Source organism: Aedes albopictus, chromosome 1, assembly GCF_035046485.1.
Source record: "Aedes albopictus strain Foshan chromosome 1, AalbF5, whole genome shotgun sequence".
In the NCBI taxonomy this organism is placed as follows: Eukaryota; Metazoa; Arthropoda; class Insecta; order Diptera; family Culicidae; genus Aedes; species Aedes albopictus.
In genome coordinates this window covers 282,055,955-282,128,043 of record NC_085136.1, presented here as the reverse complement: position 1 = coordinate 282,128,043, position 72,089 = coordinate 282,055,955, and the positions used below count along the sequence as shown (strand labels likewise).

Below are 72,089 nucleotides of genomic sequence, written 5' to 3'. Positions count from 1 at the left end.
TCTCGTATCTTTTCCGATTATTAGCGCTACGACGGCTGCATGTTCCTGCTACTGGTGCCACTGGTCGTTATTTGACGACATGATTGAATGAAGTGCAAGACAAAAACGCCGCAGCACGTCTTCATGTTCATCCAATTTGCATCTGAAGCAGAAAAATGCAATAAAATAACGTTTTTCCAAAAATCTCCTGTATTACTTACCATCAATATACTTTGGAGGACACTTTGCAGCAACAATCGGAGCAACAAAAGTTATTGGAATAATATTTACACAAGAAAACTTGGAGTACATACAACAAAACTTTTTTGTTTACGCGAGTGCAAAGATGGCTGACAGTAATTTCCAGCCGAAACGGTGTACCACAGCTGATGCAGTACAAATATATTCCGATATGGTAGACCCAGATGTGTTCAAAACGGATACATTATCATACTTTTTATGAACCATAGTGGATAATATTAAAACAATGCTTGGCTTCCACCTATGGTGTTACCGTAATCTGAAGAACATTTCGGAACCATAGTCGTAATGGGTTACCATTTTCAATGCGTTCGTGAAATGGTTTGTCTAGTTTGAAGAATGGTAAATTTCTATGCGGGTAATTAAGTTATTGTTCTGTTCTCAATAACTCAAGAATGGTATATTTTGCAATTCCCAACCTTAATTTGTTTTGTTCTTGGTTTGCCATTGTAATGTCAAAATTTGACATTCTTTAGTTATTTCATCGAACAATGTCAGTTATTATTTTTGCCCTTTTGTCACTTATTTCAAACAAACCAAAAGTAAGTTTTGCCATTCAGTAATTCTATTTTAATGGCAAAATTTGCCATTATTTTGCAATTCTCTTCTACCCGGGATGCTGGTAGACGGATCCGTCTAGGTTATAACACAGAGAAACAGACGTCACACTCTCATCGCTTCCCATCGATCACCTTTTTAACGGTTGATTCAAATATTCAGTAGTAGGTCGATTGACCACTCGCGGCGCTGGTATCGCTTTTGCTCCTGTTTGACGTTTGCTCACTACCACCATCTAGTGGCGGCCCGGCCAAGCACAGTACATTTAGCATTGGGCGATTACGTTTTCGTGACGATGTTTTTAATGAAATTTGTTCAAAGTGTTACGTCTGTTTCTCTGTGGTTATAATGTCAGAATAGACGGGGATACTTTCGAGGTGGTGGAGTAATTCGTCTAGAGTAGAGTGGGTAACATTTCGAGTGGGGCAAGAATTTTTTTTGAAGTTTTTGAGCTCAATTCAAATTATTTCTTTCGGGTGTCAAGGTTGTTCGAAACCTTTTTAGAATAAGAGTCTTTCACTCCAAAAATTATGAACATTTCTGAAAGTTATGACTAAATGTTGGTTTTTGATCAAAAAATTGTAATTTGCGGTGGTACTTCCAACGTGTGGATTAGAATTGTAATGAATTCAATCTCGGTCTTTTATTTTGGGGCGTGACCAGATATATTTTGAAGACGCTTCGACATGTATATTTTTTGCAAAAAAAGATTTGGAGAGCATATTTTACACATAGTGGGGCAAAAGTTTGAATTGTGGGGCAAGAGTTCGAGTCATAGAAACTAGTGAGATAATTCGGTCGAAGTTATAAAAATTGGCCGTTTTATCTGGATTTGGCGAAAAACTATTAATTTTTGGTATGATTAATTTAACCCTACTTTAGGTAGAATCCAGATCGAACTTTAAAGTGTATTCCACATCAAACATCAAATACCTATTAATTGGTTTCAGGTATCCCTATTACTACAGTGTCAAAATATTGTGTTACGGTTAGCTAAACTAGACAAACACTAGATGCGAACATTTGCCCCAGCAGTGGAGCAAGAGTTTGGATTGGACGCACACTTACAAAACATGTTGTAACTTAAAATTGAAAAGACATTTGGCATATCTTTGTTCAGCAAAGGTTTAGTACATGGATGGTGGAACCAACAAACGGTACCGTAAACCGGGGTCAAATTGATCAGCGGGGTGAAATTGATCATTCGGGTACTACATTGTAATTCCATACTAGGAACTCCTAAGCGTCGTAATGATCTTAGACTTTTTACGTCATCTGGTTCGTAGCTGTCTAGAGATGAGTGTAGACTTTTAAATTTTTAGAAAAAAGTTAGTTTTGCCTTATTTTTTTAAGGAATTTGCAATGTGTTTCTCATTAAGCTGAAATCATTGCTTCTGAACAATTGATTGCTAATGGGACTTCCCGTAAATTCTCTGTTTTAACATTTTTGTGGAACCTTGGTCAGGAAGTTATGTAGCTAATCAGAACATGAAATAGTTATAAAAAAAGTTCATTTTATGATGAAATAGTCATTTATTGCGCTAGAAATTACTTATTTCAAATTAAATTGCCTACCTTTAGGCGTTTAAGGGGAAATTTCAAAATTTGATTTTGCATTTAAAGTATTAAATTCACTAGTTGTAAGATTTTAAACGCGTTATTCGGTTTTAGAAGAGCAAAATTAAGCGGAGAAGGAAATTTTCCTTTCCAACCGATGCTTAATTGTATACTGATCAATTTCGTCCCAAAGTGGCATTTCCAATTTTTTGGTATTTTGAGTTATTTAACTTAAAGTTTAAATTTGTTGAACAAAATTCCGTCACATTGTTCTGGTACAGGGTACTGGTTTTACAGAAATTCTTTCGGCAATATTTGAATTGGCACTGATGTTATCCGCAAAAGTTGTTTTAAAGTGATCAATTTGACCCCGGATTACGGTATTCATTTATTATTATCTGCCTTGGTTTTTTGAAAAATATTGAATTTTCAACTAGGGTCGAACTTTTGCCCCACCTTACTCTACTTTGGATCCTTACTGACGGCTGACAACAATGTGTCGTGAAATTCGTAGCTTTTTTTTTGTAAAATTACGAGCTCCAGAAGAAGCTCCGGTCTAAAGAGATTCACCTCCGCATCAAATGTACCATTACAAAACGCTAACAAGACCGGTGGTCATCTACGGACACGAGACATGGACCATGCTCGAGGAAGACCTCGAAGTTTCAGAGTGACGCGTGCTAAGGACGATCTTCGTCAGTGTGCAGGAGAACGGTGTGTGGCGGATATGGATGAACCCCGAGCTCGTCTCGTTGCGCTCTACCGCGAACCCAGCAACCTATCAGAAGGTGCCAAAGCCGGAAGGATTCGGTGGGCAGAGCATGTTGCAAGAATGTCGGATAACAACTCCGCAAAGTTGGTGTTCACTACTGATCCGGTTGGTACAAGAAGAAGGGGGGCGCAGGCAACAGGATGGGCAGTCCAGGTGAAGCGTGATCCAGCGAGCATTGGGTGTGACCGAGAATGGAGACCGACAGCCACGAACCGTGGAATACAGTGAATACATCTTAATGGCAAAAACGTTAATTTTGAACGAAAATTTGCCTTCAAATATTTGACAATGACGATGATTTCAATGACGAATTGATCAACTTTAAAGAGATTGAACAAGGCATACACTAGCGAGGACTGCTTGAGGTATTACCCTATTCCTCAGTTGTCAGCTATCGCTCAATCCGACCGGTTGTCTTTTTTGCTAGCGAGCAAACTCTCGTTGTGGAATTCTATTGTGACTTGTGTCAACAATGGCAGCCACACGAAAAAATACAGTAGTGATCGATTTTACTGTGCTTCCCACTCGACCGAGTGCAGGGAGCATAGGCAAATTTCTAAGCGATGAGCTCAAGATTGACATGGCCGCAGTCAAGAGTCTCCAGCTACACACGCTAAGGAACTGTGCGCTCGTCGAGATGCGCTCCATAGAAGCAGCAGAGCGTATAGCTGCATCACATCACCTCAAACATACCATAGAAGCGGGAGAGAAGAAATTTCATATCCCGGTGTATGTGGAGGACACCGCAATTAACATCCGTATTCACGATCTTCCGCCGGGTATACCCAACACAGAAATAGCCGAACATATGGAGCAATACGGTAAAGTTAAATCGGTAGCGCGGGAATTGTGGAGGAAGTTCTTTCCGGGAATACCAAACGGCGTTCGTGTAGTGCGGATCGAACTGAAGAAACATGTGCCATCATTCATCCGAATCCAAAATCAGCTCACATCTGTGACCTACCGTTCACAAGTACCTACATGCCGCCAGTGTGAAAAGAAAGCGCACCCTAATCAAAAATGTTCGGAAGCAGCAGCCGAACAAAAGCAAGCAAGAGCAGCGGGACCTTCAAACGATGGTCAACCTGTGCAACCAAAACCCTCGGCTGACAACCAAGATGTTGCTAACGATCGCAATGATGAGCAGAATCAACGCGTGCAGGAAAATGAGCAAACAGGGAGTAGTATGTGCGAAGCCCCACCGAGGATGAGATACGACTGCAACGAGAAAGTATTTCGGGGGAATGAACAAACGCTGAAACAGCAGACAACGAGAGCAAAAAGATCGTATGACGATCATTGTTCGAATAACAACAATGCTAATGACATGGATGTGGAATGCAATGCGAGTGTGGATGACGATTCTGACTCCGGTCCGGTTCCAGCCCGAAACGATATTGATGCGTGGATCATTAAATTTAGAAAACAGTCAAATCGAACAGATAGATTCTTAAAATCATTGAAGAATGTGAAATAGGTGTTAAAAATTGAAATGTATTTAGTTTTGTTTGTTTTTTTTTTTGTGGCACGAATGCACTCCGGTGTAAAGTGCAGTAAATAAAAAAAAAAAAATTACCCTATTATTGAAAAAACACTATTTAACCCGATCAGGAACTGATACATAACTGCAGCATACCAAAGTCGGGTATCATACCAAGACAAGATATGGGTCGGTTATTCTGGTATTGAAAATAGCTTATTTTGATACAGTTATTGGTTAAGTGTTGAGGATTGTTTGAGGCATTATTGAATTATAGAAAAATCACTTTTTGTACAGAAAATTAACATGAATTGATTTCATTATTTCCATGGTATTCATACATACGCACCAGGTATTTTAGCTCTTATGCAATTTTATTCAATACCTTATTCAAGTTGTCGGTATTGGATTTTTCATACCTAAGTTTGGTTCTTCTACAGCTATTTTACCAGCCATACCCTAATTAGAACATGTTCCCGTTGTAATTGAACATAACTTTACACTAATTCTTCCTTTAGGCTCTCCTCAAATTACTTTTCTCAAAGATATATTAGCACACACACGCACCGAGACTTGAATGGTGGGAACGATCAGCGTTGTAAGTTGGTACCAGAAACGTGATCTTCCTTCCAGTAATCACGTTAACAGTTACTAAAAGGCGGTTGGCTCTCTCTGCGCCACGGCAGTCAGTGCCACATCCTGCACTCGAACCGAAACCGGATTATGTGATGATCCATCTGAGTCGACGGCATGATGCGCCGTCTGCCAAGAGCCACAAGAAGATTAGAATAGGATTTCTGCGAAATGCTTTTAATTGCACGCATTGCATCGTTTTTTACTGCTGACCGGCTGGGATGTACCAGAAGTGTGTCAGCGTGCAGTGTCTACACCGTGTGGACGGATGGCTAATACGGTTTAACAGTAGGTACTTACACACCTAGAAACACATAGCTTAGAGCAAGTTGTAGAAAGTTTTGCCGCTTTGCTATCGTTTATGCACTGGATAATAGCGGGTTTTGATTTTTATGAGCTTGACGAGAGTGTTGATATCGGAACAATATAAAAAAACAAGAGTTGTTTGCGCTGCTGTAATTCCAACGAGAGCAAAAGTGGTTTTCAATGAGTTTGAATGGAAGACATAAATTTGAATTAGACATGTGAGCACTTGACTAGCTGTACGGCAGTTTAGCGCTTTCAGCAATCGGTAGATAAATTCACTTAATTATGCTTCTCGGATGCAACGTGATGAATTTATGAGTGTGTTGAGGTTTCATGTAGCGATACGATAGCAGGGCTATGACTTTATGCGTTGGGTAATCAAAATCCTGTCACATCCTTTAAATAGATTAAGCAACCAAACAACGCTTTCATGATCTATGAATAAAAAATCAATAAAAAAAAATGAATCACTAAAACATAAAAAGTCTTCGATTGACTGTAATCAGTTTTGTGCCCGTTAATGCTAATCCTCCAGTTAGTCTAGTGCACTACCCATGGTTAAGGCTATGGATCACCAATCCGGAGACGGCGGGTTCGATTCCCGTTCCAGTCGGGAATATTTTCTCGACGCCCTGGGCATAGTGCAGTGTTTCCCAAACTTTTAGAAGGTGTCGCCCCTTAGGAGCTGAAGAAGAAAACATTTTCGCCCTCAACGGAAGATTTTTTTTATAAGCAATAGATTGAAACTATGCTTAGCTAGAGCCCTTCAAAGCCCATTATTGTACGATACCGTGGCATTTGATGTATCTTAATAGGTTCGCTCTCATTTTGATTTCATTGCATTGTAGATGCACAGTGTTTGAGAATTCGATAATAGTCGATAAAGTCGATAATCCAAATTGTCAAGCCTCGGATGAATTCGAAGACTACCTTGTTTTTAATTAGATTGTCAAATAAATAGTCATGCAGGTTTTGAGAGAATGTGAATCTTAATTTCTGGAAAGTTTTCAAATTAACACCTAGTAATAAGCAAAGTAACAGAATTCCTCTGAAAAGCTTCTTTATATTTCCAAACACTGAATGACGAATAACATCAAAAATAAGAGTATGAAGCAATGGTGAAAACTGGTGTGGTGATAAAAACTAGACAAACCATCCAGACAAATTAAAAAATATGAGTTCTCCCTTGAAAAGAAAGGTAAAACCGTGGGTCTCAGGATGAACTAGCCTCGGGCTAAAAATATTGCTAAAATAAGATAAAAAAAATCAAAAGTTTTCATGATTTTCTTTGAGGGTATGGTGAGAACAAACCGATTGGAAGCTGCCTCACCAGTGCTCATGGGCATGAGGTTCGTCTGAAATTTCATGTTTCAGGCTGAGATTTCCGGTAACGCTTCTTCGAAACATAACTTTTCCTTCAAGTTAGAAAAAAACTCTGCTCCTTTTATAATTTTGGCGAAAAGTAAAAAAAAATAATCGCCGTACAGATTATTAGAAAATCACTTATCCATTAGATTAGGTTAGGTATCTTTATAAGATTGATTTTTCTCTTGGTTATTCTAAAATGTTCATGATTAATTGATTTCCTATGAATTCCGTCCAAAATTTTTATAGCAGTCTTGATGTTTTATCTATGAATTTTGACAAAAGGTCAAATTAAAAACGTGATTTTGTAAATAAATACTAGAAAATAAACTTAAAAGCGAGCTATCATGATAGAGCTTCCTTTTGACTTTTATTTTTACACAATTGATTATTTCAAATCAAAAATCAAAAATCGCCCCCTTGTTTGGTATTTTCGTCCCCCCCCCCCCCCCCCATTTTGTTTTTACGAATTTTCGCCCTCTTCGACCTTATTTTCGCCCACTTTGGGAATCACCGGCATAGTGTATCATTGTAGGGTAAAAGCACTAGACTTCGCCACTGCTCTACTCTTAGCCCCCTCCATACAAATACCATTTTTTATGTATGAAGTGGCGAAGATTAGAGCAGAATTGTAGGAGGGCGAAGTCTAGTGTTTTTACCCTACTTGCCTCACAATATACAAATTCATGCAATGGCAGGCAAAGAAAGCCCTTCAATTAATAACTGTGGAAGTGGTCAAAGAACACTAAATTTAAGTGAGGCAGGCCAAGCCCAGTGGGACGTAGAGCCATAAAAGAAGAAGAAGAATGCTAATCCTTTAACAGATACGCGCATTTGGACTACTATTTGTACCACTACAAGTGGAATTCGAAATACCAGAAAAGCGTCAATTATTAAAACATATTACACTTAATCGAAGAGGATATTCTGCTCACAAGGTTCAAAAAGTCAATACAAGATAAATTAATTGTTTATTCTGATAATTAAACAGTTAAATTGAATGAATTCCCCTTCTAAGCTTCAATGACAATTACACAGCGAAATAAAAAATAACTATTGGTCTGTCTCAAGAGCAAACTTATGTGTCTCTGTCAGATTTAGGGCTGCTGAATCCGAATCCGGGTTCAGATTTGCTCCAGCACGTCACAATTTTGAGCTATACCTCAAATTATAGGGCAAAATATGCGATTTTGGGCTTTTTTTGACTGCAAGCCAACGATTCATGCAAAATATTTCATATAATTCAAATTTGATAGTTTTAAGCGATTTATGTTAGGTACGATATTTTCCATACAAGTCATCCTCAAAAAGTTGCATGCAAGTTTTCTTATTAACATAGAATGCTTAAATCTTTCTAATTTGATTTGGTAAAACGAAATATTTTGCATGAGTTGTTAATTTAAATGTTAATTGACCAATTTACCTTTTGATTGCCTAAACAAATATTTCCATGCTTGCAGTTAAAATACCCAAAATCGCTTCTTTTGCCCTATAAATTAAGGTATAGCTCAAAATTGTGACGTGCTGGAGAAAATCTAAGCCCGGATTCGGATTCAGCGGCCCAAAATTTTTCAGAGACACATAAGTTTGCTCTTTAGACAAAAAAAAAAAATGTTACGCTGTGAAATTGTTCATAAAAGCAATCAGAATCTGCTTCAAAATAAGGGCCTGTCTTCTCGACTAAAACATGTGCATAAACGCTCAATAGTGTATTGAACATTTCAGTTTTGTACATTGCAGAGTAACCCCAGCAAAGCTTAGATAATAACCCAACTGAGACAGTCTATTTACGGTCTATTTACATATTAAACATTCACTTTCATAATAACAACTATGCTTCTCCCCCTTCTCCATTATCTTCAAATCAATTTCATCTATAGCACTGTTCAGTGTAAGGCCCTTAAAGGTACTCAGACAAAACCATGTTAAATCCACTGCGAATTATGGAAGCCAGCAACCCAGTCAGTCCATTCATCGGTGGTGTCGAGTGCCTCTCCAAAGCTACGTGAATGAATTTAATTTTCGATCCGACACTCTTGTCAACGGTTTTCAGTTTTCACTAGGGCTGAATGCTGATGAACATCCGTCCTCCGTCATCGCGTCATTGTCCGCTTGTAAAACGCCCGTAACATAAGAGGGGAAATGGTTGTTTCAAGACAATAATTGCTCAACAAGCGTGATTGCATTCCCGTCACATATTTGGATCTTCTGTTAACTGTCCCGATTATCTTCTGTTGCAACAGCCTAGCCAGGTGGCCGAGTGAGTTCGAACCACGGATTGGTTGTCATTTGAATCAATTTGTATGGATGATACGGAAGCCATCGAGAAAAAGAAACTTGTGTTGGTTCATTTATAAATCAGCGAGAGTGATTGATTGCGACTGTTTTAATCTGTTTGCGTGTTTTTCACTTGTTGTGTAACCACTCATGTGATTTATACTTGAATGTTTTACAAAGTTCGAATGGAAGTATCTGGAAACGGAGTACCACCTAGTACTCGATCCTCGAAGTAACTTCCGAGAGTCTTGTACAGGTCCCCGGGTATCCCCAGACGCAGGAGCGCATCGGCATATATCCAGCAGAGTCACTACTGCACCTGGAGTGTAGCGAATCCTCCTCCTCTTAAGCTGGAGCGTTATCTCGGCGGTTTTTGTATCCGATAGGATAGCGTCTACAGTCGACCTTCCCTTGCGAAAGCCGAACTTGTTGCTTAAGAGACCATTTACACTCTCGATGTGCCTCAACATTCTATTGAGGAAGATCTTTTCGAGTACTTTCCCCACCGTGTCGATCAAGCATATTGGTCTATATGCCAACGGGCCTCCGAGTGGTTTCCCCGCTTTTGGCAATAGAACCAGTCTTTGCCGCTTCCAAACTACTGAGAAAACTCCCTGGTTCAGGCATTTCTGCATAGCAGACCTAAACATCTCGGGAGTCTCTGCAGTCTGAAATAGCTACTTTTAAGACCAGGTTCGGAACTCCGACCGGACCTGGGGCCTTACCTACGCTAAGGGACTTTGCTATCCCCGCAAGTTCCACATCGGTGACCCTCTTCTCATCGCCAGCCCCAGTCCCCGGCTGTCTTACGAAAGGAGGCCAAGGACTAGGATCATGACGCGGAAAAAGCCCTTCAATGATCCCCTCCAACATCTGTGGAGATTGCTCTGTAGGACCCAAACTTCGTTAACTTCTGACATCTGAGAGCATTTTTATCTAATTAACAGCGGAATCATCCAAAATTGAGCATGAGCATGAGCATGATTGACCGCCCGCGGTTGCTCCTCTGTTATTGCAAGGACATCTGCATTTACACAAAGAACCAACAGATGATGCTTGGGACTAGCCTTATCCTCATTGTGTAAATGCTGACATCCCAATACTTTTGAATAAGCAATACCAGCGCCGGCCGCGTCCGAATGCAGGTCAATTGAGGATAAGGAAGGAAGTGATGACGTGAATCTCGCTCAGGCCAATAACCGAGGAATTCTCTGCGTTACTACGAGAAATCACTAGGAGTTCGGAAATGGGAAGGGAAGATGTGATAGGGATTTTTGTCTTGGTAAACAAATTGCTACAACCACCCTACCGATTCTTGTTTTGCTATGAACAATGCACTCGCGAAAAATTTCCCTCGAAACCGCCCCCACACACGCGTCGCATTCAGGGAATACTTCTTTACGTTACAATAATCAAGATTCACTGTAACTAAATTTATAGGCCAATCAATCCACACAGTAGAGCTCTACACAGTAGAGCTCTACAGTTGGAGAAACTAAAATTTACAATAAATTGTCGTCGCGGTTGAATCCTGAAGTCCACACGCGAAAACCGATTCTTCTGCAAATCCGTACGTGAAACCCAACGCCGCGCGTAGTGCGCTGTACAGCGGATCTGGTCCTCTATCCAGCGCACCACATTCACCACGAACGTCCGACGCACAACGAAAAAACGAACGATTTTCGGCTCGAAACTCCGGCTCTTAACTGTACGGCTATAACATTGAAAAAGCATGAAACGAGCTTACCGAACTTGAAGAAAATGGCGATCCTTCCCTGTTACTCTTATCCAAAGCAACTATTCCCGTACGCCCTTTCCGCCGACACAAATTCTTGGGTTCGCTACAGACGATGGATAGCGCCGAAATAGACGATATGGTGTCCAAAGGAATTCAATAAAAGCACTTGAAAGTTCACATGAAAATTATTTTCCAAATTTCACTTGACGGGTTAAAAAACGGAGCGTAAAATTTTCACATCTGTTTTTCGTCATGGCACACTAAGCACTCTCTAATTAACAGCGGAATCATCCAAAATTTGCTATAATCTCAAAACTGCATTTGATCTCTACACAATTCACAAAAAAAAAATAAATGAAAGATTTGATATATGTCAAAGATTGAAAAATAAATTTCAAATGTATGCAAAAAACTGATGCCTTATTCAGAGATACGAGAAAAGCAACACTCACGGAAGTGAAAAAGTATTTCGATCTCTAGCGAAAGTAAATACATATTCCAATTTATGTTTGATTATTTCAATTCAATATGTTTTATTATAATACGCAATAAAATTACTTAAAATGTTGTTTTCTTATTTTGTTTCAACATTTATGTTGTTGGCAAAATTAGGAACCCACAATTTGTATGGGTCCCTAATTTCGTGCACTCTTTTTTATAACTTTGTTTTAGAAGTTCATGTATACTTGTAGCCATCGCATGATTCGGTTATTAATAATAGTTCTAATAACTATTTCAATTGGTTTAAAATTAGCTAGGGACTGCTCATAAATTACGTAGAAAATAAAAAAATTAACAGATTTATAAATGTGGGAATACTAAGTATGCTCGGGATGATTTTTTTTATCCAAACATTGGGAGTAGTAGCTTACAGCCGCTAGTTTTATTCAAGCAAATTATTGCCGTAAGCCTTATTGTCAGAACACAAATTTGGAAGACGACACTTTACTAGAACTAACCTCCCGAGGAATGCGCCTATTAATGGCACATAAATTATGTGACATCATAGCAAGGTAAAAAGCTAAAATTAGGTACAAAAATGAATTGATTCACATTACTGATCATCAGTAAAGTTAGTGAACATTTGATTAAAACAGCAAACAATATATTGCTTGATTAAGATGTCAATTAAAAAATAAAACAAACGTCAAAAATAATAACCTTTAAAACTACGGATGGATTTTTGGAAATCTTAATGTAAACATCCGGGACGAACACGGGAAGCAGCACGGAGACAAATTTCGTTCGTTTGAAACAAAAATATTCATGTTTATTCGGTAAACTGATAAAATTTTTAAAACTAAAATATTAATTTTTAAAACTAACTCAATTACATATTGATTTCTACAATACCCATTGAAGAGCTCCCCGTTCCGCCGTCGAGAACATAAACAAAACTCTCAAGTTCCAGCTGCAGCGCCAAACAAGATTTCCTCTTGCAAAAAAAGTCAAGTTTCACCAAAAGTTTTCACGAAATCCCATTGATTTCGAGAGCGTATGTTATCTACATGATGCTGGCATTGAAAGTGCCACGCGGGAAGTGGGTTTTCCTAGAGAAGGAAATGACTTTGTAAAATTAATTGGAAAACAAAATTTAATATTTAAAATATATTTAAAATATTTAATATTTCCGTAGGGCCGACCTGCCACAAAAAAAAAAAACAAAAATTTTTACATTTGTTTCTGACATAACCTGTCAGAAGATGCATGTTTGTTTCAAAAATGGATTGAATTTGCTTCAAATGTGACGTTCGATTTGCTCCAAACAGTTTTATTTTTGTTGCCAGAACAAATTGACAATTTATTTGAGTTTACCTGAAATATTTTTGATTTCACTATGCTTTTTTCTGCGTGAGCAAATATTCACTCATATTTCGTCACAGACATCGATTTTATCTACACGTTGTGGTTTCATGGGTATCATACGAGTATGCTACGATTTGAAAATTAACACATTTAGGCGAATTCTACGTCTTTTAGAGTGAGCGAAATTTGGACCCATTTTGAACGAAATTTGGAACCCGTGCACGAAATTTGGCACTTTCAAACAAATCGAAACTAATGTTGTAACTATCTTGTATAATGTGAAGTTGCCGAATTTATATTTTTTTTTTGGGAGCTACAGTGCCAGCACTAAATATTATTGAAGAAAATAATCTGATATACTTTATGGTAAAATTTCAGTAGTTCATCAAACTTTGAGAATTTTTAAGTGCACGAAATATGGACACCTCACGGCACAAAAAAAAACATGGAAAATGCGGTGGGCTTAAGTGGGTGGCAGCATTTTATAGGATATTCAACTGCGAAGATCAGTTGAAAGCTAATAGAAAATAGGTTATATTACCGCTCTCATCTTAAAATTTGGTTGACCCAATTTCCAGCGACACTGCCGGAAGTTTATATTCATTTTTAGAAAATTTCGCAACTTTGGGTTAAGTTTACATACACAGTTTTTTGAAAAAGTTTCTTTGACTTATTATCTTTTGAATGAGACCTAGTAGGGTTTTGAAATTGGACGCAAATTGGCGAAGATATGGGCCTAAAAAAATGACATATTTTTGAGGGGTGACCCCAAACTTTTGATCGGGAGTGTATGCCTCTCGTTGCACGTGTTGACCTTCTAGGAGTTTCTTGTTCCATATCCGGATCGTCAGCATTTTCCGAGGCTTCTTCTCCTGATAAACTCTAGAAACTTTCATCACTTTGCTCAACATTTATGTCTACGTCCGGTTCGTCAGCGTCATCTCGCTCTTCCAGTTCCTCACATTCTAAATCAACGGTAAATTCATTCAACATGGCAGATTCTCCGCAACGAACTTCTCCATTAGCTGCATCACAATCTTCCTCTTCCAGAAATTTGGCATCCGGACTAATCATTACGGTGTTGCTGCTTGTATCCAGGAGGCTTTTCTTCCTTCAGCATATCCAACAAATATTAGTTGCTCCGCTTTCTTGTCAAGTTTCTGCCTCTTCTCTTTGGGAATATGTTCGTATGCTTCGCTTCGAAAAACACGCAAATGGGAGTAGTTTGGCTTGCGTCCCGTCCAAATTTGGAATGCCATTTTGTTCAACGTTGACGATGGTAAAAGGCTCTGTAGGTAATTGGCGGTGATCACTGCTTCACCCCAATATCGCTTTGGCAGTCCTGACTCAGCCAGAAGACATCTCAGCATCTAGTTCAAATAACGATTTTTCCTTTCAGCTTTTCCGTTCTGCTGTGGACAATACGGTGCAGTAATCCGGTGGATGATTCCGTGGTCAGCAAAAATCCGCTTCATATTATTGCTACAGAATTCTCCTCCGTCCGAACGTAGGGTCTTGTACCATTTGGGCAGGTGTACCTTTTTGGGCTCTTGCCGCTATAACTAAGTCAATTTCAAACCGATTGATTTGAAATTTTGTATAGAGTTAGGCACGTACAGTATCTAACTCTGTACGAAAATTCAAATCAATCGGTTTTAAAATGACTTAGTTATAGCGGCAAGTGCCCAAAATAGATACACCTGCCCAAATGGTACAATACCCTATTATCTTCGGCTTGCACCCATGCTGGTTCCTCATCATGTTAACGTACTCTTCTATCCTCTGCGAAGCTTCCTCCTTGAGTTTCAACAAGTACACGATGCAGTAGCGGCTGAAATCATCCAACATTACCATGTAATAACGATTTCCGCTTGGTGTAGATCCATGTGTACCAAATCTCCGATTGCTTGAGTTATGGTGTCCGAGTGTTTTGGGAACTTCGATCGACTCATTTTTCCTTCGTAGCAAACTCCACAGATACTGTCAACGCCACACGCCTTCAACTGCATTCCACTTCCAAGATTGTCACGTGCTATAGTCCTAACCACGTATGTGGCAACCCTAATCCCACCTAATGCATCTGACACGAACCAACATCTATCGTGTATCCACAATGGAATCCTTTGTGGATAAACAAATGTTTGCATACAAGATGTTGGATTCTTAAACATGGCGGCCTCGCACCCTGGTGGTCCTAACAACTTCCAAGTCACGATGTCCGAGTCTTTTACACGCTCCCGTCAGAATACCCATTTTTTCATTGCTATCTCTGTCGCTCTTCAAGAGACTCCATTAAAAAATACCTATTTTCAAGGGCGGCCCAACTTATAAATGGGTATTTTTTAATGGAGCCTCTTGAAGAGCGACAGAGATAGCAATGAAAAAATGGGTATTCTGACGCGAGCGTGTATGCCAGGGATGTACAATGAAAAAAAAATTTAAACCCAAAGAATAAGTTCTAAAAACTCAAATTTGGCTAAACAGCTTATAGTTTTTACTCAGCATTGGGTTGTTTTCTCCCTCACCCCACACGAATGTTGTCAAAAACGAAGAGAGAAGCACCGACATATCCGTGCGGCTCTGTGGAAGAAGCCAAATTTGGGTTATCTTGATTAAACCCAAATTTGCGTCAAATAAGGCCTCCGCTGGGTGAAAATAACTTACCACTGGGTGAAAATTTTTGCAGCGATCAAATGAGATTTACCTAGTGACCACTATCGCTGTTTGACGCAAATTTGAGTAATTCCACGGAGGTGCGGGATTGCGTCAAAAGAACTTAAATTTGGGTTGATTTATAGTTCCGTGTATACATTTCGCTTCGGATGATTGTCTTTCGCCAACATTCTTCATTACACCAACAAAGCTAGCCATGAAAATGTTTGACACTTCTGAGGTCATTTTGACAGGACACACACATGCGTGAAAAAGACGGATTATGTATTCTACACTATCGATCTTGTTGCCGTCCTTTTCATGCTCATGTTACATCTGTCAAAATGACCTTTGAATTGTCGGTCATTTTGAGGTTAGGTTCGTTGGTGTAATAAAGAATTGCCTGCTTTGGTGCTGCCGACGGATCCAAGTGGTACAGATTTCCATCACGAGTGCCAGTCACAATCACTTCGTTGTTCTTGACGATTTTGCATCCATGCTTCTCGAAAATTACAACGTAACCATCATCGGTAATCTTGCTTATCGATAGCAGATTGGACTTGAGCTTCGGCACATGGTAAACTTCCTTCAAAGTGACCTTGGTCGCATATCCGTCGCCATCCTTCGCGAAGAATTGTCCACTTCCGACGCCACAAGCTTCAATTTGGTTCCCATCAGTGAGACTAATACTATGCTTCCGTCTTGTATCCAGTTGACCGAGATTCCTGGCATCGTGCGTCATATGAGATTTTGCACCGGAATCCAAATACCAGAGCTTCTGTTCTTCCGTGGCAAGATCCGCTACTCCAACTCCGAAACATGCTTCTCTTGAATTCGACGCAGCAGCCATATTGACGCGGTGATTACCATTCTTCTTCGGTTCAACTTTCGTATCTTGCAGCAGCTTACAGTCTCTCCGGAAATGACCTTCTTCTTGGCAATAGTGACACACTCTCTTCTTTGCTTCGCGGAACTTCGGGTTGCCGCCAGTCGCAGTCCTAAACGCCATCTCGCCAGATTCCTCTCCATCCGTTCTCCGACGCCAGTCATCCAGCAGTTCCCATTCACGTACGCGAGTGTTTGCTCTTCCTCAGCACGACCTTCCAGTGTGGTCACAAGAACATCGTAGGACTTCGGCAGACTTGCGGCAATCCAGTGGTCCTTGAACTTCTCAGCCATCGCGTTTTCACCCATCGCAGCTTGTTGATCAACGTCGTCATATTCGCCAGATGCTCAGGAACGTTTCCTCCTTCCGGCAATCTTGTCGTTATCAACTTGTGCAAAACATGCACCTTCGTCGCAAAAGTAGCCCTTTCGTGGTATTTCTTGAGAGAATCCCACATTTCCTAGGCAGTGGTGGACTGCATGACGTGTACCAACTGGCAGTAGTCCAAAGCGAGACCGATCAGCGCCCGTGCTTTTCCATCTTTGGTCTTCCAAGCTGCGTTCCGTTCGGCAGGTAATTCGTCTGTTACGATCGAGAACAATTCCTCCTTCGTCAGCAACAGCTCCATACGGAATTTCCACACGGCGTAGTTCGTCCCATCCAGCTTCTCCACAGTCACCTTCGTTTCAGCCATTTCAAGGATCAAGGAACTTCTTCAGCGCTTTCGAAAAAATCCTGAACCAATAACCTCTTGAACAGAGTATGGTCCACTGCACGAATTTATGCTGGCCTGCTTACTATCACAGAAAATTTGACGTTTGAGCGGTGCCGACACCTCTCAAACGTCAAATTTCGTGTGAGAGTAAGCAGGCCAGAATAAATTCGTGCAGTAACCCATACGGTTTGAATGAAATATCGGTTTAACAATAACGTCTGTATTTCACAGTGGTTTGAGTGAGAATGAAAACAAGTGTTATTTTTCCTAACAAGTTACTGCGCTGCCATAGTACTGCGTCATAGTGAGAGTGGGGCATTATTAAAGGTCTGTTCCAATTGGCGAATTAAAATAAATTTTAACTTAAATTTGACAGTTCGACTCTTAAACTTGACAGTTCTCCTAAGGAAATAATCATCGAGCTGTCAAGTTTAAGTGAAAATTAATTTTAATTCCAATTGGAACAGTCTATGGTGGGAGTGCGCGTCCATACACGGAGAACTAAAACTACCTATTTTTTGGGTTTATTTTACTCAAAACTAAGTATATCGATTAAACTTTCTACCCAAAATCAGGTTGTTTTCTCTTTCTCCCCCACCGATGTTGTCAAAAACAAAGCAAGCTGCATCGACCCACCGGGGGTACTTAAGCCCAGTGCTGAAAAATTCATTTCGTCATATTTAAATTCAATCACCTACAGCTCATTTTGGAGGCTGAACCTGAGAATATGGTATATGAAAGACTTGTGCAGCTAGACCAGCTCTGCTAGAAAGTCACGAAAAAACCGCTATTTTTCGAATATTTAACGTAAATGTCATGGGCTTCCTTTGAAAAATGCCAAATGATATTCACGGTGAATATCATTTAGCATTTTTCAAAGGTGGTCCGTGACATTTACCTTAAATATTTGAAAAATATCGGTTTATCCGTGACTTTCTAGCAGAACTGGTCTAGCCGCATAAGTTTTTCATATACCATATTCTCAGGTTCAGCTTCTAAAATGAGCTGTAGGCGATTGAATTTAGATATGACGAAATGAATTTTTCAACACTGCTTAAGCCCAATAAGCCAATTTTGGGTAAATGCCGTTTTTGTCAAAATTGGGTTGAAAAAACTCATATTTGGGTTGAATTTACCTACTCTTGAGTATATTTTTTTGCTGGAGTTAAAGGCAAACTACCTAGTGTGAGTTAAAACGATTTACTCAAATTTGAGTTATTGGGCCAAACTATGGGGTTGCGTCAAAAGAACTCAAAGTTGGGTAGTTTAGCGGCTCCGTGTAGGATTTGCGTGGCTTTGCTGTTGTTGATATTCTTTCTTTACGGCTTCGCACACGCGCACTCCCACTCTCACGCGTAGGGGAACAGAGCCCAAAATGCCAAGATGGGGTAAAATGGCCCAACTCATAAAATCATTACTGAATGGAACTTGATCATTACTATATAGGTGAATGGTGTCAAGATATGTTTGCATCGAATATTATTCTAGAAGCTGGGCAACCAAACCCACGAAAAATCATTTGATTTCCCAATGAAAATTGGCAACTTCCGGTTTTTCGTGCTTGCAATTAAGGTTTTCTGCTGATTTTATTACCAGCCAAGTGTTTCCAACGAGATTGAGGCACACATGGAGACGCATGGTTGTTGATGTCTACGCTTTCCATGTTAGGAGTCATTCAAATATTACGAGCATCGTTTTACGGGGAGGGGGGTAACACTCCATTTATTGAGTTTACGAAAAAAAGGCGGAACAGAGGGGGGAAAAGGAATGGGAAATGCCCGAAAACTGATGGACGTAATTTTTGAATGTTTTCATGAAGTGGCATCTTACCCCATGGCAGATGGTCGTTTTGCACCACTTCCGTTTTACGAATCAGTTTTTAAAATCGCTTAAAATCAATGAAAATGCATTAGTTTAGTGAATAGTTTTGCATGGTTTTGCTGAAGTATCGCGCAAATATTGTCTAGTTGCTGTTACCACTTTGAAAGCCTAACAAATGAGGCTAATTATCATTGAAAACGATGAAAGTTTGAAAAATGGCATCTTACCCCACTTGACCCTAACTATAACGATGCCCTTAGTTGCTATGGAGTCGCAGCATTCTACGATCGTTTTTTTGCTTCGCATAACTCAATAAGAAGCAGCCACTCTAGAGCATGTTGCATAACCCTTTGGGCGAGATGGACCAGCCAAAATGGTTTTTTGCTTGTCGAAAGACAAATCCAAAGAAAAAAATATCAAACATGATTATCCCTTATAACCCTCGTTTGGAATATGTATCCTCGTCTCAGCACTGCTTATCACTAGGACGAGCGACAAATGAGGAATTACAAAGCATTTTTTGTTTCAACAATTTTCTCGCACTTTCAGCTAAGGTATGAGGAAGCAAACTCCGGTAGTGTCACGAATGGCAAACCTGGGGAGTTTCCCACTAACTTACCATAGGTAAACTTCCCTTGTATATCATTCGTGCTTGCTGATCGAAACGCCCCATGCTAAACTCTGATCCAAAACATACGGATTTGAACGGAACGACAATGTAAGTACACCGATAAACACCCAGTCATTATAGCCACGATTATACAATTTTCACCGCTCAGTAATCATTCACGCCTGCCAATATCCTGGTCCTTTGAGTTCAACTAGTCTGCAGTATGGATGGGTATACCTACGTGTAGCAGAAGGCATGGTACGCTGGAAATCGTTAGCGCAATTTTCTCAGTTTTCATTTTTCTCTTATATGAGCCTGATCCTCGTGGGTGCGATCCAACTCCGAAGACAGCTCATACCTAGACCATGTGGAATTAAATTGCTATCCGTCGCCAACAACGCGATCGGCCCTTGTGCTGGGGCTGGCCTGGCGCTGGTGGTGTCCGCTTCCTATCAGCGCACTGCTGCAACGGTTAGTCGAGCGGGAGAAATTTTCAAGTTCAGTGCTAAACAGCGTGGTCCGTCGTCGTGGCTTGCTTGGTGGGCGCATGGCAAAAAGTTGCGCCAACAGTCCGTCGTCGATGGTAGAGTTTAGTATCGATTCGAACGCGTCGTTAGTCGGTTGTCCGCGAAAAGTGTGCCCAGTTGAGTGCGACGACAAGCAAAAAACAAAACGGCAGACAGGTGGAAAATAGTTAACAAAACTGGTGCAAAACCTGGCCGAGATGGCCTCGAGAGATAGGTGATGTGATATGCTAGGGGAAAAAATTGCATTGGAATGCTGCAACCAAGTGCTTCCGGGAGAAAATGGTGATATTAAAAAAAAATGTTATGAAGTGAAGATAACCGATTTCAATCATAAGAAAAGCAAAAAGCAAAGTTAAGATAAACCAGTTGACAAGTGGAAGAAAATCGAAAATCAAGAGATTTGGGAAAATAATAGTGAAACATTAAGTACCAAAATGAAGGTAAACAAGATTTCCATCGATTAGTGCTGCAATGATGAATGGATAACGGTTGAAAAATGGCGGAAATGTCTATGGAACATACAAGCAACTATCAACAAAAATCGTCTTCAAATTTAGCATAATAAATGTCATGCGTTAAACAGAAGATCGTTCAAAATCATGCGAGAAGATGTTTGGAAACTGTAAGATTATCAAATGACTTTTTTCGCATTGTGCATTGACTGCAAACATGTTCAACATTTCCTAGTTTCCACCAAACAACAAGTGACATTTGTGCATAATGAGTACGATTATTGCCTTGGTTACAAAAATAGAGTCATGCGGGGTAAAAGTTCACAGTGGGTCTTTTTCTGCGCACGAGTTAAGAACTCAAGCATACCTGTATGGGTTAGACATATTATCAGGTCAGTTACTCGTCAATAAAAATTGGAACGATTTCGATATGCAGTTGCAGAGTTATGCAAAAAAAATGTGTTTCTAGCTGTTTTGATGTATTTTTTGGAGCTTTTGGAATAAGAATTTGTAATGACTGAAAGTAGAAGAATTACATAACCTCTTGATATCGGAGAATCGTCATTGCATAGTAGTTCGATAGATGCACTCGAATAAACAAAAAACTTCTAGTGCTTTTTGTAGGAAGAAATATTGTTAAAACTTCAACATTGGGGCAAAAGTTTGCAGCAGCTGTGGGGCAAAAGTTCGCACTACATTAAATTTGTGAATCTACACGCAGAAAAATAAATTGTAAACACAATTAAATTCTAGTTCAAATTAACCAATTTTTCAGTTTACTATAGCGACAAACTGATTTCAAGTTTAAACTGGACTGTTATATTGTTTGATAATACAAATATTTTCATTTGACGAAATTTTTGACAGTTTGTTGAAACAAACAGAGATATGGTATTTCCAACATGAAATAATGGATTGATTCAAACGACTGCATTTTTGCCACTAACAAACCCGGAAACCGACTAACTTTTTGTGCATGCTGTCGTGAGCACCTGCGCGTTATCCACCACGGCCAAAGCTGCACTTGGAAGTTGGCGTGATGGATTTGCTACACCTTGGGGTAAGCATTTTATTTGCGATGTTGGGGTAAGCATTTTAAAGATGTGTGAGTGCTTTCGGACCATGTTTATGGTTTTTATTTTGTTGAAACAAATGAATTTTTTGACATTATATGAAATGATAATGATGGTAGTCGGTTGTTTTTATCGATAAACTCTAAATGAAACCGAAGAAATATAACTTTGGAATAAGTAAATTCTCAGTTTGAAAATCAACCATGCGTTTTAATGTTTTAAACAAGCGCAATTTTTCTGCGTGTAGAACATCAATATAGTTACAGAATATTTGAAGTAAAGACGATTCCGTATAGAAACAACAATATATGTACAGAGACCGGCACAAAAAAGATCCACCAAATACTCGTTTCAGTTTCTAATGAAAAACACATGAAAAAATGATAAAATATACCTTTCAATGAATGCACTAGATTAAGGTGGGGCAAAAGTTCGACCCTAGTTAAAAATTCATTTTTTTTTTTGAAAAACTCGAAGCAGATAAAAAGAACTGAATACTGTGTCGTGATTCTACTATCCATGAGCCAAATTTTTGCTAAACAAAGTTACGCCAAATGTCTTTTCAATTTTGAGTTACAACACTTTTTGTATGTGTGTGTGTATTATTCGAACTCTTGTCCCACCACAGGGGCAAAAGTTCGAATCTAGTGTTTGTGGAATCTCGCTAACCGTAACACACTATTTTGACACTTTGATAATAGGAGTACCTAAAACCAATTAATTTTGGATGTTGGAACTGAAATTCACTTTAAAGTTCAATCTGGATTTTACTTAAATCAGGGTTAAATTTATTACACCAAAAAATAGAAGTTTTCCGTCAAATTCAGATAAAGCAACATTTTTTTCAACTTTGATAGAATTTTTCCTCTAATTCCATCATTTCTAGAAATAATATGTACATTTTTCAGAATTTTAGGTTTTTACCTAAGGTTTTCACATGATTTGAACTCTTGCCCCACAATTGGAACCTTCGCCCCACTATGTGTAAATAGTTATTTATGCAACAAGTTGCAAAATGATGATTTTTTTTCAGGACGAGTCCTACGAGGCTTGCCGAGTTGGATAAATACCTGACATTGGGCCTGGGGGTAACTTTGGGCCAAAAATCAAGAAAGATTTGTTGCTCAAAATACTAAAATTTATCAAAAAGATTATCAAAAAGTGGATAGTATATTGTAAATATAACTTGCGTTGACCATCCGGTGCAGAAAAAAGTCACATTCAGTTAATTTTCCATTAAGAAAAAGTGATGTGAATTATATGGATAGGCGTACTGTACAATATCGTTGTTTAAAAATTCCCAATAGAAATCAGCTGAACATCGAACATGTAATGAATTGCTGTTTTCTAGGTGTATTTGACAGTTGTTTATGCAGTTTATGCAGTTTTTATGCACATTTCGCATTTTATTTTATGCACATTTCGCATTTCCCACCCACTGGACCCCTTTCGCAGTTAGTATAAGTGCGGGATCGTGAAAAAAACTGCGATTTTGCATTGAATCGTGTCGGTGTCTTCTGCGCACTTATTCAGCAACTTGTAATACATAAGTACGCAGAAGACAGCAACACGATTCGATGCCATATCGCAGTTTTATTCACGATCCCGCACTTATACTATCTGCGCAAGGGGTCCAGTGGGGGTGGGAAATGCGTATTGGTGTAATATTTTGGAAACAAATGTAAGATTCATACAAAATTAAAAATGCACACATATCGTACAATATCGTTGTTTTAAAATTCCCAATAGAACAGCTGAACACCGAACATGTAATGAATTGCTGTTTTCTAGGTGTATTTGACAGTTGTTTGAAAAGTAATATGAGTTGTTCTTTGTTTCTCATGCTATTTTTCATGAAAATTCTATTTATTCGATCTGTACTAAAAATAATTCATTTTGGGGGGTGACTTTAGGCCATATAAAAGCAATGCTATCAGTACGAGAACCCTACAAGTGTGAACTAAAACAACTGAGAGCATTCACAATATTTTATGCATATTTCGCATTTCCCACCCCTCTGGACCCCTTTCGCAGTTAGTATAAGTGCGGGATCGTGAAAAAAAAACTGCGATATTGCATTGAATCGTGTCGTGTTATATTTTAGGGATTTCGGATGCATTGTATTGGAACCAATTTTTGAACTATCATATCTCGCAAACCAGTGAACCGAATTGAATAAAATTTTGAACGTTCATCAACAATATATTGATACTTGATACGGCATTATAAAATGTAATATTTCCTCACGACGAATAAAGTTATACCGGTATGACATTTTTATCCATGTAGAGGAAAATACGTCAAATTTACAATAGTACACAAAAATTACTAAATGTGTTTTTCCTTCAATCTAAATAGGCTCTAATATATCTTAACAGAAGTAGAAAATCTTTGGATATCAAAACGAAAATTTAATGACATTGATGTCAAAAAACAAAGAAAGATCCAAAAAGTGTCACTCCATGATAACTTTTTCAATGTACCTATCTTTTAATATCTTGTGCAGCATTAATATATTGTTAATAAACGTTCAAAATTTCATTCAATTCGGTTCTCTGGTTTCCGAGATATGACAGTTCAAAAATAAGTTGTTTAAAAAATAGTATTTTACGAGAACGGGTCTAGCTCCTTGTTCAATAGTTTTGATTTGCAAGCGATATCTTCCCACATTGAACTGTTTTGTTCGAATTTTAGTGTTTGACCCAATGTCACCCCTTAGAAGGGGTGAAATTGGGCCAATTCAATTAGGCAATATTATTGCCAAAATTAACGTTGAAGCATTCACACTTTAAACAATCCTAAATAATATAAAAATGAACGTGTCCACCGATTTCAATATTGAATTAGAGCTTAAATATTGTTGAAACGACTTATAAAGGGATGGACTACGCAATTTTAGCCCAATGACACTCCCACTGACGGTACGACGAGTGCTGAAAAAATCGAGTTTTACAACGAGTTACAAAGTTTTTTTTTAAACTAAAATAAATAGTAAAATTACTTTTTTGCAATTACGTTGCTTATTACCCTACTTTTCACTCGCGGTTGCAACGATAAAATGGCCTGCTTTTCTCCACTTAAACAAAAGTGCCGAAAAGTACTACTTTTCGTCACTCTTAAGAGTGCTGAAAAGTAGCACTTTTGCCAGCACCAGAGTTAAAAATTTTCATTTTCAATGAGTGAAATTCGCGTTGGTTTTGAAGATTCTCAACCGAGGGATCAAAATAAAATTCATTTTGGTGAATGAAATTTTTTACTTCCCGAATAGATTTTTACAATTCATGGAATCGTGTATATTATAAGCTTTCTATTCACTGAATAATAATTATTCAAGTAATGATTGCGCTATGATCAGATGATGTAAACTATAAAAATTGGACGTTTCAATACTGTTCATATATCATAGAACAAATGATTATTACACACTCAATGATAAATATATAATTTTGAATGATTCGGATTGCACAAATTGACTGGCTATGGGTTCAAAGTTTGGGTTGTACGGATGCAGAGGAGTTGTAGAATCCTTCATAATGAAGTCATCATCAGGTCATAATAATTAATGTACACTAAGCGCATGGTAGTGATTATGGAAACTGCACAACGCGCTGTAATTCGATCACTCCGCAGCATATTTTGCCGCCTCTCTGTGTATCGGCTACTGACTGGTAGCTAACTTTTCGCACTGCAATGATGCATTCCTGACTGTTTTCGGGTCATCACCTAAGTAATCGAATAACGTACCTTTCATGAAACACCAAAGTTGTGCGGCGACCCGCATTGAGGCCCAAGACGAAAATTCCTTCATGTCGTTTTCTGTATATACTTCGACGCTTCGACTTTTAAATCTCACAAAACTGCCTTCTAAACACTCGCGAGCACAATGTCGATATGGTCCAACAAGAAAAGCACTCGCGAGAAAAAACAAAGTCACCATTCCAGCAGCAGCCAAGTTCGATTCCCAACTGTGTAACAAAAAAACATCCAGCAGCACCAAAATAAACACGACGGATGACGTCACGAACTTTGACAGCAGATGGATCTGCAGGGGTGTAACATTTTTTAAGTCGGTAAGGCAGAACTGTGAAATATTTCAGTTTTTGTTTCATTATTCAGTGTATCATAAAATCAATGATAAAGTGATTATAGCGTGAATAATTTGATGAAAATTTTGTTCGTGAAAATAGCCGTTTTTGAATGGTAACGATACTTAACAACCCATTCGGTCTATCATTCAAAATCCGGATATGATTCCTGTTATCATTAATATCATTCATATAATCATCGGTTTATGATCCATTTTATGATTCCACGAATAATCAGAAAATGATTGACTGTATCGCCGTCGTATGATATCATTTTATTCGGGTTGTTCATTCGTTTTTCTGTCACTGTCAATTTTCACTGAGAAACAAAAGTAGACCATAACTGCCGATTAAACTTCCAATCATCATAAAACTTGTGTATAGTAATTGATTGGAATACTATCCATCTGTTTCATTTGTTAATTATGTCGGATTTTGCGTTTGTTAACAGAAATAGATAATTTTACGATGTGCAAGAAAATACTCATGACAGGGAATTGAATGAAAAAAGAGAGGCATTCAGCTGACAATGAATGTGGCGAAGCACGAATAAAAAAATGAGAATGTCAATTTTCATTTTGAATCTTCGAATTTTTTACTCTCTGGCCAGCCCGAATAGATTTTTACAATTCATGGTATCGTGTATATTATAAGCTTTCTATTCACTGAATAATAATTATTCAAGTAATGATTGCGCTATGATCAGATGATGTAAACTATAAAAATTGGACGTTTCAATACTGTTCATATATCATAGAACAAATGATTATTACACACTCAATGATAAATATATAATTTTTAATGATTCGGATTGCACAAATTGACTGGCTATGGGTTCAAAGTTTGGGTTGTACGGATGCAGAGGAGTTGTAGAATCCTTCATAATGAAGTCATCATCAGGTCATAATAATTAATGTACACTAAGCGCATGGTAGTGATTATGGAAACTGCACAACGCGCTGTAATTCGATCACTCCGCAGCATATTTTGCCGCCTCTCTGTGTATCGGCTACTGACTGGTAGCTAACTTTTCGCACTGCAATGATGCATTCCTGACTGTTTTCGGGTCATCACCTAAGTAATCGAATAACGTACCTTTCATGAAACACCAAAGTTGTGCGGCGACCCGCATTGAGGCCCAAGACGAAAATTCCTTCATGTCGTTTTCTGTATATACTTCGACGCTTCGACTTTTAAATCTCACAAAACTGCCTTCTAAACACTCGCGAGCACAATGTCGATATGGTCCAACAAGAAAAGCACTCGCGAGAAAAAACAAAGTCACCATTCCAGCAGCAGCCAAGTTCGATTCCCAACTGTGTAACAAAAAAACATCCAGCAGCAGCAGCACCAAAATAAACACGACGGATGACGTCACGAACTTTGACAGCAGATGGATCTGCAGGGGTGTAACATTTTTTAAGTCGGTAAGGCAGAACTGTGAAATATTTCAGTTTTTGTTTCATTATTCAGTGTATCATAAAATCAATGATAAAGTGATTATAGCGTGAATAATTTGATGAAAATTTTGTTCGTGAAAATAGCCGTTTTTGAATGGTAACGATACTTAACAACCCATTCGGTCTATCATTCAAAATCCGGATATGATTCCTGTTATCATTAATATCATTCATATAATCATCGGTTTATGATCCATTTTATGATTCCACGAATAATCAGAAAATGATTGACTGTATCGCCGTCGTATGATATCATTTTATTCGGGAGCACATACATTCGCGCACTACCGCGTTTTCCATAGATACAGCTGCTGCTCCTATATCCAATTATTAGCAGTTCAGTTCGAATCCAAATCAGGGCTATTCACGTTCCGATTTGGACTGCCGATCAGGTGCAGAAGAAGCAGCTGAAGCTACTTTCGCTGCTTCTCATGTTGCTGATTGACGACGACGAGAGACGACTCTATAGAGATAAGTGACATTTGAACACACGAACACTAGCGCGAATTTTCCTCACACAAAAGTGCACGCCAGTGTACGATCACCGCTCGATGTGAACAGACGCGTTCACTCGACTGCTCGTTTTCGGTGGAATTTATTGCTGTGGACGGTGTTTATACATAGACGGTCAAAATGTCTAGAGAAGTGGTAGTGAGACATACACTGGCTTTCCAGTTCCCCGACGATGCCGTACAACCGACTCAGGTTGACATGGTTCAGTTTATCAAGTCTTTAAAAAGTGATCAGCGTTCGATGGACACAGCGTACAAAGTATCCGACGAAAAGGCAGTATTCATTCGTTTCAAAAACGAGGAGGCAATGAAATTTACATTGTAAAACAATGAAGACAAGCTACCGTTCCATTACAATAATGGAAAAATGGTGATGGTACATATGTCCATAGCCGGGAACACGCGGTATGTACGGATCTTCGATTTACCGCCGGAGATACCTGATTCCGACTTGCGTTGTGTGATGACACGGTTTGGAAAGGTGAAGCGTATCATTCGTGAACGATTTCCAGCCGAATATCAGCTTGATATGTATAATGGAATCCGAGGCGTGCATATGGAGGTAGAAAAGGAGATTCCGAAGGTTCTCTTTTTCCGTAACCATAAGGGCACAGTACATTACGACGGAATTAAGTTGCGGTGTTTTGCATGCAAGTCTGACATGCATCTCAAAAAGGCTTGTCCGATCGTTCGTGATCGGCGAAGTGAAGCAACAAAGCAGGTTAACCTTGAGGATAATACACTCGAAAACGACATGAAAGGAAAAGAAGAAGCCATTGGAATAGCTGCAGCTGTATCAAAATCAAGTAAACAAAAGGGTATGAAATCAACACGGCTGCCGGACACGAAGCAACGACCACCGGATTTCGCTGCTGAGTCGTCTGACAGAAAGAACCGAAGCAGCCCACCACCGGGCGAACGTGAAATTGTTCCTGTTTCTCTCTCCAGCAAGGTTAGGTGCAGAATCGCATCATATTACTGGATAGAAGATGAAAACGAGCGGCGATCATTGATAGCAGAAGACAAAAAGAGGATAGCGGAAGCGATGAATACGACGAAGGATAAAATAGATTTTTTCATAGATTCGTTATAATTAATTTTATTTACTTTTATTTTTTTATATAAAACAAAACTGAAACTCGGCTCCGTAAAGTTCTAGACACGTCTGAGCCTGTAAAATAAACGAATTAAAAAAAAAAAGTGCACGCCGATTCAAAGGCTGTTCAGGTTGCATATGCAAATATTACCCAATCGAATTGGGTAAAACGGGTAAATAATGATAAAATAAAAGTCCGGGGTAAGAGTGCAAATATTTTCCTCGCAGTTTCACAACTACATCTACAAAAAAGGCACGCATACATTTGAACGTGATTACCTCTATAGCCTACCTGATCGAACAAAAAACTGCGCGGGTGTGTATGGATACTTCCACGTGGTTCCTCCTGATATCATATGGCGCCAAACAAGGTCCAATCTGCAAAAGAGAGGCTCTCTTCGTTCCGATTCTATTTAAATTATTACGATGTCACAGTGGACATTTTGAAAATTTGTGATCTGTAGATCGGAAAAGGATTGTTCAATCTACCTTGCGATACAAAAAGTAAATCAAAATTTATAAATACTAGCACGTTATAAACGAAAGAGAGGAGACCATTGGCGAAACTACACATTTTTGCCAGGGGGTGCACTACGAACAAATATTCATTAGTCCATCCATTCATCATTCATCGCCCCATATCTCACAGCAATGCATCAAAATCCTAGGGGGTGCCTGGCAACCCCGGCACCCCCGGTAGTTTCGCCTCCTAAAGAGAGCCTCTCATCTGCACTTAGGACCTATAGAAATGTTTGGCTTGAATATATGTGTAGCTAGATAGATTATCCGGAACGGGTTTTTTTTTCGTAATAACAAAAAATGTTGTACCGTCAAGGCGTCATTCACCGTGTGCCTTCGAATATTTTTTCATTATTTCCATATTATGATTGAAGGATATGACAATTTCCCTTCAATTTCACCAATACAACACTAATGTATTGTTACCATGTCAAAACGCTCATTAGAAACATTTAGAAGTATCATTTTGACACTAAAGTGTGTTTACATTAAGCGGGTTTCTGCTTGATCACTGCATACATAGTGAAAAAACGAAAACTGCGCTAAGGTGATTTAAGCGATAAACTAAATGTAGTAACGTTTTTATTCCACCAAGAAGCAATTAAATTCACATATCAGGTATGTACAGGGGATGCTCAAAATAACTGGGATAGGTAAAATTTTCACTTTTCAAAAAATGTTCAACTCGCTGTAACTTTTCGAAAAGGGCATCAATTATTCTCAAATTTTTACTGTAAGTTTATCAACTGGTTGTGTATGAGTGGTCAGAATTTGGAAAAGATCGAGCCATTCTACACGAAGTTATAGAGGTTCTAGAAAAAGCTATAATTATCCGATAGCCAACTTTGAGCTGTTATATCTCCGGATTCAATGAACCGAATGCAATGAAATTTTGATCATTTATGACTTATATAATGAGCTATTTAAAACTTTTGACTAAACTTAAAATTCTTTACATGAAAGAAAATTATTTTGAGTGCATTATTTTTCTAATATACCACTAATTTATCCAAAACTTCATCATCGTTTCAAAATTCGAGATAGTAATTATAGTTCATTTAAATTCCCTCTAATTGACTTCAATATGAATATGTTTCGAAAAAAAGTAACAAAATAACCGGCATTAAATTGAAAAAGTAATGGGATAAATATGAAAAATAGATAAATTTACTAAAAAAACATATATTTATTCTAAACACCATAACTTTTTTTCTTATTAGTAATTTCAAATTAAGTAAACTGTTTTGCAAACTTTATTATATTAGTCATAAATGATCAAAATTTCATTGCATTCGGTTCATTGAATCCGGAGATATAATAGCTTAAAGTTGGCTAACGGATAATTATAGCTTTTTCTAGAATCTTTATAGCTTCGTGTAGAATGGCCCGATCTTTTCCAAATTTGAACCACTGATACACAACTAGTTGATGAACTTACAGTAAAAATTTGAGCATATTTGATGCCCTTTTCAAAAAGTTACAGCGAGTTGAACATTTTTGGAAAAGTGAAAATTTTCCCTGTCCCAGTTATTTTGAATATCCCCTGTATTTTGTATTACCGAAGTAAGTTTAACAAGAAAGTACGATTATTCGTACTTTTTAATTAAAACAAAAAGGCACGGTAAATGGGTACCCTAAAAATCAATGGTCTCCATTCACCGTGCCCCATATTGTTCCATATATCTAGAAAAAATCGAAAATTTGAACATTCGTTTTTCTAATAAAATCTTGCAAGTTATTACTTGAAATGAATTTAAAAGAACAAAATTCCCTTGGCTGGGTTGTTTTGATCATTTTTAAACAAAGTAGAATAAAATTTCTCAACACGGTGAATGGGTCCCTACTACCACGGTGAATGGTGACCTACCACGGAATTGGGCGACCTTACTACCCTCTACTAATTGTACTATATCACCAAATTTTGTGAAAAATTTTCTACTTCTGTGGATATTGCTTTAATTTTAACCTATAATGTAGGTAATTAAAATCGGCACCAACAACGTTTAGGCATGGTACACAAATTACGTAACGCTAAAACTGGCCATTTCAGACCCCCTCCCTCCCCCTTGTAACGCTTTTTGTATGAAAACCTACAATTTCTTGTATGGGTTGTAACGCTACGCTACACTCCCCCCCTCCCCCTATAGCGTTACGTAATTTGTGTACGATGCCTTATAGGACTGGTGTCAAATGACAGCCCTTATTTGCCCCGAATCCTCTCAGATCCACGGTGAATGGTACCTTGACGGTATGCAACTCGTTGCAAAACTCGATTTTTTCAACACTCGCCGTATTTATCTAGCTCGGCAAGCCTCGTCGGTTAAATGTACAACTCGTGCTGAAGAAATCATCATTTTGCAACTTGTTGCATAAATAACTATTTTGTAATTGCGTTGCGTTTCCCCTACTTTTCACTCGCGGTTACAACGTTAAAACGGCCTACTTTTCTTCACTAAAACAAAAATGCCGAAAAGTACTACTTTTCGGCACTTTTCTCTCTCTCTTCTCTCTTCTTGGCGTAACGTCCTCACTGGGACAAAGCCTGCTTCTCAGCTTAGTATTCTATGAGCACTTCCACAGTTTTTAACTGAGAGCTTCCTCTGCCAATGACCATTTTGCATGTGTATATCGTGTGGCAGGCACGAAGATACTCTATGCCCAAGGAAGTCAAGGAAATTTCCTTTACGAAAAGATCCTGGACCGACCGGGAATCGAACCCGTCACCCTCAGCATGGTCATGCTGAATACCCGTGCGTTTACCGCCTCGGCTATATGGGCCATTTTCGGCACTTTTAAGAGTGCTGAAAAGTAGAACTTTTCTGCAGCTTTGCCAGAACCCACTTTTCGATAAATTTCGAGGCTACCGTAGACACTACTTCTATATCTTCGATCAGCTCAAATCTGAATCAGGATTATCCAGATTCAAATTAAGACTGCAGATCAAGCGTAGAAGCAGCAGCTGAAGCTACTTTTGCTCTTGCCCATGGTGCGGTTGCGGTAGGTATGACGACGACGGGAGTTTACAAATTTCTGACACCTACCCTATCATAGCCTACCTGATCCAACAAAAGCACCACACTGACGCACATGAATGCTGGCTACGCCGTCCCTATTTTTGCAAAAGTTGGAAATGTTTAAAGTTCAATATTAAAAAAAAAAAAAAAAGACAATTACACCGTCTTCGACCTTGCGGCCTCTACAGACTGAACATTACAAACATTCGACAACGGACAACACATATTACACCCAGTGACCCAGTGGATAATTTTCCGTTTGACGAAAAGTTTTCCCCGACTGGAGCGGGAATCGAACCCACACTCCGAGGCATACGAGACACCTAAACGACTGACGCCACTAACCGCTCGGCCACGAAGCCCACAATATTACAAAACGATCGTTTTAGCTAAAAAATCATCATGCCAAAATTTGAAGTCCGTATCTCAAGGGAGCGTTTATAAATTACGTCCAAAATTTGGGGGAGGGGGGGGTCCAGGAAAGTGTGACAGTACGTGTATAAAGTATTGGGAAAATAGCGTGACAGAGGGGGGAGGGGGGTCTAGAAATCATGAAAAACGAAGGACGTAATAAATGAACCTTCCCGAAGGCTAAGTGGTCCCCCACGGGGCCTAAAGTTTGTAACGTTTTCTCCCGGTGGTAAAATAAATAAAATAAAAAAATTAGGCTAAAAAAATCAAAACAGAATCCTCGTTTCAAAAATTCCAGCTTTAGCGCCATTCCTGAAAAGGAATGCTGAAATTTCATTTAAGGGTTGCCCAGCTCTCAGTCGGGAAGTCGTAGGTCCGACGCAATCGCAATAGAGGAATTCCACAAAAAAAAAACAACATAAAAGAACCAAAAACACAAAGAAATCTTTATCACAATTAGTGTTCTCACAATCACTACATATACTTTTCTAGGCTTATGCATTTTGATTAACATTTGCACAAATTTATTAATTTGAAAAACCTAGTCCTAACTCGCGCATTTTTCTTCGTGCATTTTTCACAGTGCACTCTTCTTGCTTGCGTATCTGCATCGGTGGCGTACAAAAAACCGACCGCTCGAAAGCGGTCGGTTTGCGGATGCGTGATAGCCACAAAGCGCAATAGTTCCCTTCGGTGGACCAACATTGCTCTGGACCGGCGATGGAGGAAAACATTCTGATATAACTCTCATCTGATTTCTCATGCAATAAGAATTGCAGAGATCAGGCATTCTCAGGCACCAGTTGGTCGTTGTTGATCGGATGGACGCCTACCATCGCATGCACAGTGTAGGGATTGAGAGGGATACAGAGAAAGCGAGAAACAGGGCATATAGCTTTAGCAGCGGTGATGCGCCATCGGAAAAACAAAGCAAACGATCATGATGAAATAAAACGTCAGTCTTGTAAAGTATTTTGCACGAGTAGGTTGCATCATTTGCATCCTTCCTCGTAATATAGAATTTCAGCCGGATAATGATGAAGGATGATGATGAAGGATGATGATGAAGGATAATGATGAAGGATGATGATGAAGTATGATGATGAATGATAATGATGAAGGATGACGCTAAAGGATAATGATGATGGTTTATGATGAAGGATGATGGTAAAGGATGTCGATGAAGGATGACGATGAAGGAGATGATTGAAGGATAATGATGAAGGATGTTGATGAAGGTTGATGATGAAGGATGACGTTGAAAGTTGATGATAAAGGATGATGATGAAGGATGACGATGGAGGATGATGATGAAGGATGGAGATGAAGGATATTGATGGATAATGATGAAGGATGATGATGAAGGATAATAATGAAGGATGAAAATGGAGCATAATGATGAAGGATAATGATGATGGTTGAAGATGAAGGATAACGATGAAGGTTGATGATTTTTTTTGTTTGTTTTATCTGTATTAACGAGAGTTTTAGCCCATGGCTAGTTCATCTCGGTAGGTTAATGATGAAGGATGATGGTAAAGGATGAATATTAAGGATACTGATGAAGTATAATGATGAAGGATGATGATGAAGCATGACGACGAAGTTTGATGATGAAGGATGACGATGAAGGAGATGATTCAAGGATAAGGATGAAGGATGTTGATGACGGTTGATGATGAAGGATGACGTTGAAAGTTGATGATAAAGGATGATGATGAAGGATGACGATGGAGGATGATGATGAAAGGTGGAGATGAAGGATATTGATGGATAATGATGAAGGTTGATGATTAAGGTTGACGATGAAGAATGATGATGAAGGATAATGATGAAGGATGATGATGAAGCACAGAGAACAGACATCAAACTCCAGTTCCGAAACTGTGTAAGAAATTTAACGGCCATTTGAAATCGGCAACACAAGTGGCGCTGCAATCGGTTAATTTCCCATACTAATTTTATTCACCACTTGAAATGTTTCAATTCACCACTGACTGTGGCAATATGGTGTTTGGTGGCGTTAGTGTTGTCATCGTGTATTGGTTTGCAACCTTACTCAAGTAAAGATTCAAATCCTTACACAAATTTCCGAATGAAATTTGTTGTAGCCTGGATGTATGTTCTCTGTGGATGAAGTATGAAGATGAATGATAATGATGAAGGATGACGCTAAAGGATAACGATGAAGCATGATGATGAAGGTTGATGATGAAAGATGACGATGAAGGATGATGACGAAGGATGAAGATGGAGCATAATGATGAAGGTTGATGATGAAGGTTGATTATGATAAAGAATGATGATGGAGGAGTATGATGAGGAAGGTTGATGATGAAGATAATGATGAAGGTCTATGATGATAAAGAATGATGATGGAGGAGGATGATGAAGGATCATGAGGAAGGTTGATGATGAAGAATCATGATGAAGGATGATGATGAAGGATAATGATGAAGGATGATGATGAAGATAATGATGAAGGATGATGATAAATAATGATGATTGAGGAGAGTAATGAAGGTTGATAATGAAGGATGATGAGGAAGGATGAAGATGAAAGGTAATGATGGATAATGATGAAGGCTGATGGTGAAGGTTGACGATGATGGATGACGATGAAGGATGATGATGAAGGATAATAATGAAGGATGAAGATGGAGCATAATGATGAAGGATAATGATGATGGTTGATGATGAAGGATGATGGTAAAGGATGACGATGAAGGATGACGATGAAGGGCGATGATTAAAGATGAAGATGGAGCATAATGATGAAGGATAATGATGATGATTGAAGATGAAGGATAACGATGAAGGTTCATGATTTTTTTGTTTTATTTATCTGTATTAACGAGATTTTTAACCCATGGCTAGTTCATCTCGGTTGGTTGATGATGAAGGATGAATATTAAGGATACTGATGAAGCATAATGATGAAGGATGATGATGAAGGATGACGAAGAAGTTTGATGATGAAGGATGACGATGAAGGAGGTGATTGAAGGATAATGAAGGATTGAAGGATGTTGATGAAGGTTGATGATGAAGGATGACGTTGAAAGTTGATAAAGAATGATGATGAAGGATGACGACGGAGGATGATGATGAAGGATGAAGATGAAGGATATTGATGGATAATGATGAAGGTTGATGATGAAGGTTGACGATGAAGGATGATGATGAAGGATGATGATGAAGGATTATGATGAAGGATGATGATGAAGATTGATTATGATAAAGAATTATGATGGAGGAGGATGATGAAGCTTGATGATGAAGGATGATGATGAAGGATGATGATGGAGAATGACGATGAAGGATGATGATGAAGGATGAAGATGGAGCCTAACGATGAAGGATAATGGTGAAGATTGATGATGAAGGATGAGGATGAAGGTTGATGATGAAGGATGATGGTAAAGGATGATGATAGAGGATGATGGTAAAGGGTGAATATTGAGGATAATGATGAAGAATAATGATAAAGGTTGATGATGAAGGATGACGACGAAGTTTGATGATGAACGATGGTGACGAAGGATGATGATGAAGGATAATGATAAAGGATGATGATGAAGGTTGATGATGAAGGATGACGATGAAGGATGATGACGAAGGATGATGATGAAGGATTATGTTGAAGGATTAAGATAAAGGATAATGATGAAGGACGATGAGGAAGGCTGATGATTAAGGATGTTGGTAAAAGTTGATGATGAAGGAAAATTATGAAAGTTGATGATGAATGATGACGATGAAGAGTTGTAGTGATGGATAATGATGAAGGATGATTACGAGGGACGATGATGAAAAATAATAAAGGATGATGAAGGATTATGTTGAAGGATGATAATGAATAATGATGCTGATGAAAGATTATGATGAAAGAGGGTATTGAAAGATTATGATGTATGAATCTGATGATGTGTGATGGTGAAAGTTGATGATGGAGTATGATGATGAAGGAAGACGATGAAGGATTATGATAAAGGATAATGATGAAAGACTATAATGGATGATGATAAAGGATTATGAAGAAGGATGTTAATGAAAGGTTTAAGCTTGAATTCAAATCGCAAATAGAAAACTTGCATAATGCAGGTCAATATGGTGAAGGCTGAAAAAATATTAAAATGAAATGTAGGCGAAGCTTCTTGGTTACAAGCGAAAAGGATTATGATAAATTACGTTTTACGATTACGTTTTACGTAAACACACAATTAAGTTAACAATAGAGGTAATGTAAATTGGGTGTATATTTAGAATGAAGTTAAAAGAGAAATTTATGTTATATAAAAATTTGAATTTTTAAAGCAATAGCAGAGTAGGACAGAAGGAGAATGTAGGGATTGAGAGGGATACAGAGAAAGCGAGAAACAGGGCATATAGCTTTAGCAGCGGTGATGCGCCATCGGAAAAACAAAGCAAACGATCATGATGAAATAAAACGTCAGTCTTGTAAAGTATTTTGCACGAGTAGGTTGCATCATTTGCATCCTTCCTCGTAATATAGAATTTCAGCCGGCAGAATCGGTTGAACTGGATTGCCACCGTGTCCGTCTGGACACGACACACAGCAGCTCTCGATCGGCTAGGTCGTTCGGCGAAACTGCTCACGTTCCACGATCGGCAGGCTGGATTCGGTCGTCACTGGCCCGAAGGGTGCACAAATACTTCCCCTAATGCGCGTTGGTAGCCTCTATTTATACTATAGCGCGGAGGCTCCCTACTGATTCTACTGCGTAGAAATCTGTGATTGGTGAGAAAACTTAATTTATGATATCATCGACAGCCAATCTGATGGTGGTATCAAGAATCTTAAGTTATTTTATATTATTTTTTGAATTGTATTTGAAATTTTGAACTGATAGAGTTCAAATAATAAAAATTCTTTGTAAAATTTTTTTGTGCGTTGCGACATTTTTTTTAATGTCAAAATCGATTTTAAACGATTTTAAAAATTGGTTCATATTTAAAACGGAAGTGGTGCAAAAAGGCTGGTGGTGGTCAACTAGTTGTAACTTTTCGAAAAGTGCATCAAATATTCTCAAATGTTCACTGAAAGTTGGTCAACTAGTTGTAAGTTGGGGAAAGATCGGGCTACATGAAGTTAGAAATATTTTAGAAAAAAGGCATAATTATCCGATAGTCAGCTTTGGATCGTTATTATTATTATTATTAGTTTATTAAAGACACTACCACTAGAGTGGCATTCGTGTCGACGAATTGTTAAATGTACGGATTTTTTTTTTCTTTGTGGGGTCTGTTGTCAGACACGGCTAAGACCGATAACGGTCCATCTCGCCCAGATGTACGGATTTAGTGAACTAAATGCAATGAAATTTTGAGCGTTTATAACTTATGTAATGAATTCCTAAAAACGTTTGACTTAACTTAAGATTGTTCACACGGGTAGGGTTCTACTAGGATATTGTAGCGTTCATTTGTTTCCAAGAGATTCAAAGTCGATCAACGATCAACGATCAAATCTGACTTATATATGTCAATGGTTAATGGTTGCTCCTCCGTAATTGATCTGAGCTAGTACTAATGGCACTGAGATCCAAATGAATAAGCGCTGGGACACTCCACTTTTCAAAGTGCAATTTAAGCAGCTCATATATGTTTGATCAATATAACGGAGGTGAGTTGGAACGGGAAAGGAATGTTAGGATGTAAATGGTTGTTTCTATTAGAGACCGAGAGCACTCTGTATCCCTAAAACCCGCATGGACTGGGGTATTTGTTAAACGGAAAGGATATGAGATCAGGGAGTCGTCGTTGGGTCGATGATGCGCCCCATGGATAGGGGATATTTATAGATAGTGATCGTAAGGTGATATAAATTGTGTAATGGTTACTATCACTATGAATTGAACCTTAAGGCCTTAAGGTCAAGCGGCACAGTTCGCTTTGGTTGCATAACTTTTGGGCATTATAATATAATATACATGAGTTGTACAGGGGATAGTCAAAATAATGGGGACAAATAAAATTTTCACTTTTCTCAAAATGTTCAACTAGCCGTAACTTTTTGAAAAGGGCATCAACTTATCTCAAATTTTTACTGTAAGTTTATGAACTAGTTGTGTATCAGTGGTTCAAATTTGGAATTGGAACGGATCAGGCTATGCTACACGAAGTTAGAAGGATTCTAGAAAAAAATAAATATCCGATAGCCAACTTTGCAATTAAATTTTGATCATTTATGACTTGTATAATGATCTTTGAAAAACGTTTGACTTAATTTGAAATTATCAATAAAAAAAAGTTATAACGATTTCATTTATTATATGTTTTGTTTAGTAAATTCATCTATTTTTCATATGCATCCCATTACTTTTTCATATTAATGCCGGCTATTTGATTGTTTTCCTTTGACATATAAATATATTCAAGTCAATTAGAGGGAATATAAATGAACTATAATAAACATCTCGAATTTTGTAATGATGATAAAGTTTTGGATAAATTGGTGTTATATTTAAAAAAAATAATATAATCGTTATAATTTTCTTTCGTGTTGAGAATGTTAAGGTTAGTCAAAAGTTTTTAATAGCTCATTATATAAGTCATAAACTGCCTATGATCGCATATCAGTCTCATATTTGCTGGGTTTCCTATTCATATGGGACAGTAATGCGATCATAGGCATTAAATGATCAAAATTTCATTGCATTCGTTTTGCTGAATCCGGAGATAACACAGCTCAAAGTTGACTATCGGATAATTATACCCTTTTCAAGAATCTTGCTAACTTTGTGTAGAATAGCTCGATATTTCCCAAATTTGGACCACTGATACACAGTTAGTTGATGAACTAATATTTGTAAGTAATATTTGAATATTTGATGCCTTTTTCGAAAAGTTACAGCTAATTAACCTTTTTTTTTCAAGTGAAAATTTTACCTGTCCCACTTATTTTGACTCTATATTTGTGTATATGTAGGGAAAAGAGAGAAAGTGGATAGAAAGATTCAAAGTAGGAGGAAAGGAACGGGCCAGGGATTGAACCCAGGACCTTCTGCATACGAATCAGAGACGGTAGTATGTGGGGATAGCCACTATACCACCAAGCCCGTCAGCCCCAGTAAGGACGTTAAACTAAGACGAAGAAGTGTTTGTTATGCAATGTTTCGTTATTCCACATCATTTTAATTTGTTTCGCATAATAATAAGATAAACAGATTTTATCTACTTCTTATCTAATATAATTCAATTTCTTTCATGTCTCTTTTCATCGCATTCATTACAGTACACACCATTGCTCCTATTCCTAGCGATAAGTGCAACATGCGCCGATTACCCACAATTCAAGCCGATGATCAGCGGAAGCTACTCGAAGCCCTCGTTGCTACATCCGATCTGGGCCTCCAAGCAGGCCGCCAGCCACGCTGCCCTGAAGCAGTACATGGTACAGTTGCGAAGCGGCTCTCGGTTGTCACCGGTAGCAGTTCGACCGGCGCCCGCTATGTTGATGAGGTTCATTACCGTGCAGTGTGATATAATGGAATAATAGATGATTACTGTCAGACTTTTATATTTCATGGATTTTTTTTAGAAAAAATACTTTAAACTTGTTGCTGTGCATGTAATACACTTTCTATCAGAATAATCACAAGTTTTTTAAATGTGAATCAATTATGTTTGGACCGCATTTAGATTACTGCTCTTATGATTATGTAATTCGCGATTTTAGAGCAACTACCTACATATAAAACGAAACGATCAGGTCTGACGGGAATCATCTATATGTATTCTCCTGCATTTAACGATCATTCCTTTCCTCCCATATCAGCCTCAAGCGCCCGGTTAAGTCCGTCTTCTCACCAACGTACCCCTTGCTGAAGCAGCCGCTGATCAAACGTCCGCTCATAGGATCGGCCGCCCAGTCACCATTCGTGCTGAATCTGAGTTTGAAACCCAAATTCCAGAGTTCGCCGCCGGGACCGAAAACGGGAGAAATTGTGTTCGAGAAACTGAAACCGGTAGGTACACCATAAGAATTAGATGACCATTTCCGGTGTCAAGATTGAGGACAAGTTCGCTAATAAGCCAACGTCTACGTCTCTAATCAGTTGATTCCGCAGTCGAGCAGTGGACGCTTGACTTCCCCCAAGGACGGAGCGATTCACACGATTCCGGCACCGAACCTGGCCGGTAGCAAAGTCAAACCGGTGCACCAGCTGAAGATTACCTCGTTCGAAGACAGCAACCACCTGGAGATCGATATCCAGAAGCCGACCAAGGCGACGTTCCCCGCCAAGAGCACGTTCGTCGCACCATCACCTACCTACGCAGCACTTTCGACGGTGAGTTTTTAGCCCTTATTTGGGTATATGTCGTCCACTAAAACATTAGATACCTTAGGGCAGATTCCTTTATCTCCGCCCAACACGTAGGTAAGCCCGGTAAGCCGGGTTTGCTTGGTGAAAGATGTGATTAAAGTAAGATAAAATAATAGTTGTACCAAAAATTCATAATCCCAGATTTTCAAAACAAAAAAGTGAAATTAATATTTCTTAGTCAGATGTTTATCATAAGTTAACAATCGTAGCTTTGTATGGTTCTAAGCATTTAAAACTACATTTAATCCTAGAACCTCCCATTTCTGGCCCTTTCGATGTCATTGCTTCGGCGGTTTGCCCTGACCACCGATTCGCGAGACCGTTTCATAGCTCGGTCTATGTTACGAACCTGTTGTTCGTAGATGCCAGCCTTGGCAGTGGACACCAGATCAGCGGGTTTCTTGAACGTCGCGATCGGCGAAACGGACGGTCTGCGAGCTGGGATGCCTCCGCTTGCCCGTCCCACGCTGGAAGACTGGGACGCGTTGGAACCCTGCGACATTAGAGGAGTCCAACGGGAGCCACTATGGCTACCGGAGCTTTGACTCATTGGAACCGTTGGACTAGCCGCTCGAACGTGAGCGGACATCCTCAACGAACTCATCTGACCACGTGGCAACATCGGACTGTTCGGTGATACCGCCAGCATACTAGGAGATTTCCGTTGCTCTCGTAGCTTCCTGATTAGCGCTTGCTCTTCCTTGACGGCCGAATTCAGCGATTCGTAGTGCTGCTTCAGCTTCTCGATGTTTTTCTTTTTGGTTTCATATTTCTGTAGTTTGATTTCCAACTGCCCCGCGATGTAGGTATCTAGTTTATCCCGCTGGAACTGGGCCACCTTGAGCGCTTTGGTCAGCAGTCTTTCCGCCGGAACGAAGTAATCTTTCAAATCGCCAGGAAGCGCATCCGGTCGGATTTCAACCGTACGACACGGAATTTTACAAACACAACACTGGCCCAGACTGGTGGCGCACTGGCGACAAAACATATGTCGGCAAGACGACAGCAACAGGGATTCCGTAGTCTTCGGACGCCGGAAGCAGACTTCACAAAAGGGACCCATTTTTTCTTATTTTTCAACGAAACCAAACTTCCGATATAAAGAACCGACAAAACACTAAAAATAGCTGTCATCGATTTGAGCGTGCGGGTGCATCATCAGCTGCTTCTGATCATCAGCTGATGATCCTATAGGATCCTATTGGATTCTGATTTCTGGTGACAGGCGGCCAGGGGTGTCACAATCGATAAAATCAGGGGTTCTCAGACCTTCTGCGAAGCGATGTACTAAAAGCCTGAGAGAGAGGAGACAGCCACGATGTTTAAGGTGAATATATAACGAAGCCACCCCTAGAATTTTCAAGAGCACAAATCTGAAAAACCAAATGATGGATTGTGATGAAAAGTTGATCGATTGGTCACCACCAGCGGGTGACCAATCGATCAACTTTTCAGCGTGGTAAGACATTTAGTTCTTCAGATTTGTGCTCTTGAAAATTCTAGGGGTGGCTTCGTTATATATTCACCTTAAGGCCCGAACGCAATGCCGACCGAAACGGAACGGGAACGGAATGCGGTTGTCAAATTTATTTTTGACTGCATGAAAACAGATCGGATTGCACGCAATGATAAAAACGCGGTAAAAATAGCGGTGTACTAAAAGTACTAAACCGCGTTTTTTTTTTGAAAATTTTCAAAATCTGCGGTTGCGGAATGCGGTAGCCGATGAGTTTTGTTTTTGTTTACATTTTGCTTGGATGGAATTTTGATTCTGAGGTATACGAATTTCGGGTGAAAGCTCATCGTTCCGAGAAAGTTATCGGAATCGAAAGCAGAAAATACCGGAAAAAAAGTTGATAAATTTTGAAGCATGCTAGTGAGTGGCTAGAGCAAAATTACTATTCCATGAGGGCACATCTGGTAGGCAATTCCAGAAAATACTAAAGACAGCTGAGAAAGATCAAGAGAAATCCTAGAGGCGAGCTGGAGAATTCGGTGGTAGTCAAATCAGAAGTGCTGTTACTTTGAGACATATGACAAAATCACGAAGGAAGTTTGCTAAAGAGTTTGTTATCTTGAAGAGATCCAGATTCTGAGAGGTATTAGAAAGCTGATTCACACAAAGCTGATTATTATAGCAACAAACTGATTTAGTAGCTAATGTTTGAATGGTCATTATGAGGAAACGCTGGGAATTATAGGAAACTGGAAATTCCGAGGGCAGCCACAATCGCGGAAGCTAGTTCGAGACAAACTTTCATAGCTCCCACCACTGAAGCTCCTCCAGAAATGTTTGCAGGAATTTCTTGAGGTATAATCAAATATTCCTTTAGTAGTTGACATGGAAATCCCACTAGCTCCGAGTTCCACGAAAACTCCTCCAGGAGTTTCCAAGAATTCCTCCAGGAGTTCCTCGGGACGTCCTCCAGAACTTCCTCAGGAATTCCCCGGGAATTCTCCCGGAATTTCACAAAAAGTTCCACGTGAATTCCTCCAGGAGTTCCTTAGTTCCTTGAAAATTTCTACAGCAGTTCTTCAGGAATTTCTCTAGAAGTTCCTCGGAAATTCCTCCAGGAGTTCCTCGAGAATTCCTCCTCCAGGAGTTCCTCGGGAACTCATCTAGCAGTACATCGGGAATTTCTCTAAAAGTTCTTGGCGAATTCTTCCAGGAGTTCTTCGGAAATTCCTCCAGAAGTTCGTCGAGAATTTCTCCTCCAGCAGTACCTTAGAAATTTCTCCTTCAGTAGTACCTCGGAAATTTCTCCAAAAGTTCCTTGGAAATTTCTACAGTTGTTTCTTGGTAATTCCTCCAGGAATTCGGGATTTCCTCTAAAACTGACAAACTGAATTCTTCAGGAGTTCTTCAAAGAGTTCCACGTGAATTCCTTCATGAGATCCTTGAGAATTCCTCGGGTATTCCTCCAGCAGTACTTCGGGAATTTCTTCAAAAGTTCCTCGAGAATTCCTCCTCCAGGAGTTCATGAGAAATTCCTCAAGAAGTTTCTCGGAAATTCCTCAAGAAGTTTCTCGGAAATTCCTCCAGGAGTTCCTCGGAAGTTCAAGGAGCTTCTCGAGAATTCCTCCAGGAAACTCATCCAGCAGTACTGCGGGAATTTCTCCAAAAGCTCCAGTAGCTCCACGGGAGTTCTACCAGGAGTTCCTCAGGAATTTCTGATCCCTGTAATTTTCCAGGAGTTATCTGTTAATGCATCCAGCAGTTCCCAGAATATTTCTCCAGGAGTTTATTGGGAATTCCTTCAAAAGGTTCATGGGAATTCCTTCAGAAATCCCAAAGATCCTCAAGGAGATCCTCGGAAATTTCTCCAAGAGGTCCTCGGAAATTTGTCCAGAAGTTCCATGGAAATTCCTCCAGGAGTTTCTCAGCAATTCCTCAAAGAGTTCCTCGGGAATTTCTCTAAGAATTTCCTAAAGAATTCTTCCTGAATTTCCTTGGGAAATTTTCCGGGAGTTGATCAAGACTTCCTCCAAAAGTTCTTGGAATTGTTCAAGGAAGTCCTCAGAAATTCCTCCGGGAGTTTCTTGAGAATTCTAGGAGTATTATTTGAGAATTCCTTGAATAGATCCTCGGAAATTCCTCCAGGAGTTCCTTGGGAATTCCTTCAGAAGTTCCATGGGAATTCCTTCAGGAGTTCCTTGCGAATTCCTCCAGGAGTTCCTTGGGAATTCTTCCTGGAGATCCTAGGAAATTGCTTCAGGAGCTCAACTAAAATTTCTGGAGGAATTCCCGGAGGAATTTCAGACGAACACCTGGAGCAATTCCCGAGAAAATTTCTCCTCGATATCCAGGAATCCGGGAGTTTCTCCGGGGAATCCTTCAGGAATTCCTCCGAAGATTCGGATTCTTCCAGAAAATCCTCCGTGTATTCCTCAGATATTCCTCCGAGAATTGCTCCAGGAATTTCTCCGGGAATTCCTCCGGGGATTTTTCCAGGGATTCCTCCGAAGATTTGTCCGGGGATTTCTCCAGAGATTCCTCCAGGATCCACCGGGGATTCCTTCAAGAGTCCACCGGGGATTCCTTCAGGAATTTCTCTGGGGATTCCTCTAGGGATTTCTTCGGGGTTTCGTCTGGAGATTCCTCCAGGAATTCCTCTTGAGATTACTCCAGGAATTTCTCCTGGGATTCCTCCAGGAATTCCTCCTGGGATTCCTCCAGGAATTGCTCCTGGGATTCCTTAAGAAACTCCTCCTGGGATTCCTCAAGGAATTCCTCCAGAAATACCGCCTGGGATTCCTCCAGGAATTTCTCCGGGGATTCATCCAGGAATTCCTCTTGGGATTCCCCCAGGAATTGCTCCGGGAATTTCTTCAGGATTTCCCTCGGGGATTTCCCCAGGAATTTCTCAGCAATTCCACCGGGGATTTCTCCAGGAATTCCACCGAGGATTTCTCCAGGGATTCCCCAGGAATTCCCCCGGGTACTTCTCCAGGAGTTCCTTGGGAATTCCTTCAGGAGTTCCTCGGGAATTCATCCAGCAGTGCTTCGGGAATTTCTCCAAAAGTTTCAGGCATTCCTCCGGGGATTTCTTCAGGAATTCCCCCGGGGATTTCTCCAGGAATTTCTCAGCAATTCCCCCGGGGACTTCACCAGGAACTCCTCCGGGGATTTCTCCAGGAATTCCTCCGGGGATTGCTCCAGGAATCCTTATGGGGATTACTCCAGAAATTCCTCCGGGGATTCTTCAGGGAATTCCTCCGGGGATTCCTCCTGGAATTTCTATAGGAATTCCTCCGGGGATTCCTCCAGGAATTCCTCCTGGGATTCCTCCACGAATTCCTCCGAGGATTGCTCCAAGAATTCTTCAGGGGATTCCTCCAGAAATTCCTCCGGGGATTCCTCCAGCAATTCCTTCGGGGATTCCTCCAGGGGTTCCTCCAGGAATTCCTCCGGGGATTCCTCCAGAAATTCCTATGGGAATTCCTCCTAGGATTCCTCCAGCAATTCCTTCGAGGATTCCTCCAGGAATTTCTCCTGGGATTCCTCCTGGAATTCCTCCAGGGATTGCTCCAAGAATTCTTCCGGGGATTCTTCCAGATATTCCTACGGGGATTGCTTCAGCAATTCCTCCAGGAATTCCTCCAGGGATTCCTTCAGGAATTCCTATGGGACTTCCTCCGGAGATGCCTCCAGCAATTCCTCCGGGGATTGCTCCAGGAATTCCTATGGGAATTCCTGCGGGGATTCCTCCAGGAATTTCTCCGGGGATTCCTCAAGGAATTCCTCCTGGGATTCCTCCAGGAATTCCTACGGGGATTGCTCCAAGAATTCTTCCGGGGATTCCTCCAGAAATCCTCCGGGGATTCCTCCAGCAATTCCTCCGGGGATTCCTCCAGGAAATTCTCCGGGGATTCCTCAAGGAATTCCTCCGGGGATTCCTCCAGAAATTCCTCCGGGGATTCCTCCAGGAATACCTGCGGAGACTCTTTCGGGAATTCCTCCAGGGATTTCTCCAGGAATTCCTATGGGAATTCCTCCGGGGATTCCTCCGAGGATTCCTCCAGAAATTCATCCCGGGATTCCTCCTGGAATTCCTATGGGAATTCCTCCGGGGAGTCCTCCAGAAATTCCTCCTGGGATTCCTCCAGGAATTCCTCCGGAGATTGCTCCAAGAATTCTTCCGGGGATTCCTCCAGATATTCCTCCGGAGATTCCTCCAGGAATTCCTCCGGATATTCCTCCAAGAATTCCTCCAGGAATTCCTCCGGAGATTCCTCCGGGAACCCTGAAAGAATTTCTGGAGGAATCCCTGCAAGAATTCCTGGAGAAATCGCTGCAAAAAATCCTGGAGGAATCCCTGAAAGAATTCCTGGAGGAATTCCTTAAAGAATTCCTGGAGAAATTCTTGAAAGAATTCCTGAAGGAATTCCTGAGAAAATTCCTAGAGGAATTCCTGAAAGGATTCCTAGAGAAATTCCTGAAAGAATTCCTAGAGAAATTCCTGCAAGAATTCCTAGAGAAATTCTTGAAAGAATTCCTAGAGGAATTCCTGAAAGAATTCCTAGAGGAATTCCTGGAAGACTTCCTAGAGGAATTCCTGAAATAAATTCCTGGAGGAATCCCTGAAAGAATTCCTGGAGGAAATCTCTGAAAGAATTCCTGGAAAAATCCTTGAAAAAATTCTTTGAGGAATTCCTGAAAAAATTCCTGGAGAAATCCCTGAAAAAAATCCTGGAGGAATCCCTGAAAGAATTCCTGGAGGAATTCCTTAAAGATTTCCTGGAGGAATTCCTCAAAGAATTCCTGGAGGAAATCCTTAAAAAATTCCTGGAGAAATCGCTGAAAAGAATCCTGGAGGAATCCCTGAAAGAATCCCTGAAAGAATTCCTGGAGAAATCCCTGCAAAAAATCCTGGAGGAATCCCTGAAAGAATTCCTGGAGGAATCCCTGAAAGAATTCCTGGAGGAATTCCTTAAAGAATTCCTGCAGGAATTTCTTAAAGAATTCCTGCAGGAATTTCTTGAAGAATTCCTGGAGTAATTCCTGAAAGAGTTCCTTGAGGAAATCCTGAAAGAATTCCTGGACGAATTCCTGAAAGAATTCCTAGAGGAATTCCTGAAAGAGTTCCTTGAGGAAATCCTGAAATAATTCCTGGACGAATTCATGAAAGAATTCTTGGAGGAATTCCTGGAAGAATTCCTGAAGGAATTCCTGGAAGAATTCCTGGATGAATTCCTGGAAGAATTCTTGGAGGAATCCCTGAAAGAATTCCTGAAGGAAATCCAAGAATGAATTCCTGGAGAAATCCCTGAAAAAAATCTTGGAGAAATCCCTGAAAGAATTTGTGGAGGAATCCTTCAAAGAATTCCTGGAGAAATCCCTGAAAAAATTCCTGGAGGAATCCCTGAAAGAATTCCTGGAGGAATCCCTGGAGGAATCCCTGGAAGAATTCCTGGAGGAATTCCTGGTAGAATTCCTGGAGGAATTCCTTAAAGAATTCCTGGAGGAATTCCTTAAAGAATTCATGGAGGAATTCCAGAAAGAATTTCTGGGGGAATTCCTGAAAGAATTCCTGGAGGAATTCTTGGAAGAATCCCAACTAACAATTACTCTTTTTACAAGCACCTTTACGACGAATTAATTCAGCATGGTGCTGAATAACATTTGGATAATTTTCAGGCACAACTTTTGTTCGGGTTTTGTTCACACAAATTTGGAGAAACAATAAAGCATAGTGTTGTGTACCAACTGAACTGTTTGTTGTTTAAAACATTTTACAAACTGATAGTAAAGCTGTTATTCAGCTACTGCAAAAATGATTTAAAAAAAATAAAATGCAAAAATTTTTGATTTCTACGAGAGTTTCGGATTGACACTTTATGCTATGAACAACTATTGTGAAATAATAACTACAAATACATTTACCTAAAATCAAGATTCGAACTCGAGACCCATCGATTGCCAGCCGCTTGCCTTCCTATCTACGCCATCCTAGAGATGATGAATTGACGCGCTCAAATCAAAACATAAACTTCCCGTGGTTGTATATTGATTACACTTTGACTCCTATTCAGCAGTGGTGAATAATGTTCTGTTTATGGTTAACAACTGAAGAACACGTTAATTCAGCTGCTGTTCAGTAAAAAACACGTGTTTTTCATCCTGTACACTGATTTGAAGTATGATGAAACGAAAGCGCTTATTTGACTTGTGAAAAACACATTGTACAGATACATGTTCTAATTTTTGCATGTACTTGACAAGAAGCAGAAAAAGGTCTTGTTAAACTATTTTGTAAAGAAATAACTACAAGTCGAATAAAAAATATTATTAAACGCTTGAAAAGTGTTTAAATTTATAATTGTTGATACCGATACGAAAGGTTGAACATTGGCTACTTTTTCAATTGAAAAAACATTTGTACAGTAATGTGTACAGCATAATTTTAGTTCAGCTATCATTACTATTATAAAGCAACAATTCAGCATGCATGCTGGTTTGCGGCTTGCGATTGTTAGTTGGGATTCCTGGAGAAATCCCTGAAAAATATCCTGGAGGAATCCCTGAAAGAATTCTTGGAGGAATTCCTTAAAGAATTCCTGGAGTAATTCCTGAAAGAATTCCTGGAGGAATTCCTTAAAGAATTCCTGGAGGAATTTCTTAAATAATTCCTGGAGGAATTCCTTGAAGAATTCCTAGAGGAATTCCTGGAGGAATTCTTGAAAGAATTCCTGAAGGAATTCCTAAAAGAATTCCTAGACTTAGAGGAATTCCTGAAAGAGTTCCTAGACGAATTCCTGAAAGAGTTCCTAGACGAATTCCTTAAAGAGTTCCTAGAGAAATTCCTGAAAGAATTCCTGAAGGAATCCCCGAAAGAATTCCTGGTAGAATTCCTTGAGGAATTCCTGGAAAAATTACTGGTAGAATTCCTGGAGAAATCCTTGAAAAAAATCCTGGAGGAATCCCTGAAAGAATTCCTGGGGGAATCACTGAAAGAATTCCTGGAGAAATCCCTGAATAAAATCCTGCCGGAAATCACGAAGGACTTCCTGGAGGAATCCCCGAAGGACTTCCTGGAGGAATCCCCGAAGGACTTCCTGGAGGAATCCCCGAAGGACTTCCTGGAGGAATCCCCGAAGGACTTCCTGGAGGAATCCCCGAAGGACTTCCTGGAGGAATCCCCGAAGGACTTCCTGGAGGAATCCCCGAAGGACTTCCTGGAGGAATCCCCGAAGGACTTCCTGGAGGAATCCCCGAAGGACTTCCTGGAGGAATCCCCGAAGGACTTCCTGGAGGAATCCCCGAAGGACTTCCTGGAGGAATCCCCGAAGGACTTCCTGGAGGAATCCCCGAAGGACTTCCTGGAGGAATCCCCGAAGGACTTCCTGGAGGAATCCCCGAAGGACTTCCTGGAGGAATCCCCGAAGGACTTCCTGGAGGAATCCCCGAAGGACTTCCTGGAGGAATCCCCGAAGGACTTCCTGGAGGAATCCCCGAAGGACTTCCTGGAGGAATCCCCGAAGGACTTCCTGGAGGAATCCCCGAAGGACTTCCTGGAGGAATCCCCGAAGGACTTCCTGGAGGAATCCCCGAAGGACTTCCTGGAGGAATCCCCGAAGGACTTCCTGGAGGAATCCCCGAAGGACTTTCTGGAGGAATCCCCGAAGGCCTTCCTGGAGGTATTTTCGTAGAATACTTTGAGGAATTTCCGAGAAACTCCTGTGGATGTTCTTGAGGAACTCCTGGGGGAATTCCCGTGCAATTTCTTTAAGTATTCCCGAGGAACTGAAGATATGAAGGATCTCCTGAAGGAATTCCTATGAAATTATCGGAGGCATTCCCAATGAACTCCTGGAGGAATTTCCTGAGAAATCCTGGATGCATTGACAGGTAACTCCTGGGTAAAATGGCAGGGAACACCTCCAGAAATTTTCTAGGAAATCTTTGAGAAATTCCCGAGGAAACTTCCTGGAGGTATTTTCGTAAAATACTTGGAGGAATTTCCGAGAAACTCCTGTGGATGTTCTTGAGGAACTCCTGGGGGAATTCCCGTGCAATTTCTTTAAGTATTCCCGAGGAACTCCTGAAGATATGAAGGATCTCCTGAAGGAATTGCTATGAAATTCTCGGAGGCATTCCCAATGAACTCCTGGAGGAATTTCCTGAGAAATCCTGGATGCATTGACAGGTAACTCCTGGGAAAAATGGCAGAGAACACCTCCAGAAATTTTCTAGGAACTCTTCGAGAAATTCCCGAGGAAATCCTGGTGGAACTCCCGTGGAGCTTCTGGAGGAACTGTAAGAACTCCTGGAGGAATGCTCGATTAACTCCAGGGAAATTTCCGAAGGACTCATGAAGAAATTCCCAAACAACAACAAGTAGAATTCTCGAGAATCTCCTGGAGAAATTCCTGAGAGGAATTCCCAAGGAACTACTGGAGAAATTTTGAAGGAATTCCCAAGAAAATCGTGGTGGAATTAACGAGGAACTCTCAAAAGACTTTCCAAGAAATTTATGGAGGTGTTTCCGATAAACTTCTGGAGCCACTTCCATGGAACTCCTGGAAGAATTTCCGAGAGCTCATGAAGATATTCTCAAGGAAACAATGGAGAAATTCCCGAGGAACTGCTGGAGGAATTCTCGATGGAGAAATTCCCGAGGAATTCCTGAGAAACTTTTGGAAGAACTCCTGGAGGAACTCCCGAAGAACTCCTGGAGATATTCCCGAGGATCTCCTGCAGAAATATCTGGGAAAGTCCTGGAGGAGTTTCTTGGGAACTCCTGGAAGAATTCCCTAGCAACTTCTGTAAGAAAATGCCGAGAAAATGTTAGAGAAATTCTCGAGGAAGACCTGGAGGAATTCCAAAGAAACTCATTGAAAAAATGCCGATTAATTCCTGGAGAAATTCTCAAGAAACTCCTGCAGAAAATTTCGAGGAATTCCTGCTGGAATTCCCGTGGAGCTACTGGAAGTACTTCTGAGGAATTCCTGGAGGATCAACTACCGGATTTTCCTTGAAATTTCTAGATGTACTCCCGATGCAACCCCGCCTTCCGGAAACTTTTGATTTCTTCAAATGAAACCTGATCTATATTTTGGCGCTATGTTCCAGCTTTTCCCAGCTTTTTCTCTAGATTCATTAGCCTGCTTCCAGAATCACCTATTTCTTTCTTGTATTGGTCTCGGTATTGGTACTGGAGATCCTCCCCGGAATTAAAAACCTTTCCGAAAATTTGCTTCGTCCCGGAATCATAAACATTCTCAGAGAACTGATGTTGTTTTGAAAAAATCCGCAAAAAAAAACCGCACTCATTGCGTTTTGCCGCAGCGGCACCGCCGCGGAATTTTTTTTTTAGTACGAACCGCATTCCGTTGCCGCATTCCGCATTCTGTTCCCGTTCCGTTTCGGTCGGCATTGCGTTCGGGCCTTAAGCGGCCATTCGCTCGTTGCAAACCCGCTCGTTGCAACGCTTTTTAGTTGCAAATCCGCTAATTGCAAAATTTGACAAGCTTTTGCAACTTAAAAGCAATCAAGTATTAAATTTGTGCTGTCAGTAATGCTGGCGGTGCATTTCGATGCACTTTAGTGTCAAAATGACGTTAGAATTAGCGAATGGCATTCGCTCGTTGCAATGTAAACATGTTGCAACGAGCGAACGGCCGCTGTATCAGGTGAAAATTGTTGACAATTCAGAGGCAGAAAACTGAAATTTTGGCTGCTATGATGCTCGGCAAGATCCGAGATAGATGAATTATCCCTCATCAGAGCGTAAAAGCCTGGATAGAAAATTAGCTCCTGTTGAGGATCTAGCAATCGTTGAATCATAGATCACAGCAACCATCGATATGAAACGTCCAACTTTTTCTGTTCATTCCTATCATAACCGTCATTCTTATCACACGTTCAAATAAAACCATTCAAACGTTATCGTCGTTTATCTTTTCCTGGCTTTGAAGAAGTACGGACCTCGACAGGTTATGGGTGACAAGCAGAAAGAAGTATCCGTCCACGGAATTCCACAATTCTCGGGAAGCGGCTACGATACTTGGAAGTTCCGCGTACAAGTGTTCCTCGAAGCCTCGAAAGTTTGGGACGCTGTGGTGAAGGATGTTCCAGCGGACGCCGGAGAAGCAGACAAGTTTAGGGACATGGACTGCAAGGCGAAGTCCCTGCTGGTGAGCTTGATTTCGGACGAATATCTTGGATGTATCCGCGACAAGTCTACGACCAAGGAAATGTGGAAAGTTCTGGAAGATACATTTGCCAAGAAGTCGGCCGGGAAGCAAACGGTGATCAGGAAGCAGATAGCGCGTCTTCAGTTGAAGGAAGGGACATCGTTGCGCGCCCACCTTCTGAAGTTCGAAGATCTCATTCGGCAGCTCCGAGTAGCTGGTTCAAGACTTGAAGAAAGCGACGTTTGTGCTGCATTAAGCTTGACTCTTCCGGAATCGTATGACCCCTTGATGACGGCCCTGGAGAACTTGCCAGAAAACGAATTAACCTACGAGCTGATGAAGACCCGATTGCTGAGCGACGAATCAAAACGATTGGATCGGATGCACAGTTACGATGAAACCCCTACTGCATTTGCTGGTGACCATCGGGACCATCGGAAGAAGCAAGGAAGCGACAAGTTCAACGGAAAATGCCATGCCTATGGCAAACGCGGCCACATGAAGAAGGATTGCCGGAAGAAGACCAACGCCAACGTCGCCACCGGATCAAGATCAGTAGTTTTCATGGCGGACAGTGCAGCAAGTATGAAGAAAAACGGTGAGAAACTTGAATTCCTGCTGGACTCAGGAGCCAGCGACCATATGGTAAACTCGAAGCGGCATTTTTCATCCATTGGAGAATTGAAACAACCAGTATACATCGACGTAGCGAAGAACGGAGAATCCCTAGTTGCCAAGGAAGCAGGTGTCATCAGTGGAATGAGCAACCGTGGCGTTCGGATGCAAGCCCAAGATGTCCTGTACGTTCCGACCCTCAGGGAGAATCTCATGTCGGTGAAGAAGCTCACCAAGGCTGGCGTACAAGTACTCTTCAACGAGAAGGTTGTGACGCTCAAGATGAATGATGAAGTGATCGGGACGGCATTTTTGCGAGGTAACCTCTACGTACTGGAACTATCGGTGGAACGGGGAAGCGCAAGCTTGGCTGAAGTGGACAGCGCCACGCTCTGGCATCGTCGTCTTGGTCATATCAGTGACACTGGAATGGCAACTCTGGTGCGCGAGAAGTTGGCCCGCGATGTTCGTTTCAAGCCGGAGAAGATCCAGTTCTGCGACGTGTGTGTCCTGGGGAAGCACAGCCGGGAGCCGTTCAACGGAACGAGGGACAGGGCAGCTCGTCCTTTGGAACGAATCCACTCGGACGTGTGTGGACCAATCGACCCGCCATCTTGGGAAGGACATCGCTACTTTGTAACATTCATCGATGATTATTCCCATTTTGCTGTGGTGTACCCGTTACGGAGAAAATCGGAAGTCTTTGAAACATTTCGGGAATTCGAAGCGATGGCTACAGCGGCGTGCGGAACGAAGATCTCCAAACTCACCGTGGACCAGGGACGAGAGTACTGCTCGAATAACCAGAAGAAATACTACAAAGCGATGGGAATCCAGGTCGAGCCGACGGTAGCCTATTCACCCCAACAAAATGGGGTTGCGGAACGATTCAACAGGACGCTAATCGAAAAGGTACGAACGATGCTGATTGGGTCCAAGGCTCCGAAGTCGTTGTGGAGTGAAGCTTTGCTGTCGGCCGTGTTCATTGTGAATCGAAGCCCAACTTCTGCAGTACCAAGGAACGTAACACCAGCTGAACTTTGGTATAGGAAGAAGCCAAGCCTGGAGAAGCTACGTGTTTTTGGTTGTCAAGCGTTCGCATGGATACCGAATCAACACAGGAAGAAACTTGACGCGAAGAGTCGCCAATTGTTCATGGTCGGATACGCGCCCAATGGCTACAGGCTGTGGGACAAGGATGCTAGAAAAATCGTAATCGCTCGTGACGTCAAGTTTAACGAAAACTGTTTTCCATGGACCAAAGAGAATACCATTGAAGAAAGGCTAGTCGTACCCGTAATCTATGAGCATGAGGGGGAAGAGCACACCGAACCAGCCGTTGAAGATGCCATTCAAGTAGGACCTGATGACGATGATGCTCAAGATGACGATGATGTTCAAGTCCCTCCCGGAAACGATTATGCGGATGCATCGGATCCAGATGACTCTGCGCTCCCTTCGCACTCAGATCTGGACTTGTCTTCTGGCCCTAGTGGCGAGCAGTCCACGAGGCGCAGCGAACGGGAGCGCCGTTTTCCCGGTAAGTTCCTAAATTATCTTACTGGATTTAAAGCCGATGCTGTTAGCCCTCCTTCCTTATCAGATGTGCCCGATACGTACAACGAGATCAGCGCTCGTGATGACCGTGACCGGTGGTACCAGGCGGTGCATGACGAATTGAACTCCATGAGGACCAACAATGTATGGAAACTGGTAGCGTGTCCGGCCGGTGTGAAGCCACTGAAATCAAAATGGGTTTTCCGATTGAAGCAAAACGAGACAGGACAGCAAGTTCGATACAAGGCGAGACTAGTGGTCAAAGGCTTCCTACAACGTCCGGGGATTGATTTCGAAGATACATTTGCACCAGTAGCCAAGCTGTCCACCGTTCGCGTAATTCTGGCTGTTGCTGTTAATCAAGGTTTTCATCTGCACACGATGGATGTCAAAACGGCTTTTCTCCATGGAGTGCTGAAAGAGGATCTCTATATGGAAGTACCGCAAGGCGTAAAAGCAAGTCCAGGCCACGTATGCAAGCTTCAGAGGTCGCTGTATGGCCTGAAACAAGCACCACGATGCTGGAATGACAAGTTCAACTCCACACTGCTGAAACTAGGATTCCGAAGATCAAATCATGACTACTGTCTCTATGTATCCACAACTGAAGGCGACGAAGTCTACTTGGTGCTTTACGTAGATGATCTGCTTATAGCAGGCAGGAATATTCGGACCATCGAGAAGCTGAAGCGCCGTCTGTCGGAGGAATTCGAAATGACCGACTGCGGTGAAGCAAAGTTTTTCCTGGGAATGCGATTGGAATACAACCGACGCGATGGAGAACTGAAGCTGTCTCAGGAGGCTGCTGCCGTGAAAATCCTGGAGAAGTTCGGAATGGCCGAATGTAATCCCAGCAAAAACCCAATGGAGAAAGGTCTTCAATTAAGCCGTGACGGAAACCGTACTTCTCAGCCATACAGGGAATCTTTAGGCAGCCTGATGTATCAAATGTTATGCGTTCGACCCGATTTGTGTTACCCAGTTGGCTACATGGGAAGGTTCCAACAGTCACCAACGGAGGACCACTGGCAGGCGTTGAAGCGGATTATGCGATATCTGAAAGGTACAACGACTATGGGATTAGTTTTCAAGAGACACGAAGATAGCAGACCACTCGTAGGATTTGTGGACGCTGACTGGGCTTCAGATTCAGAAGATCGAAAATCAGTAACCGGATTCCTGTTCAAAGTGTTCGGTTCAACGGTATCCTGGGCAAGTCGGAAACAATCAACAGTTTCAATGTCCTCGAGTGAAGCGGAATATGTTGCACTGAGTGCTGCTGTTTCAGAAGGAGTCTGGTTGGCCGGCGTACTGGAAGACCTCAAGTGCAAACCATCGACAGCCCCTGTGATCATCTTCGAAGATAACCGAGGCTGCATTGGATTGGCAAAGAATGCTGAGTCGAAACGGATCAAACACCTCGATATCAAGCATCACTTCATCAAGGACCACGTAGCTGCCGGTACCATCAAAATTGAACCAATCAGCTCCGCCGAGCAGCAAGCTGACCTTCTAACTAAGGCTTTGGATGTTTCCAGATTTCAGTATCTTAGAAATAGCATCGGAGTCACCGATTGAGAGGGGGTGTTGAGGATCTAGCAATCGTTGAATCATAGATCACAGCAACCATCGATATGAAACGTCCAACTTTTTCTGTTCATTCCTATCATAACCGTCATTCTTATCACACGTTCAAATAAAACCATTCAAACGTTATCGTCGTTTATCTTTTCCTGGCTTTGAAGAAGTACGGACCTCGACAGCTCCGCCAAAGAAACCAATTAACAAAACGTTTCTCAAACGCCGACGACAAAGTTTTATTTTCTATCTTTACGTTTATAAATGCCAATTTCTCATGTAAAAAGTATGCATTCCTCGATAGTATTACACCTTATTAAATCAATCGCCCATTTACAAACTATGTACAATGAAGACAGTACGAATTTTGAGCTACAAATTTGCACCATGGAACACCTTTTTCATACCTATTTTCCCAAGCATTTGCCTCTACCTACTGCTATGGCAATGCCAACGTCTCATTAGGTTGCTCGACGTAGCGCAAAATCACATCCATAAACTACCTACTAGCTCTATGCTCAAACCGATTTAATAGCCTGCAAAGAAAGTGAAACATGAATGTGCCGAAGAAATGATTGAATGAGATTACTAAACACCTTTCTCTGTATTTTGTTGAATTCTTCCAGCCACAGCCAATTGCGCCATTCCATCACCACCACACACCATATCCGCCGGCAACGATCCATCAGTACCAGGTTACCGAAGATCACACCAATGACGTAACGCTGAAAAATCCATTCTCTGGCCAAAAGACCTACTTTGCTCCGGATCCCGATCCTTCACTACCGAGTAAAACCTTAACACCCACGTCGGACCCACTCAGTGAACCCAGCAATGGAAAATACTTGCCTAATGATCTCCTTATCCAAGCACAAACTCAAGCTCAAACCCAATACCTCCCTCAGCCTAACACTGCTCCACTGATACAGAAACCTTATTATGAAATCGTCAACGCAGCTGCTCCACAACCGGGATACGCCATCCCGTTGGCCACACAGCCACAACTTCAACAGCACATTCTTCAACAGACGTCCATGCTTCAGGGAATGCCAGTCTCGGTTAGTGGTCCCTCAGTTGAAATATCCCTCAATTCAAACTAACAAATAAAAATAACGAACTAACAAACACCCCATATTAATTACAGCTCTACAACCCAACCTATCTTGTGACCCAGTCCAATAACCTCTTCAACAATCATCAGCAGCAGCTGCAAACGAATCTTTTCAAGCCCGAGACAAACTTCTTGGGAGCTGTTCAGACTCCACAGCCTGATCCAGGTAATCTTGTATTCAATTCTTACTCCTACAAGCATGGCGAACCAGCAGCGAGCACAGGTCAAATTCTAGCCGCTACACAAGATCAGCTTCAGGAATTGCAGACAGCCGTTAGTCAAATACAACTAAATGACCTCCAATCACAACACTCCAACGATGTTCCAACATACGCCCAACTCGTTGGCCACGAACAACTTGCTCTGCACCAACAACAGATTCCTCAGCAGAGTCAGCTTGAACAGCAACTTCAGCAACAGTTGATCGAGCAACATGATAAGGCCTCACGCCACCAACTCACAGAAGGCGAAATCGCGAACCTTCTAAACTACGGCACCATAAATCTGCACAATCAGCTTTCCTCTAACGATTACTATCACTACAACGTTGATCAAGAACAACAACGTCCACAATCTGGCCTCCAACATTATCAATCGCCGCAACCTCAGCAAACGTATTACGATCTGTCCCAAAGGCAGGCAGAAAATGATAGAATCCTTGCACAAGCTCAGCAAGATCTGTATCAACAACAGCAACATCATCAACAACAACAGCAACAGCAGCAGCAGCTACAACAACAGCAGCAGCAGCATCATCAACAACAACAACAACCTGCTGCAACACCGTCGACGGATTACCTTCTGGCCTACCAAGAACATCAGCAAGCCGTTGCAAACGCTCTTGGAGCCACAAATGAAATTCAGAACAGCAAACGGGCCACAGAGGAACCGAAAACCACTACAGCTCCACTACGGATATTCGTCCCTGATGCGGAGAATGACTATCCAAACAGCGTGAGTATATTTAGTTGAGCTATGTACAGACATCACGCTTTCATAAATCCCTATAAACTGCATTTTTCGTTACAGGTCAAAGCCCAAAAAAGGATGGACGAGCTGAATTACGACTATGCCGATGATGAGGAAGGTGCCAACATGTTCAACACGGAACCCAGTGCCAGGACAGACGATGAACAAGCAACTGTGCCAGAATATATGGAGGAACAACTAGTGGATAGCACAACGAAAGACGACAGAGAAGTCGCCACCGATAACATTGATTACGAAAGCGAATTCCACCGACCACAGTACAGTAATCATCGGACAGAATAGGTCGATAGCTACATGTGGAAGATGACTCTATATACTCAATAGAAAATTTCCGTCTTATTTAAGTCATGGTCAATTTTTAGACCAGTCTGCTGTGGTGCTAAAGGGGAAACATTCGAACGGTTGAATCGTATCGGAATACGATACGCTACGGGAGCCTTGCTTCAAAATTTCTAGTGCAACACATGGCCAATCCAGTTTATTTATTACGATTCTACAACGTAGGAAGCTATAGTTAATGTCTATTACGACATTATTTATTATCTGATTTTATGAAACGACGCAAGTCTTACAGAACTTAACTTATTTATTTTAATAAAATGTCTTAAAATTTACTATAACAATGATGTGTGTTTATTTATATATCACGTACGAAATCAGTTTTCTAAGAGCTTCAAGAGCGGCGTCATGGTCGCGTTTTTTCTGCAGTGAAGTTCGCAGATTGTGAACAATCCTCGGTACCCAATAGGAGGCAATCAGTGAAGTACTAGATGGAAAGTAGTGAGCTGGATTTTTGTATGGTGAGATGATCAATTCTCCATTCCTGCAATAAATTGGTGCAAACAGCGTGAGTTAAATGATTTCTTGCCTAATTTGATGATGTTTGAGCAAAAGTTTGAGTAACTGTTTTGTTCAAGTTGCAAGAAATAAATAATACAACAACACAGTAACCCAAACTTTTGCTCAAACAGCATCAAATTAGACAAGAAATCATTTAACCCACGCTGTTTGCACCAATTTATTGCAGAAATGGAGAATTGATCATCTCACCATACAAAAATCCAGCTCACTACTTTTAATCTAGTACTTCACTGATTGCTTCCTATTACGTAATGTATTTTTAGTTTGTCACTGGAAGACGGCTTGCGGTTGAAGCAAGGGTTGAAATTACTATTCCGAGGGTCAATTTAAATACACAACGCCACTAAATTTGTACAGACTGAATTTCGTTTCATTTCAACAGAATAATGTTTTCAATTTTACTTTTGACCGTGGACCCGATTTACAATTTAAAAAAGGTTTCTATTGGAAACCCGATTCGAACCAAGAACCTTGATATCACCAGGCTCGCACGCTACCACTCAGCTATAAAACACACATAAGAAGCGTTTGCTGGTCGATGATCACGTTTTGCCATGGTAAATTTCAAAACATTTTTATGCTGGTACACGCTAACGCCGCTCAGCACAAAAGTGCATAGTTTCCAGACTACACCAAAAATGTGTAACCCTTGCACATTCACAAAATCAGCTCCTGTGTCTGCAAAATCGTTAGATTCGCAAATTTTTTTGTACAACAATCTAGCGAGGTTTACTAGTGACCTTGGAAAACAAAAAAAATATCGACATTTCGCATCTAGACGAGTGTACGAGCTGTTTTTGAAAATGTGTAACTGTAACACATTTTTGTGTGGTCTGGAAATTATTGTCGCGCTTATCTTTTATTAGAGTCCTGCGGCGGTCGTACGCTCGCAAGGCATACCGCCGCATGACAGTCGCAAGGCAAAACAAAAGAAAAAGTGTTTCCGCCAAAAACAAAAGCACGTGGGTTTCGCGAAGTGACAGATGTTTTTGAATGTATTTGTAACGAACGGCAAGAGTAGCTCAGTGGAATGAGTGTTCTTGCTGTCAAACCCCATATAGTGGAATTAGATACTTTTAAATCTGGTGACGCTGTTATGATTAGTGACTGTCGCGCTGATATCAGAAGCCAGAGGCAGATAATCGCCATATTCTGATTTTTCTTGAGAGGCATTATATGCACTTATGAGTAGGGCTTACACATTTTAGTGCTGAGCGGTTTTACTGTGGTCATTCTTTATTACACCAACCTAGACACCAACGAACCTAATCTCAAAATGACTGACAATTCACAGGTCATTTTGGCAGATGTAACATGAGCATGAAAAGGACGGCAACAAGATCGATAAAGTAGAATATATGATCCGTCTTTTTCGTGCATGTGTTTGGTCTGTCAAAATGACCTCAGAAGTGTCAAACATTTTCATGGCTAGCTTTGTTGGTGTAATGAAGAATAGGCTCATGAATAGGCTCCTAAAATCATATCAGGATTCTTGTTTTAAACCTCAATATATGGTTCAAGAGTACATATTTACTCATTTTTTGACGTTTTTATTAACCGTAGTTGAAAATATATAATTTTTATTTTTTAGCCTTTTGTCTCGTCCTTACACTGAAATAAATTTTGTTGTGGAAACTACTGATTCCATAGTAAAATTACTAACCGTACCTATGATTCTCAACCGACAACAAAATCTGTTAAGGTAACTGAAATATGCTTGCAATTACAATGCATTGTAGTAAATTCAACTAAAAGCATAGTCGTCTCAACAACAAAACATTGTTATTTTTTCCAAGGCTCACATTTTACAACACAGTATGGTTAAAAATACAATGCTGATTTGTTAAATTAAGATTATTTTTGGTAATGTTAACTGCACTGCTAGTTAAGTTGACAGTGTTTTAGTCCCGTAACGTGGGTAGATCACCTCAGAATGGTGCGTTGCGGCGTAAGATCTACTAAATCAAATTTTGATCTTGAAATTTTCCTGCCTAAAGTAATCAGGCAGTAGTTTACAAATATTCCAAGATCAAAGTTTGATGTACTTTTTTGATGTTTATGTAATATTTTTGTTTCAATTTTGCTACTAATCAATATTTTATTTCAGCAGGATTCAGGTAAATTTATTGTATGATACAAATTATATTATAAAAATATGTAATTGTGGCGAGCGTATCACTAATATGTAGCTTATTCGGCGTCAATGTTAATATTATGTAATATTTCAGATTCTCAACCGAAAAATCAAGTTATACAAATAAATGCCATTAAGATGACGAGGAAACCAAGACGTATTGGGCAGATAACTATTTCGGAGCAGTCTAATAATGGTGTACCTGAACGTTGACCAACCGCATCCTTTGGAGTACCCTTCCACTAACAACACCTAGAACAACACCCATATCCCCTTGACACCTAGGCCCGAGAGGTCGTATAACTTTCTACATCTTTCTTTAGGTGTCTAACTAACCATCCTTTCATATTCCTCAGCAGTCGCAAGAACGAGGCCAGAACAACTCTAGACTGTTGGAGGATTGCGTCAGTCTTGTTGAGAAGTCAGAGAAAAGTCTCCAATCTTTGTGTTTTGGTATCCGACGGGAAGGAGGCAATCCTCACAACTGTGGTCTATGGCTGTACTACCTACGAAATTTGTGCGACTTGATTAATGCTTATTTTTACTTTTTCAGTGGTAACCAGGTAAATGATTAAACCATGACAATTTCTCGTACGCTTTTTCGCCAAGGAAAGCATCCCATTAAACCCTATCCAATTTCCAAATCCAGATATCTATGAAGTGGGCCAAGTTCTTGGACATATTCTGAGTAGATATCTAATCAACATTTCCTTCCCATCCCCGCTGATCGTAAGGACCTGGCCAGGTGTCGAGAGTTCGTTAAATGAAAGGTTTGTCAAGTACCAGGCAACTTTTCTGGCGCATTAAACTTCTCTATCGACAGCCACCCCAGGATGTGTACGGTCGGCTATGCTATGCTATGCTATGCTAGTTAAGTTGACAGTGTTTTAGTGGAATTAACTGGAAATTGTTGTCGGTTGAGAATCATAGGTACGGTTAGTAATTTTACTATGGAATCGGTAGTTTTTACAACAAAATTTATTTCAGTGTAGCTTATACAGTCATGAACCGCTGGTTGGGGGCTTAATAGTTGGGTGGCTTTTTAGTTGGGGCTCCGTTAGTTGAGCTGTCAGCCTTTTTAGGCACCTGGATGTCATAATTCAATGTCAAACTGAAAATGACAATGATGATTAACCTGGGCTTGTTAGGGGAATATCTGTAAATAAAAAGAAAATCGGGTTAAGTACGGTTCCTTTGAATTCCACTAAGAATTTGCATCCTTTGACAGATACGTATTTCGACCTCAACTGTAAGGTCGTCTTCAGTGTCTTGTACTTGACTCCACAGATAATATGGAATTATCTCAACACCGCTGAAGAAGCCTATTTTTAAAATGCATTTAATGTTTGTATGGGGAAATTTTTTTGTTCGGGTCGAACTGTCACTTTATCGATTGAACTGTCATTCTATACACGAAAATTAAAACTGTTTTGTTAATTTAATTATCAAAACAAAGGTATTGGAATCCAATAAAATCACGTCATACTCAGACAAATGAGCTCTTTCGATTAGGATATAGAAAATAGCAATATTTCATTCACTTAACAACCCAATTTCAGCGTAATTCAATACAAAATAAACAATGACTTCTAGAAGGTGACTAAAACATCAATTTTTCAATGATTTTGAGAAATTCTAAATACGCTTTAAAATACACCATAAACCATTTTGAGATGTACAAAACAGTCCTAAATATCAGCCAAAAATATAAAAAATTTGATTTTCCACGAAACAAAAAATACAAATATGCTCAAACTATACCCCGTCTAAAGGCGGGGTTGGGTGTTAGAGGGTTAAATATAATCTACACAATAGGCAATTTACGCGAAAAAGAATACACGATAATGTATATATGTATATTTTATTGGGTACCGGACTGAACACACAAAATTTAATGGTTTTCTTTAGTACATCGAGGTCTTGAAATTGAAAGCTAGAACCAAGCATTCTGCAAAAAGAACTATTCTTGCCTGCTGACTACAGTCACGCCCAATGTTCGACAGTTCATGCTTTACCTGGTCCGCCCATCGGGCTCCCGCACTCCCACGCCTTGTGCCAACCCGAATAAAAAATACAGTAGAAAAACCGAACGTTGTATTGTAACAGTACTATTTAAAACCATATTTTTACAATAGAAACCACTGTAAAAATAAAAATACAAAAACAATAAAATGTAATGTAGAACACCATACAGTAAATTGTAAATAAGATTTTTACAATATACTATACGGGTTGTTAAGTATCGTAACAATATAAAAAAATATTTTTCTCCATATATATTTTTTTGCAAAACCATACATTATATTGTAAATGAATTGTTATAAATACTGATACGTGGGTTTTAATAAACCGTACATTGTATGGTACACATATGGTTTCAAACAACAAAATGTACCGTAAATATATTGTTTTTAATTGTAGTTTCACCACTGGTTATACATTTAATAAAATGGTTTTGGAATGGTTCTCTTTTGTTATGTTGTATTGGTTTACATTACATAAACCATGTAATGTTATATTATCTTGTCATTTTCCTCCTGTTAATGGCATCTTAGGCTTACTAGCATTATGAGAATGCGCTTTGGGAATTCTCCAGAGCGTTTTGGATAACCTTTCATATATTGGATCGCCCACGTCTAAGTCTGAGTCGAGGTCTGAGTAGTCTCTGATTGCATTAACAGTTGAAGCTTAAGCTCCCATGCCCCACCAGCCAGATAACCGGGTTTCGCAAACTAAGCATTATTTGTGGCAACACTTTGAGCGGCATGATGGAACTACACTCAGCGAAAAAAACTAGCGAAATTAATCGAAATACCTTATGAAAATTTGCTATAACTAATTCTTATGGATGACATAAGAATACCTTATGAAAACTGATCGTGCTTGCTATGACAAATTTCATAAGATAGACTTATGAAAAGAACAAAAAAATCTTAAAATGATGCAGACTGGATTCGATCCATGAACGTCGGGATCACCGAGCCCGTGTTTTATCCACACGACTACCTACGACTACTACGCTTGAGAATACCATATTGCTAAACATGAATAAAAGCCACGCTGTGAGACGATTTTACGTCATAGAATGACCTTATGAAATTCATCCGAATCATTATGAATTATTTAAAGGCCGTTTCATAAGTTGGGCCTTATAGAAATCTTAAGGTTATTTGGCTGAGTGTATGCCGAGCGTGCTGAGCATTATTAGACCACTAATGTAGTTGCATGAAGTGGGTGACGAGGTACATAAGTATCATTACAGCGTGCTTAACCGTTATTGCAATATTGAGGCTCCAGTTTGACTAAAGTTTGAAATACACGTACATATGTATTTAACAACTCATTAGAAAACTGTCAAGTTCGATTCAAGTATAAGTTAGGTTAAGAAGCGAACCCACAGACGAACCTATATTAGAATTTCTTTCAGTATTCAGTCCAGTCCATATGTTAAAGATGGCTCTACGTCAAAGATAAAGTTCGTCAATCGTATTCCTCTCATCGCACTCTACATACCTAGCCCGCCATATCTCTTGGATCTGCGATTCTTAAGACATCTGGTTTACTACTTATTTAAACATTTTATTGACTTTAAATTGATGTTTCAACTTATTCACTTTTTTCTTTCCTTTCCTTTGCATCATAAAAGTCACAAAGATCAACAAAACAAAGCACGGAAAAAATCTAAAACTGAATAAATAATTAAAAATGCACGGAAAAATAATGTTTCGGAAAAGTGAATGGTTCAAACGTAAGAAAAACAGTATAATATAGTGTTACATAAAAATCGAATGTAAATGTATAGTAGCTACAATGTGCGAAGCTTTTAGTGAAACATTTCATTACAATATACATTATTGTAGCTGGTACAATGTATGGTGCAGGAATGGTTTTCACCAAACACCCTATGGTTAGTTTTTATCCGGGAACCTAGGGGCAAGACACTGTGCAAATGAGTGCAACTCTTGGGAGTAACTGTTATTCTTTTTTTTCAATTTCAATGTTTGACGAAATTTGCTGCATTGACATCCCTAAAATTGCTCGGATTATCGAGCAATACTGTTTTTGTTTTGCGATATTGCTGACTGCAGCCCAAATTGGACTGACACAATAGTGTGCACACACCTTCAAAGTGTGATTACAGCGCAGGGTTACGTCGGATCGAGTTGAATTCTTCGGTGCACTTATTCCTTGTAAATGGAGGAATAAGTGCACCGAAGACGTCGAAACGATCTGAAGCAAATGTGCACTTTTATCACACTTTTTAGGCGTGCCAAAAAAGTGTGATAGTCCAATTTGAGATGAAGTCTGCAATACTAATAAGCAAAACACCCATGTAAAAACGGGAGAACTCCAGAGAAATTCTGAGCAACTCTGTAAAGGAAAATCTTGAGGAAAATGCACTCTCCCGCTCAGTGCCAGATAAAAAGAGTAACTCTCAATTTCTCAAAGATGTTTTTCTTCGCGACTAGGCAAACTGACTGACTATGTTTGAGCGAAAATGTTCAAGCGCTGCTGGTTCAGTGACGCAAACTTTTTATTGCCGGTTGTCGTCAGTGATTCTTCTTCAGCCCCGATGACTATTAACAACTCTGCTTGCAACCCTATAGGGTAACCAATATAATTTGGACCCCCATATATTTTGGACCCCCTGGATCGCATTATCGCAACTTTCACAGATTTAATGAAGAGATGACGAAACTTTTTAGAATCATTCGTTAAGTTAGATTGCTCTCCACGGGCAGCAATCATTTCCTCACTGGAAATATAACTATTTGCCTTGAAATTAACTTTTTTCAATCTCGTCATCCGTGCGAGTGTCGCAACCATGGTCGCAACATGTTTACAAAAAGAGAATGTAGCGCTGAGGTAACTTGTAGATGTAAACAAAAACGTTTTTCATTCTAGCGCACTAAGGGCCTAGCTAAGGGCCGATTTCTTCACCTCGGCTTAACCGGTAAGCCAGGCTTACCCAATAGTTAAACCTGGTTTAACACTTAAGCCAGGGTGAAGAAATCGACCCTAAATTCGCAAAGTTCGCCCAATCAGCCTATTGCGATAAGATGTTTCGGAGTTCTTCTAGCACACAACTCGCGTAATGTTTGGGTGTATTCAGCTTAAAGCTACAAACAATTTATTATAATTAGAATTCAATGCTTAATAGTAATTAGTATTTACTTACAATCTAGTCTCCTTTTTCTCTGAATCAAATCGCAATAGAGCACAAATTTTAGGCTAATTTAATAACAAATCTTCTACTCGTTGTTTTTATTATTGTTGATCAACGCCTAGCACCAGTATACTATCTACCTACATAACAATGTTCTAGACAGTATAGCTTCTGACATTTCGCTTTGTTAGGCATAGAGAAAACCTGCACTAGGGATGATCGCAAAAACGGGCTGTTACGGATAACACAGCCTTTATTTATTTATTATGTTTCCAGTTCAAAACCGAATTAGCGACATTTTTTCTTTGACTTCCGCTGCCTTTGCCTTGCGTTAAACACAATGTCGGAAGTGGGGCGCTGTATTGTGTACCTGGTGCTCTATACAGCGCCCCACTTCCGACATTGTGTTTAACACAAGGCAAAAGCAGCGGAAGTCAAAGAAAAAATGTCGCTAATTCGGTTTTGAACTGGAAACATAATATTTGATTACAATCAACAGGCTTGAAAAAGCCCCAATGATCTTGTTTACTTATAATCTATATCACAAACTAACATACAAACTTGGAAATCAATGAACAGTTACTATTAAAGATGTTTACAACATTCAAAATTAACTAGCAACACGACAAACTCAAACAAATTCACAGTATTTAACTTTAAAAATGCTGTCGATTCACGGCTCCCAGTAGTCGGATTCTCGGCTCACGAACTCTCGAAACAGCAATCCCGTAGGCCATGTAGATTGCATTTTGGCTTTTTCCTTGTGCATCCAATCAACGCCAATTTTGAAGGAAATGTAGCGCAAATTTTCGTAATTGCTCCATCTGGGCACCAATTTGACAACATCGGGTGGACCATGCGTTTGCAATGCATTAGATACCATTTCGCGCATGGCATCAACGGAAACATGTTTTGCAATTCTTGTAAAAAAGACCCAATATTTACGATCACCACTAGATTTTGGTTTTGCTCTGGAACCCATTTGCAACTCGGTTGATTCATTTAAAATCGGCGACAAAATTTCTCTCTGATTGAGGTTTGCTTGAGGTGTGGACGACATAACGATGCTATTATCTGTTCGTTGGAAACCACTGGCACAGGAAACCTGCAGTTCAGTCAAACATTGTCTGAGTGAAGCAACATCAGACTGTAGTTGGCTGACGGTGTTTTCAATATTGAGCTTTTGCTTCGTTTCTTGATTTCTTTGAACGTTTGGCCCATTGTTCGTAGTTACGTTTTTGTGGAACACAGAGAGGCAATCGTCACACAGCCAAAGCGCATTTTTAAAATCAATAAACACTCTCATTTGGTACTGGTTCATCTGTACACAGTTGAGATGGTATTCTTTGCGGCATCCATCACAAGTTATTCGCTCAACCAGACCGCCGATGGGCATAGAGCATTTACCGCCTTTGTCAATCAAGTAATTACTATAGTAATTATAGTAATTATAATTATAATCCTATAGGATATGATCCAGCATATTTAAGTGCCAGAATCTTTGAAAGTAGTTTCTAACGGATTTAAACACCGGGTGTCCAAAATATATGCCGAAGAGGGTCCAAAATACATTGGGGTGTCCAAAACAGTGAAAACTGATGGTAAAGTTATTTTCATCAAATTGTCAGCCAGAAATGACCCTGTGGGTATTTTTAACGGACAGTGGAGGCTTTTACGATGATACTAACATCATAAATATGTGTAACACCCGCTGGATCTGTTTGATTTTGGCTTAAATTCAAACTTATGTCCTCTAGGGGTCCAAAATTCGACCGTTACCCTATTTTCAACTTTTCATTGAACATATCTGGAGCTCGATTTGAATAGGTCGTGTGCTTTTGTCGATATAAAATTCGATCAGTTTATTTTAGTCATTGTAGCAATATGACAGATATTTTGCAAACTTTTAATGATGGAACAGAAAGCCTGTTTTGTGAGGGTTCTGCTGTATGTATCAACTTTGCTCAATTTCAACGGTTTTCGCTATAATGAGCGAATCCAACTGATCGAATTTTTAATCGACAAAAGCACATACGACCTATTCAAATCGAGCTCCAGATATTTTCATGTTTACACGGAACTACAAATCAACCCAAATTTAAGTTGTTTTGACGCAATCCCGGTCTTCCGTGGAATAACTCAAATTTGCGTCAAACAGCGAAAGTGGTGAGTGAGTAAATCTCGTTTGAGAGCGGCAAAAAAATTAACCCACTGGTAAGTTATTTTCACCCAACGGAGGCCTTTAATGACGCAAATTTGGGTTAACTCAAGAAAACCCAAATTTGGCTTCTTCCACGGAAGAGCAGCGGATGCGTCGGTGCTTCTCTCTTTGTTTTTGACAACATTGCGGTGGGGCGAGGGAGAAAACAACCCAACTTTGAGTTAAAACTAAAAGCAGTTTAGCCAAATTTGAGTTTTTAAAACTTATTCTTTGGGTTTTAATATTTTTCCGTGTATAAGGACATTTTTTTGTATATACCCCTAGCTCGGCAACCAGTTTGAACAAGTTGCATGCAATTAAATCATCAATGATTTTTCTTATAAGATTTTCTAGCGAGATCAACAACAAACTACTGCAGTAGTTGTGACATGTCAAATCGCTCAACAATCGAAAAGTCAAAACACATCGCACTTGTGTGTTGTCCGCCTCGCGTGTTGGTGCTGCTGCTTTTCCCACCCGCTATTCCGCGCGGACACTTCCGTTCCGTCGTAGTGCTGATAGACAGAGACCGGGTTCATTCATACCGAAATAAGTGCCAATCGGCGCTTGTCTATAAAAAGAATCTGCGTACAGCGAGGAGAGAGCGTGTGTCGACATTTTGTACAAAGTAATCCGCGTCCGGAAAATTAAGGTTCTGCGCGTGTGAATCCGCGGCATCGACGACCTCAAGATGCAGCACCAGTGCGAAACGGAAAACTGCAAAAACCCGGCCACCCTACAGTGTCCGGTGTGCCTCAAAATGGGCATCCAGGGATCGTACTTTTGCGGTCAGGATTGCTTCAAGAGTTCCTGGAAGGGGCACAAGGTGATTCATCTGCTGGCGAGTGAGTTGATTATTTTAATTTATTGGACGAATTCGAAGTGATATAATCAAATTAACACCTTCGATTCTTGTTTTTGTGTTTTTAGAGGGAAAGGAAGATAAGAACGTGTACAATCCGTGGCCTTATTATACATTTACCGGAAAGTTGCGTCCGTTCCCGCAGTCGGAAAAGAGACCGGTCCCGGAGAGAATTCCACGTCCGGACTATGCCGACCACAAGGAGGGCCGCTCCAAGTCGGAGGAATCCCTGCGCGGGAATACCACTATTAAGATTCTCGACGACGAGGAGAAAGAGGGAATGCGAGTGGCGTGCCGGTTGGGAAGAGAAGTGCTGGACGAAGCTGCGCGCGTTTGCGATGTCGGCGTGACCACCGACGAGATCGATAGGATCGTCCATGAAGCCTGCATCGAGCGGGAGTGCTATCCGAGCCCGCTGAACTACTACAACTTCCCGAAGTCGTGTTGTACTTCGGTGAATGAGGTTATTTGCCACGGCATTCCGGATATGCGTCCGCTTGAGGACGGAGACCTTTGCAACGTCGATGTGACCGTGTACCACCGGGGCTTCCACGGGGATTTGAACGAGACGTTCTTCGTTGGAAATGTTAAGGAGCAGCACAAGAAGCTGGTGCAAGTCACCCACGAGGCACTGATGAAGGCGATTGACATTGTGAAGTAAGTGCGGAACTTTAGCGCTTCCGCTTACAGTTTGTCAACGGATTTTGGTAATAAAATGATCTTTTTTTGTGTAGGCCCGGCGAGCGGTACCGAGAGATTGGAAACGTTATCCAGAAGCACGTTCACGCGCACGGATTCAGCGTGGTGAAGAGCTACTGCGGACATGGCATCCACAGACTGTTCCACACTGCCCCCAATGTGCCACATTATGCTAGTAAGTTTTGGGAGAATAGGGAGACAAGGGAAGCAAAACGGGCCACGACTGTTTTTGGAAATGTAGAATTCTGCAAAAGTCCCGTAGTGACTATTATTTTTGCGTCAATTTCTAACCAAGCCAAGTGGAAATTACAATGTAGAAAATGTTTTGACATTTTTGGCCTAATTGCAATCACTTATTTTCGGTTCCTAATTTCTAATTCCTAAACCCCATTTGTTTTGGATGGTAGGAATGGAATGCGATAATCAGGCTTGACAGAAACTCCCTCGCGAGAAAATGAGGAAGCGATTTCGGCGATTTTCTGAGGAGTGAAAATAAAACTCAGAAATCACAACGCAAATCCTCAACAGCAACGAGCGCGAGCTTGGCGCGCTGCGAGGAGTTCGTCCAACACTCATAATTGCTTGTTGTGTTTCTCACGTCCACTCACACTCAAAAAGCTCTCGCGAGTTCCACTCCGATACAAAGAAAGACTCTCGAGGCGAAAATCGCACTCAAAAACCCGAAATAAGCATCAACTCTTTTTTCGTTCCCCTCTTCCTCGCTCAGTTTTTATTACCTCTCTGTTTGGGGTTCGTTCGCACCCTCGCGACGAGGCAAAAGCAAAACACCGCTCTAGAACATTTTGCAAAACTCTTTTGATTTCGAGGAGGATTATCAAGCCTGGCGATAATAAATCCACCTGCTCCTGTGGGAACCGCTTCCACTACACCCATGCAAAGTCTTATACCTTCTAAATCAATTGTTTTGAACTCCCAAAAGTTACGTAAAAAAATTGCATGAAATTGTCTGATTCTATGGGGACGTTCAACGAGCTTGAAATTAGTATATAAAAGCTTGTCCAAATTTATGCAGAAATCACAAGCTTTAGATTTTTGCCGTCAGGTGGCGCTGTAAGCGCTCAATTAAGAAAACTTTAGTTTTTTTTTGTATGTAACTACATGCAAAACAACAAAAGTTATACCGTCTCCGGATTGGCGATCCATTTCTTCATAAATTCTTGGTGCGATAATTTAAGACAATCTCTCTGCGACTCTTTCAGAAGTTTCCCCGGCGAATGTTCCAGGAATTCCTTGTTAGGTTTTAGCCAGGGATTCCTCCAGGAACTCGATTTAGCCTACCTCCATGAATTCCAGCTAAGATTCCTCAAGCAATACCTCTTGCGGTTCTTGCAGCAATTCCTTTAGGACTCCTACAGAAATTCTAACTGTAATACCTTCTGAAATTCTACTAAGGATTTCTCTAGATATTTCTTCAAGCATTCTTACTGGGATTTTTCCGGGCAATCCTCCTTAGATTTTTCGGTGATTCTTCCAGGTATTTCTTCAAGGTGTTCTTCCAGAAATTCCTCTTGGTATTTCTTTAGGAACTCCAATTTATCTTTCTCCATGAATTCCATCTGGAATTCCTCAAGCAATTCCTAATAGGTTTCGTCGAGAAATTCTAACTGTGGTACTTCCGGGAATACTTCTACGGATTATTCCTGGCATACTCATTTGCTGCAATACTTTCGGGAAATCTTTTTGAGACTCTCGTAGAAATGCTTCCTGCGATAAGGGATAAGGGACTCTTTCATAAATTACT

At 40.4% G+C, this 72,089-nt stretch overlaps 2 protein-coding genes across 2 annotated transcripts; both read left to right on the top strand.

The window, feature by feature from the left end:
- Positions 1-19,667: 19,667 nt before the first annotated feature.
- Positions 19,668-59,011, top strand: LOC109621515 (myb-like protein AA). The gene is made up of 7 exons (XM_062846855.1): positions 19,668-20,383; positions 39,824-40,050; positions 40,367-40,556; positions 40,647-40,880; positions 56,930-57,361; positions 57,448-58,368; positions 58,444-59,011. Exons 1-7 carry the CDS (start codon positions 20,378-20,380, stop codon positions 58,684-58,686), a joined length of 2,253 nt encoding a protein of 750 aa, XP_062702839.1. The 5' UTR covers positions 19,668-20,377; the 3' UTR covers positions 58,687-59,011.
- A 10,171-nt stretch (positions 59,012-69,182) lies between these two features.
- On the top strand, positions 69,183-70,502 carry LOC109398471 (methionine aminopeptidase 1; the record flags this gene model as incomplete). The annotated part of the gene is given in 3 exon segments (XM_019670850.3): positions 69,183-69,611; positions 69,697-70,285; positions 70,363-70,502. Coding segments are annotated over 3 exon segments (883 nt in total), but the record flags the coding sequence as incomplete, so codon positions are not given.
- Between the last annotated feature and the right edge of the window lie 1,587 nt (positions 70,503-72,089).

Bases quoted from the DNA above. Each gene is read 5' to 3' on its own strand.
- LOC109621515 (XM_062846855.1), top strand. The intron at 40,881-56,929 runs GTGAGTTTTTAG...GAATTCTTCCAG, and splicing joins CCTACGCAGCACTTTCGACG to CCACAGCCAATTGCGCCATT. The intron at 57,362-57,447 runs GTTAGTGGTCCC...TATTAATTACAG, and splicing joins TTCAGGGAATGCCAGTCTCG to CTCTACAACCCAACCTATCT.